This window comes from Lactuca saligna, chromosome 9 (genome assembly GCF_052625555.1).
Source record: "Lactuca saligna cultivar CGN05327 chromosome 9, ASM5262555v1, whole genome shotgun sequence".
Classification (NCBI taxonomy): Eukaryota; Viridiplantae; Streptophyta; class Magnoliopsida; order Asterales; family Asteraceae; genus Lactuca; species Lactuca saligna.
The window spans coordinates 14,660,640-14,732,728 of NC_136425.1; the positions used below are offsets into that span (position 1 = coordinate 14,660,640).

General features: G+C 35.2%; 4 protein-coding genes and 2 non-coding genes across 6 annotated transcripts; 2 read left to right on the plus strand and 4 right to left on the minus strand.

Moving 5' to 3' along the window:
- The first annotated feature begins 5,418 nt into the window (after positions 1-5,418).
- On the plus strand, positions 5,419-6,781 carry LOC145014286 (NAD(P)-binding Rossmann-fold superfamily protein). Its single transcript, XM_078972670.1, has one exon. The coding sequence runs from the start codon at positions 5,460-5,462 to the stop codon at positions 6,621-6,623; it is 1,164 nt and encodes a 387-aa protein (XP_078828796.1). The 5' UTR covers positions 5,419-5,459; the 3' UTR covers positions 6,624-6,781.
- Positions 6,782-10,926: 4,145 nt separating this feature from the next.
- Positions 10,927-18,849, minus strand: ABCG31 (pleiotropic drug resistance 3). The gene is made up of 24 exons (XM_078972442.1): positions 18,376-18,849; positions 18,099-18,219; positions 17,717-17,805; positions 16,832-16,916; positions 16,589-16,745; positions 16,424-16,500; positions 16,185-16,329; positions 15,804-16,105; positions 15,425-15,706; positions 14,910-15,226; positions 14,664-14,824; positions 14,480-14,583; positions 14,202-14,358; positions 14,020-14,082; positions 13,699-13,814; positions 13,288-13,626; positions 12,924-13,214; positions 12,760-12,843; positions 12,535-12,668; positions 12,223-12,450; positions 11,971-12,142; positions 11,816-11,903; positions 11,551-11,717; positions 10,927-11,471 (listed from the first exon to the last, which is right to left on the minus strand). Exons 1-24 carry the CDS (start codon positions 18,705-18,707, stop codon positions 11,202-11,204), a joined length of 4,281 nt encoding a protein of 1,426 aa, XP_078828568.1. The 5' UTR covers positions 18,708-18,849; the 3' UTR covers positions 10,927-11,201.
- A 16,369-nt stretch (positions 18,850-35,218) lies between these two features.
- On the minus strand, positions 35,219-35,335 carry LOC145018886 (small nucleolar RNA Z278). The gene has a single exon (XR_013667247.1). It is a non-coding gene; the product is annotated as a small nucleolar RNA Z278 (small nucleolar RNA).
- Positions 35,336-35,421: 86 nt separating this feature from the next.
- LOC145018885 (small nucleolar RNA Z223) lies at positions 35,422-35,512 on the minus strand. The gene has a single exon (XR_013667246.1). It is a non-coding gene; the product is annotated as a small nucleolar RNA Z223 (small nucleolar RNA).
- A 20,468-nt stretch (positions 35,513-55,980) lies between these two features.
- Positions 55,981-57,904, plus strand: LOC145018053 (E3 ubiquitin-protein ligase AIRP2-like). Its single transcript, XM_078975991.1, has 5 exons — positions 55,981-56,210; positions 56,725-56,875; positions 56,962-57,028; positions 57,140-57,374; positions 57,520-57,904. Exons 1-5 carry the CDS (start codon positions 56,140-56,142, stop codon positions 57,728-57,730), a joined length of 735 nt encoding a protein of 244 aa, XP_078832117.1. The 5' UTR covers positions 55,981-56,139; the 3' UTR covers positions 57,731-57,904.
- Positions 57,905-66,618: 8,714 nt separating this feature from the next.
- Positions 66,619-68,232, minus strand: LOC145015537 (ammonium transporter 1 member 3). The gene has a single exon (XM_078974017.1). It carries the CDS (start codon positions 68,144-68,146, stop codon positions 66,755-66,757), a length of 1,392 nt encoding a protein of 463 aa, XP_078830143.1. The 5' UTR covers positions 68,147-68,232; the 3' UTR covers positions 66,619-66,754.
- Between the last annotated feature and the right edge of the window lie 3,857 nt (positions 68,233-72,089).

A 72,089-nucleotide genomic window follows, 5' to 3' on the forward strand; every position in this document is an offset into this window, starting at 1 on the left:
TTCTGACTTAACTTGGGGTACGAATAGTACAAAGATGGTTCGTATTGAGGGTTCATTTAAGACATATATGCCACTGTATCGGTGACGGATATTTCATGTCCATAAGTGCAATTTCCACATTAGCTTCTAGTTCTAACTTGTATACGGTTCAAATTTCTCTCGTTAGAAGGTATAATGTTACTTAAATGACGCAAAAGAAAAAAAAAACATTAAGATAAAATTACGAAAATTGTCTATGTGGTTTGCCAAAAGTAACAAAGTTAGTCCCTATTAATTTTTTTTGATGCAAATGGCCCCTATGGTTCGCAAAACTTGGACATATGCCATTTTTTACTAACGCCGTTAGGGACTGAATTAACAAGAGTATTTTTGTCTTTTCAAGTATAAAAGGATTGGATTCGCAACTTTGGGTAAACCATAGGTACTATTTTTGTAATTTTCCCATAAAAATAATAGAAAATGAGGGGAGAAGATTCGAACTTGATATCTCACCTAAAGCTCTAACCAACCATAGGTACTATTTTTGGTATCTCACCCAAAGCTCTAACCAACCATAGGTACTATTTTTGTAACTCTGCCTTACACATAATAGAAAATGAGAGGAGGGGGATTCGAACTTGATACCTCCTTTCCCTCTTATTCACCCAAAACTCTAACCAACTAGGTTAGAGTAAAACTTATCATTTATTTTCGAAAATTAATTAATATTATATAAAAGCGTAAATAATTAATAAAAAAATAAAAAAACATATTTAAAAAAATAATAGTAAAACAAAATATAGTTTTAGCGTATTGTAAAAAAATATTTTTTTATAAAAAATATACTTGTTATTTTACGTATTTGTTTTACATAAAATATTTTTTTTAATGTATTTAAAAAAAATACGTTTTTATATACTATGTTATTACATTGCTATGATCCTAAAACATATTTTTATATTTTCATATAAAAATATGATTTTTTTACTTTCACATACAAAAAAAAAGTTTTTCTTTTACGTATAAAATATGTTTTTTATATATTTAAAAAATACATTTTCGCATAAAATATTTTTACGTAAAAACATTAAGAACATGGTAACATAACGTAAAAATATGTTTTAAAATCAAATCAAAGCGACTTATATTTTTTACGTAAAGCAAACTAAAAACGTTAATATAACGTAAAAATGTGTTTTTTATTACGTAAAAATCAGGTTTTTTTTATGTAAAAATACATTTACGTAATTTTTTTTTTACGTAAAGCAAACTAAAGACATTTTTTACATATGAGTGATTGGCCCATCATCCATATAACATTTTTTTTACTTAAAAACGTTAACGTTATAAAATATTATATGAAAACGTATTTTTACGTTATGTTAACGTCTTTAGTTTGTTTTACATAAAAAATATAAGTCGCTTTGATTTGATCCTAAAACATATTTTTACGTTATGTTGTCAAGTTCTTAAAAAACATTTTATACGAAAATGTATTTTTTAAATATATAAAAAACATTTTATACGTAGAAAAACTATTTTTTCTATGTGATAGAAAAAAAAAACGTATTTTTATATGAAAACGTAAAAATATTTTTAGGATCATAGCAATGTAATAACATAGTATATAAAAGTTCTTTTTGTATTTTTAAATACATTAAAAAAATATATTATATAAAACAAATACGTAAAGAAACAAGTAAAGTTTTTGTAAAAAATATTTTAATAAGTAGGGGAAATGAGGTCCCATGTTCCAATCCTCCTCCCCTCATTTTAAAACAGAATTACAAAAATGGTCATATGGTTTATCCAAAATTACGAATCCAGTTCTTTTATATTTGAAAAGACAAAAATAATTTTGCTAATTCAATCCCTAACGGCTGAATATTAACAACGTTAGTAAAAAGGATCATCTGTGCAAGTTTTGCAAACCACATGGACCATTTGTATCAAAAAAATTAATAGGAACTAACTTTGTTACTTTTAGCAAACCACAAGGATTACTTTTGTAATTTTGTCAAATAACGTGTCAAACATTATTTTTAGTGTGCTATAATGTTAATTTTTTTATTATTATTAAGTTTGATATTTATGCAGTGTTTAATGTTTGGTTAAGATTTTAGTTGTAGTGTATTAATGCACACCATGTTTTTGTAATTTGTTAATTAAAAAAAATTAAATATGACTAATACTATAACAAAGATGGTAAATAATACTAGTACCATAACAAAATATGTTAAGATGATTAATACAACGCTAGTTATTCTTCAAATAATCTATATTTAGTTAAAACTTCTTCAAAACTACTCGAGATTTTTACAACATTTTTTTCATAATAATAAGTGTACTCAAATTATAAATTTACCATATTAGTTATGTTACTTGGACCGATTATATGAAGAGTACTACATTTTACTTGATTGATGACTAAATAAGGCACAACTACATGCAAAAAACATCAAATAAAGCAACAATAACTGTTTTGTGTGAAATCCAACTACGTTTGGTGGGTGAAAGTCAGTCTAATAGAGTGTGTTTCCTTTTTTTATCGTGTGATTTTTAAACCTCAAAAATCAATTTTCCACTTTTTATAAATTAAATTTTTTTCAACCCTTGTAAATTGTTTTTGTCTTTTTATATGTTATTTAAAATCGTTTTTTAGAATTACTATCAACCGTAGCATTCCGTGTTTAGACCACGACAATAGTATCAACCGTAGCATTCCGTGTTTAGACTGTAACAATAGTTTTTCATTTTGGTTCATAAATGGAGTAAGACCCCGAAATCTAAATAGATTGGGTTGTTGAAAATTAAGGGATAATGACTTGAAAGGGTAACGAACTTTCGATTTTTTTTTACATTTAGTCACTAAACTTTTTTTTGTTATCTATTTGCCATTGAACTATGGAAATTGTTCACATTTTACCCTTATGACCGGCTACCGGTCATAAGGGTAAAATGTGAACAGTTTCAATAGTTTAGTGGCAAATAAATAACGAAAAAAAGTTTAGTGACTAAATGTGAACAAAAGCGAAAGTTCGTTTCCCTCTAAAAAGTTGAATGACTAAATGTGAACAAACTTCCTATTGTATTATGTTTTAGCAAATTATTTATTTTTGTTTAATTGTAGCAACATTTGTTGATGAAGACATCTATGAAATAAAAAAACAAAATGTAACATCCGGATTTCTGGGTATCATAATTTAAGTATTTTTCTTTTGAGTTAAGAAGAGAGACTAGACGAGTTGACGCCTCAACTCGTCGAGTAAGGTCGCGACTGATGACTCGGATTAATGAATGGACTCGACGAGTTCGCGCTGTTGGCAGAAACCCTAAATCTTTGGGTCCGAGCCATATTTAAAGTCACTTATGGCCTTCAATTGTGACTACCTTTCCCATAAGTGAGAACCCTAGCGAGCTTGAGTGTGTAGAGTCAGAGGAAGAGCTATCTTGAGCTTTTTGGTGTGATTTTACAAGAAAGGAGAAGAGTTCCAGCAAGAGGGACCAATGAAGGTTATTGTTCTAAGTTATTCAAGCAAGGAGCTTCATTCTGAGGTACAAAAATGAACCCCTTTCCTTCCTTATTGTTTAGATTCCATTTTGGGGTTAGGGATTGAATCATTTCATCTTTGGGGTTTTGAATGCCTCAAACCCCTCTTGCAAGTTTGTGTTATAGATCAGGACCCTTCTAGGTCCATAGAGATGAGAATATGAAGCTTTAGTAGAGTAAAACTTGGGGGTTTGAAGTTAGGAATCTGGACCCTTCTAGGTCCATAGAGCCAAGAATATGAAGCTTTAGTAGAGTAAACCTTGGGGTTTGGAGTTAGGAAGCATTTATAGGATTTTTATGGTATATATAATTACTTTCATCTTACACATAGATATGAAGTATTTTATATAAATTACGTGCTATGTGTGCATATTATTTGAATACTTGTTGTCTATGTTGGATGAATGATTTTACACATGTTTTAAAAGATTTAAACGGTATATTTATTTTATATCTACAAATATGTTGCAGATGAAACATGGGTAGATGAAATAGTTGGTGTGTGATGAAATAAAATGATGAGAGATAGGTGATGATAGAAAGGTGATGATAATTAGGTAAATAGATGATGATGAATAGGTGATGTAGGATGAAAGGAGATACCATAACCTTAACCGGCAATGTGGCGATGTAGTCATCTACCAGAGTATAGATGGCGGCCACGGACTATTCTACACAACCCAGTGGAAACACCAGCAGGCTCATAACCTGTAAGTGATGAATTACGAGTTCAGGCGATGTTGTAATTACGTATTCATGTGATTCATGGGATGTCACAAATTCCGCATGTCAAACCAATGGTCATAATTCACATCAGTGAAAATGGTTAATTTTTTTGTAAAACCAAAATCATATTGGAAATTTTGATTTTTGATTTTGGAAAATGTCAAACCATTGGTTTTTTATTTTGGTTTCGGTTTTTTTTTTTTTTTTTTTAAATATATTTTTTTTTCCTATAGATTTCTTTATCAACAAATGTTGCTACAATTTAACAAAAATAAATAATTCGCTAAAACATAATACAAGAGGAAGTTTGTTCACATTTAGTCATTGAACTTTCTAGAGGGAAACGAACTTTCGATTTTGTTCATATTTAGTCACTAAACTTTTTTTCGTTATCTATTTGTCACTAAACTATTGAAATTGTTTACATTTTACCCTTATGACCGGTAGCATCCGGTCGTAAGGGTAAAATGTGAATTGTTTCAATAGTTCAATGACAAATATATAACGAAAAAAAGTTTAGTGACTAAATGTGAAAAAAATCGAAAGTTCGTTACACTTTCAAAATATTATCCCTTGAATTTTAGGGTGATAGATTCTTTGATTGTGTTGAATCTTGATGGCTCCTTGTAGATCTATATAGCATATAGACGCGTCGAGTTGTTTTAATCATAATTTATGTCAAAACTATTATTCTTGAACCATTATATCATCTTGTTTAGTCAATATATATTTTAATAATCCCAACCACTCAAGTGTCACAAAATACTAATAAAAAAGCATATGGTACAACTAACAAAACATGTGAAATCATCATGTATATTTGTTTGCGGTTCACGAGTTATATAAAAAAATCACACACGTTATATAATAATGGCAATAAAATAGGATGAGTATTCTTGTAGATTTGATGTGGGAAATCAATTTCGCATTACTCTATAAGATTCATACGAGTTTAAAAGTTTATATCTAGGAGAAAAAGATTTTGTTATCTTAATAATTAATTTTACAAGGATCAGAAAGATTCCAATACCATGTCTTAGTCAAACCCCACTTGACATTTCTTGAATATATTAAGATGAGTTAGAAAGAGATTAATTAACCAAAGATCACACAACTATATAAACCCATATCATCACACATTCATAGACACCAAATTACAACAAGAAGTTCAGTAGCCTCATCGAGAGTTCCAAAACCCTCAAAAATGGCTATCGAAAGGCTTCAGAAAAGAGGGAAAAAAGCTCCAAAAGACGTTGCAATCATATTTGGTGTAACTGGTCTTGTTGGAAAACAGCTTCTCGAGAAGCTACTTTCAAAATCCAAATGGAAGGTTTATGGCGTAGCCAGACGACAAGAGATGACGACGATCAAGAAACCAAACACAAACACAAACACAAACCCTAATTACCATTTCATCTCATGCAACCTTCTTGACCCTGTTGAAACCCAAACAAAACTTTCTCATTTGCATGATGTGACCCATGTGTTCTGGGTCACATGGGCTAGCCAGTTTCCATTAGATAGTGTAGAATGTTATGATCAAAACAAAGCCATGATGTCAAACGCATTAGACTCTATCCTCCCAGGAGCCAATTTGAAGCACTTTTCTCTTCAAACTGGGACCAAGCACTATGTGTCTTTACAAGGAAGTTCTCTTGATCATCTAGTGAAAAGGGTTTCTTATTATGATGAGAACTGCCCACGAGTCGAAGGGTGTAACTTTTATTATGGTCTCGAGGACTTGCTCAAAGAGAGGCTCATGGGTGTGGTTCCATGGTCGGTTCATCGGCCTGGTTTGATCATCGGGAGTTCACGAAAGACATTGTATAACTTCATGGGAAGTTTATGCGTTTACGGGACCATTTGTAAGTATTTGAATCTTCCGTTTGTTTTTGGTGGAAGAAAAGATTGTTTTGAACAGCAGTTTGTGGATGTCTCGGATGCTAGGCTTGTAGCCAAACAACAAATTTGGGCATCCACAAATGATTTGGTTCAATCAAACAATGGGCAAGCGTTTAATTCAATAAATGGAGATGGTTCTACTTGGAAGGATATATGGGGAACGATTGGGGAAAAGTTTGGGGCGGTTGTGCCTTGGGAGATGTTGTCGGAGGATTTTACGTTTGCAGGGTGTATGAGTGATAAGGGGGCGGTTTGGAAGGAGATAGTGAAGAAAGAGGGTTTGGTTGAGACTGAAATGGAGGATCTGGCTAACTGGTATTTCTTGGATGCTTTGTTTCGGTGCCCGGTAAAGATGCTTGGGACAAGAGAGAAAGCAGATCGACTCGGGTTTACAACGAGGTATCATGCTCTTGATTCGATATCACATTGGATTGATGTTATGAGGAATGAAAAACTAATTCCTTGAAGTGATGGTGGTTTTGGAGGGTATGTGGTGTATTTTTTTAAAATGTAGGGTGGAAAAGTAGGAAAGCGATAATTGTGGGGGTGTATATGTAAATTTTCCCATATAATTTGGAAAGGAATGTGGTGTGCCACTCGTTTGCTGGTGCCTAGTTGTGATTATTTGAATATATATTGATGAAATTTGACTTCCTTTTTTCTTTTTCGATAATCTTGCACCCCTTTCTATGACATATAGATGAATATTAATCTCCAATTCAATTCAGTTCTCCTGGTTTTCCTGATCTTGTCTTGTGTGAGACATTCAAACAAGAATCAAATTCTCATGAAGATAGCAAGATGTAGGTGCCTATATTTCAAACACCTTTACCTACTACCTAGGTGCCGATTTTTTTGACAAAAACCATAAGCGAATCCAAGTTTAAAAACAAGAAATAAGGACCAGTTCAGTTTATCTCAAACCACATACACCATTTGTGTGATTTACTTGAGATTATTTAAATGTAGCTATTTAAGGAAAGATACTTGAGGATTTTTTGATATTACACAATCTTAAATAAAAATATTTTAAGTACTTTCTCACTCTCAAAGGGGCTTGGAATATACTCCATTAACTAATATTTTTTTATTAATATAAATTATAAAGATATTTTAATTATAAGATACGATACGGTTTGTATTTCTTTATGTAAAATTTGGTGGAAAACATTAAAAATGATAACGTACTTTGGTTTATATCTCTTTATGTTAACTTGAAAGAAAAATATTAAAAAGATATTATATTTTAGTAGAACAAATTATGAATTCACCTTGTTTATTTTTTAAAATAGAACAACATTTCTCGTCATGTCTTATGAGATGGTTATTGTTTACATAGATTACAAAGGTAATATTTTGGATAATAGGACATAAAGAATTCAATATTATATTTTCATATCATTTGGGAACGAAAGTTATATAAATGTGTTATGTCATTAAAATTTTCATATATATATATATATATATATATATATATATATATATATATATATATATATATATATATATATATATATATATATATATATATATATATATATATATATATATATCATTTTTTCCTATAATGGAAACCTAATGGTTGAGATGTAACATTTCATATAAAAAGATCCAAGATTTAGACCTTAACATGTCTAAAATATCGCTAGAGTTTCAAGATTGACATTCCACGTGACTTTGAGACGTGTTTATGTAAACCACTCAGGTAATACAATTTACTATTTTTAAAAAAATAGTTTTTTTGATTTTTTTGATCAATTTGGTTTAATATCATTTATGCAAAAGACTTTATAACTTTTTTTTTTTTTTTTTTTTTTTATATATTGTCTACATTTTTTTCTATAGATATAAAAAAAAAAAAAACGGATTTTTAGAAAACAACACATTTTTTCTAATTCTTTTGAGTGTTTTTTAATGACAAAGATACTATTATTGCCTTTTCTTTGTAATTGATTTTTTGGTGACTGTACGCCGACTTACTATTAGTATGAATAAAATGAAAGTGCCATAATTTTTCTTTTCAAGTTATGAAAATCATATGTTGAGTTTTTATATAACTTTTATATATAAGAATTATAAATAATTTGTTCATATGCATTTTGAGCAATTGGGTATTATTTTATTCTGTTTCCGTTCCATAGTAATCGCTCACCATTATTTTGAAATGTATCATAAACGAAAGTGATTCAAAATGGTATTATTTATAAGTAACCTTTTTATGCCAATACTTTGTCGTAACATTAAAGAAAAGTTTTCATTAATTTTTTATGTAAATTCCAAATTTCTATAATTTAATCATAAATTTAATAATCGATAATATGTGATGAGAATATACTCCATCAGTTTTAGATGTGTACATTTTTTATAAGGTACAATAAAACTTCCATATTTACAAATAAAGACAAATGAAAAGCTTTTGGGTAGAATGATCAAATTAATTATTATTAATGAACAAATAATCGTAAAGCAGAACTTTTTGTAGTACTATTATATCTTTTAGATGATCAGATAAAAGAATAGCGTACATCTTTTTAAACATAAATGTTTAGACTTTGTATTACAATAATCACCGGTGACCTTATAAATAGATTAGAAGAAATGGGCCACTTCTTTATTTCATTCATGCACAATCATATAAATTAAAATGTACAAAGAAGTTTCCTCCATGTTTAATTAATCCATTGTCTTAAATAAATTTTCATTTATTTCTCCAACCCCACGTAATTGACGGTGTTAATACCATTTTTAGTGTCAAAATGTTTAAATGCATTTGTATTATATTCTTAATTTATGAAACACCAACGTATTAATATACCGATTAATAAAGTTTAAAGGATAGTAGGTATGGTCGTTCCTTTCTGGTTATTATAATTAAGCGGGGATTATAGAAATATATTAATCAACTTTAGTTATTTTCACATTTACTAATCATCTTTAAAAACAATAGTTTTTGGTATAAAGGTTATTATTATTATTATTTTTTTAAAATCTAATTTAAGTAATCATCTTTAAAAACAACAAATATTTGGTTATGACGTTTTAAAATTTTCTATATTGGTAATATGATGATTTGCTCAACACGTATGAAAGATTTGATGCCAACATTACATTGGTTTTTTCCATTAACAATCACCCACTAGAATAGGAAAAAAAATTGCTTATCTTAATTAAAACACATAAATCTTAAAGTTTAATAATTCAAACACAATCTTTTTAGTTCATTACCTTATATAAAATAGTAGATTTTATTGTTTAAAGGATAGTAGGTATGGTCGTTCCTTTCTGGTTATTATAATTAAGCGGGGACTATAGAAATATATTAATCAACTTTAGTTATTTTCACATTTACTAATCATCTTTAAAAACAATAGTTTTTGGTATAAAGGTTATTATTATTATTATTATTATTTTAAAATCTAATTTAAGTAATCATCTTTAAAAACAACAAATATTTGGTTATGACGTTTTAAAATTTTCTATATTGGTAATATGATGATTTGCTCAACACGTATGAAAGATTTGATGCCAACATTACATTGGTTTTTTCCATTAACAACCACCCACTAGAATAGGAAAAAAAATTGCTTATCTTAATTAAAACAGATAAATCTCAAAGTTTACTAATTCAAACACAATCTTTTTAATTCATTACCTTACATAAAATAGTAGATTTTATTTTGATATCTAGGAGAAAAAGATTTTGCTATCTTAACTTGACATTTCTTGAATATATTAAGATTAGTTAGAAAGAGATTAATTAACCAAAGAACACACAACTCGGGTTTACAACGAGGTATCATGCTCTTGATTCGATATCACATTTAAGGCTGACAATTCTCGATACGACCCGCGACACGACCCACAACACGACACGGAATAAATAGGTTTGGGTTGAGTTTTTCAACCCGTCAACCCGCCAACTCACCAACCCGTTTATTAAACGGGTCATATATGAGTTTCTCAAAAAATAAACGGGTTGACCCGCCAACCCGTTTATATTCTCAATAAAAAAAATTATTTTATATTTAAATGTATTTATATATCAAGTATTAATATTTAATAAGTAATATATAATATATACCATTGATTCATAGACTATTTGACTATTTTAACATTTTGACTTGTGGTGGATGGTCTAAGGTCGTAAGTCGTAACCTCTAAGGTTAAGTTTGTAATATGTTTTTGTAAATGTTTTTAATTTTCATTTGGATGTTTAAGACTTAAATGTCTAAAATTTGGACCCACGAACCCGCCAACCTATGAACCCGTATAAATAAATGGGTTGGCGGATCATATATGAGTTTATGTTCCAAACCCGCCAACCCGTGACCTGTATATTTAAATGGGTCGTGTTTGGGTTGGTATATTTTGACCCGTCAATCCGCGACACGCCAACCCGAATACGACACGATTGCCAGGCCTAATTACATTGGATTGATGTTATGAGGAATGAAAAACTAATTCCTTGAAGTGACGGTGGTTTTGGATGGTATGTGGTGCATTTTTTTTAAATGTAGGGTGGAAAAGTAGGAAAGCGATAATTATGGGGGTGTATATGTAAATTTTCCCATATAATTTGGAAAGGAATGTGGTGTACTACTGTACCACTCGTTTGCTGTGCCTAGTTGTGATTATTTGAATATATATTGATGAAATTTGACTTCCTTTTTTCTTTTTCAATTCTCCTAATTGTGATTATCTGAATATATATATGTAAAATTTCCCATATAATTTGGAAAGGATGTGGAGTACTCGTTTGCACCCCTTTCTACGACATATAGATGAAATATTAAACTCAAATTCTCCTGGTTTTCCTGATCTTGTCTTTGTGTGAGACATTCAAACAAGAATCAAATTTTCTTGAAGATAGCAAGATGTAGGTGCCTATCATTTCAACACCTTTACCTAATACCTGGCCAAAATTTTTGACTATTTTATCTTTTTACCTAATATCTTCACCGAAACTAATTAATTTACCTTTACCTAATATGAAGATAATCTTTACCCGTGGACAAAAATTGTGAAGTGAGTATGCGTATGAAGGTCATCTTTTTTGGAAATTAAGGAATTTAAGGGAGAGTGCGAAGATAAGAAAGAAGAGGAGGCTGAAGGCGAAAAGCATGAAGGCTGAAAGAGCAATCATGTTGGATTCTATGCCAAGTGCTTCTTTCAAATAGCCTTTCACTGTACCCTGGAAACCTCCGGGTCCTGTGATGGGTTCTTCCACGTCAGCAAGTTGAGACCCAATGAGACCTTGCAAAGTCCATGCAATTGGACATAGGTAGTAGAACCAGATCCACCACCCGGGTATTAACTACATACAAAAACCAAAGTAAATAAAAAAAGAAAAAGGGAAATAAATAAAACATTGGTATTTGGTAAAAGTTAGTTACCGGTTTTGGGACAAGAAAACCAGCAAGGAGGTTCCATAATGAGTAAAAAGCAGCAGAAACAACAGCAGCCATTTGTTGAGATGGCGCAAGACCAATAGCCAACATTCCATAGAAGGTAAAGTAAGTGAAAGTTAAAAACATGAACACAAGGTAGAGTAAAAACTTCCCTGCACCATGACCAACCACAACAATAATTCAAGCTAACACTGTAATTTGTAAATACAGTAAAAGAAGGTAAATATAGATAAGTATCAATGTATCATACCAATTGTCCTTTGAAAGTTGATCATGAAGTATGTAGTGATGCCATATAATATTGTCTGGGCCGCGATGTAGGGGATCTCCACAAGACCCTACAGTAGAAATCAACTCAAAACTCACATGTACAAAGAAAAAAAAAAGATAAACATAATTATTTACCTGTGCTATAGCATAAGGGATTGCAGAATACATTCCGGCTGCTCTCTCACGATAAAAAACTGTTCTTTCAATTGCGATCACTGGTTGTACAGATGAAGAGTTATTTACACCAAGAAACATAACAGCAGTATAAAGAGCTCCCATTACGACCATTAAGTTTTGACTGCTGTTTCTGCAGAATTAATATATTAACGATTTATTTATTTAACAAGAAATGTGATGCCAAAAACCAATCAACAGATGATATGTTACCTTTTTGACCCGACATCCCAAAATACAGAACCAACAATCAAGGCACACAGAGTTGTGAAGAACAATCTCACAGCATTGTATTCTGGGCTTCTCCAATACACAAGATTCTGCTTCCATAAGCAAGTACTGAATTGAGAGAAACCAGTTTGGGAGTATGTGGAAGAGAAGTGTAAAGGTTCAGAGCCAGGTTGTGGATTACTCGTTTCTTGAATCAAAGCTTCAATATCTCTATCAAAAGATGTTGATTAAAAATATCAAGCTTTTGTTTAGAGTAAGTACTCACAAGTCACAACACCAATTATAAAAGATTACCTATATTGCTTAGAGTTTTTATAAATCACGGAAAAGTCTTGCTCGAGTCTTTCTTCAGCAGCAGGTGTAGTCATTTCAAGCATCCAATTCGCAGGATTGTATTCACTTGGCATCGGTGTAATTCCATTTATACTCTGGAAAGGTAAAAAGAGAAAATGTAAAACCATAGAAACAATGTTCCTTTTGAAGCATAATGATGGATTTTTTTTTTTTTTTTTTTTTTACCTCAAAGTACTTGATCAAAATGTTTGACCTCTCACCTACTTTTCCACCATAAATCACACGTCCTCCTCTTTTCATAAGAAGTAGCTGTGGACGAAACATAGTGTATAAGAACAAAGTTTCCACATGACTTATAATAAAGGTCAAATTAGTAAAAAACTAAGAACCTCATCAAATGCTTCAAATATCTCAATACTGGGTTGATGAATGGTGCAAACCACTGTCCTTCCAGTATCAACTGTGTTACGTACAGTCCGCATGACAATGGCAGCAGCTCTTGCATCAAGTCCAGATGTGGGTTCATCCATGAATATGATTGAAGGGTTTGCAACAAGCTCAACTGCAATTGTTAACCTTTTTCTTTGTTCAGTTGACAATCCTGTACTCCCAGGCAAGCCTACTAAAGCATCTCTTAGATTATCAAGCTCAACTAATTTCATCACCCCTTCAACAAATTCCTGCACAATATAATTCACCAATCAGATAAGAGATTTTACATCGGGTGAGAATGGTGGAAAACTTGAAACTAACTCGTCTTTGCTTTTCATTGACATCTGGAGAAAGGCGGAGAAAAGCAGAGAACAAGAGGGATTCGATGACTGTGACTTGAGGAGAGTGTATATCATTTTGCTCTACATAACCCGAAACCCTAGCGAAAGTAGATTGCTCTTTTTGGAAGCCTGAGATACTGATTTCCCCTTCGATGTATCCACCAGTTTTCCTACCAGCAAGGACATCCAATAAGGTGGTCTTACCTGCTCCACTTGATCCCATTAGTGCAGTAAGGACACCTGGCAAAAACACTCCACTTACATCTGACAACAGTTGCAGCTTCCTTTCTGTTTCTGGTACTCCTTCCAAATTCATGTCCTGGAAAAAGTCGAGTAATTTTAAGCTAAATTAATGGTGGACACTGAATTATTCATGTTTAAGGTGTTGTACCTTTGGCATGTCAACAAAGTAATTGACATTATGAAAAGTCATTGATAAGGGCTTGAATGGGAGAGTCATGCCTTGTCTTCTAGAGCTAGTGTCAGCAGGTGGTGCCTGATTGCCAGCTGCATCACCAGTTAAGATGCAAATTGCAAATTGGAGTTTCTTTTAATATATACTCCCTCCATAATGTAAATTGCAACATCACATAGTTTATAAAAAATATTTTTAGGACAACCCAAAAAGAAAAATGTTGCATTTTTTTGGAAGGAGGGAGTATATAAGTATATAACTTTAATTTTAAAGCATGCAACTGTAAGAGTAATCAACCTGTGGAATCTGTTGAATTGTTTTCTCCGGTATCAGGTGGAACTATCTGTGCACTTTTTAGAGCTGTGATACAAATTGAAACAGTTAACCAGATTATTAAAAAAAAAAAAAAAAAAAAAAAAAAAAAAAAAAAAAAAAAAAAAAAACAGTAAGACATGGAAACACGAATAAGTGACACTTACGATTAAGATAAGCCAAACTGAGAGTCACTATGATATTGAAAGCCAAAGCATAAAGTAACAAGACACCAACTCCAAGCCAATACCAATTATCATCAGTAGGCAAATCATGGAACTGAAGAACTATGTGTCCAAGGGTAGTATTGGTACCAGTGAGGTTCTGTAAAGTGGTAGTGTTTGAATTTAATGACACCATTGTATTATCATAGAGAAGACATGCATACATACATACATACATACATACATACATACATAAGTGTTAAGTGGTGAGAGAAACGGACCTTCATCCATCTTGTGGAAGTAAATTCGTTAACAGCAATTGCACTTTGTGCGTATGAGAGAGGTGACGACCAAAAACCCCAAATCCACCATGGCTTAATCATATCTGAAAGAAGATAATTTAATTTCTAATCGCTAGTTTAACCATGAAAATTAAACTAAAAAACACTTACGCAATTTAATTACCTTTGGGCATAATAAATCCACCCAGCAAGAATACCACAAGCAGGGCAGCTGAACCGAAAGTATTGGCAATGATCACATTTCTTGCAACTGCAGCCAATGTACGAAAGAGACCTAAAGCCATCTGGTGCATTGAAAACAGAACAAACACGTAACGGAAAAACCTGAGAAGAATTCAAGTAATCAAGTCATAAGAGCATGTCAAGATTCTAATGACAGGAGTTATAAGTGGCAATAAATAGGGCATACCTTCCTACACTAGGGGAAAAGCCAACACTGTAATACACTATAGTAGACCATACAATAGCTTCAACAGCAGAGTAGGGAACACGGAGAATCCAACTAGAAACAGACCAAGCCCATGCAGGATAGAAATTATTATCCCTTTGCTTGTAAAATACGGGTAGTCGGAATATCATAAGTGGGAGCTCAGAAAATCCATTGAACATCATGTGCACGAGTGCGAAAAATAAGCAGCCAAGATATAGGCTTCCATCTGTTACATTTGTGGGGTGTAATCTTGTCCTTATGAAGAGTGTGCATGTAACAAATCCGACAAATGCAACCTGTAGGTCATGTGATAGATAAATGTCACATTTCAAAATCACACAATCAATTACAACTTATAAGCACAAGAATACCCTCTTGAGTTTGAGGGGGTGTTAGATGTTAAGACTTTGTGTAATTTCTTTACTTATAGCATACATCAAGGGATAATATTTATGTAAACACGTGAAAAATGAAAAGCAAGAGAGAGATCATGCCTGGATGGTCTTGAAAATGTAAAGAAAACTATGTCTTTTGATCAATAGAAACTCTCTTGAGAAACAAGCTTGGAAAAGCCTCCATTTTGATACGCCATACTCCTTTTTCCTCAAAGCTGACACATGACCCTTAGATTTATCAAATGGTACAGAAAGTGAAGACTCCAGAGACCTTCCATAGATGGATTTTTTGTAAGCCTCAGAAATCTTTGAAACTGGAATGTATTCATATGGTTTTGAAGAATCAGCCCAATATTGATCCTGATCTTTTCTTGATGTGACCTATTATAAAATTATACATCAGCATTCAGCAGTAAAGTTTCCTAGTAAAAAAGTGATATTCTAGAAAATTAATAATCAAATAAACATAAAAAAATACCTCTTGAAGAAAATCTGCAGTGCCTTTACGTAGGGGCTTTTGAAAACCTAATGATTCAAAGAAATCAAGCACTTGTTCTCGAGGACCTTCATATACCACATGGCCTTCTGATAATACCACTAGATCATCAAAGAGATCAAATGTTTCGGGTGCAGGCTGAAGAAGAGCCATCAAAACTGTGGCTTCCATTTGATGAACAAAATTCTTTATGCATCTCACAATTTGATACGTTGTTGAGCTATCTAGTCCAGTTGATATTTCATCCATAAAAAGGGTTTTCCTTGGACCAACCACCATCTCACCTAAAATATGCTTTACTCAAACTATTTTTTTTTTTTCACAAAAGGAGACATTTTTACGACTGAAAAGAGAGAAAAGAACCTGTAGTAACTCTCTTTCTCTGACCACCTGAAATACCCCTGAGCATATCATTTCCAACAAATGTCTCTGAACATACATCAAGACCAAGCACCTTCAACATGTAATCTGTTGAAATACTGTGTCTTTTCCCAGCAACAGAGGATGCCTGGTAATTTACATATATACAACTAAATTTCAGATAACAGTGTAGATGCGTATGGGAAGTAGTGAAAGTATACTACAATTCTGAAAATGGTAACCTTCATAAATGCATCAACTTCAGGGCTGGGGCGTATTTTATTTTCCTTTTCCAAACGAGTAAGTTCTCTCAAGTTTCCTGGATGTATAAGATATTACAAGACATAGAAATAGAAATAGAAAACATTGCCATAAAGGATCATACACGGGTTTTCAGCAAGACAAACCTGCAAACCCTTCACCTTCACATCTAGCACCAAAATCCAGAGTTTCTCGTACTGTTAGTTCTGCAATGTGGTTATCTGTTTGACTAATGTAGGCTGAAGTCCTTTGAACGCAGAACTCATGAAGTTCATGGCCATTATATGTAATCTTACCACTTTTCTGAAAACAATATAGCATGTTAAATGAAAAGGGCCACACGTTCATGTCCAAAATTATGCAATAACAGAAATTTTGTGCATGAATACCTTTAAGCTAGTATCAAGTTTTCCTGCAAGAGCTAAGAGCAATGTAGATTTCCCGGAACCAGGTGGGCCCAAAAGCAATGTCATCCTGTTCATAAGTCAAACAGAAGTTAGTAGACTTAAATGATGACACTTTCTTTTGTTAAAATGCCAACCAACTTCCTAGAGTGATGAGGTAATGTAGTGGAAAATTCAAATAACTCACATCAGTTTAAACTCTTGAGATTTGATCATTAAGCTTCTAGATAAAACAATTTACCTCTAATTTTGAAAAAGGAGAGAAACAAGAAAAAGAACTGAATAGCGCCTACCTTGCTTCAAATTTAGCACCTTTTAGTGCTACTAAATAGTATGAGCATTTAATCTTTTCTTTCCCCTTTCCTCTTGTCTTAAAAAGCAGGACAATCATATTAAGATTCAAAATGGATAAGATCACTGCTCGATTTCAAAATTTGCTACTAATACAAACATTGCTTAAATCGTACTATCCTCAAAGTAACCAGTAATTACTATGTATACAAACTCAATAAACTTTTTATCTCTATCTCTTGATTTCTATTGAACTCATATTCCTGTTACCCAAACACTTGGAACAATACGTGTTTCTGCAATTGTCCATGCATACCAATTTCCCAAGTATTAAGTGCGAGGTTTTATGTTTGATTCAATCGCCAACCAATGACATTAAACAATTCTCTGCAACAGCATTTTATAATATAAAATATGGTAGTCAAATTACTTATAAACGCTTTATGTATGTGTCATGATAAGTGCTATGATTCATGCAATAGAAAATCTCCTACCGATGCAAAATGATGAAATTCTATTTTCCACTTCAAATTTATCACGTATTAGGAGACAATGCACATATACAAATTACAATAGTACCTTCCTGGTTTTATTGAACCACTAATATCCTTCAAGATTGATAGACGATGTCTCCGTGGGTGGAAAATCCTCAAATTCGTTAAGACATGCTGCAAGCACCAGTGAAATCAAACCGAAATCAGTAAATTAGTTATATAAAAGGTAACGTCATACATGCATGTCATAAATGTATGTTAGATATAATAGAGATTTGAAGACCAAACTACTTATCCATCTTAAAAATTGTATGTGTTCTGTTGAAGAAAACACTAATAAATACATTAAACTTACAAAAGAACATACCTATGAAGATTGATAGTGAAATCTACTTAAATTTTGACGGAAAGTTAATGTTCCGAATTTGAATGGTTCGTTAAATGAATAAGACGATGGCCACACTTACCTCAATCACATCACGATAATAATTAACTAAAGTCGGCAAAGCTCTAGAGCCAATCACTACATCTGCCTCAATGTTCAGCTTCTCAAACCTAACTTCAACCTTCGGAACCTCCAATCCAACTCTTTTCAATGCAAAAATTGATAAACAAAACAAAATTAGACTCATCAATACCTCAAAAAAAATTGAAACAGTAAATTTGAATATAGAGATTTCTCCAAATTTAAACAGATTCTGAAGTGAGTAAAACTAAAAACCTAGCATCAAGTAATGCGAATACCGATCGAATCGTTCTTTGATGGCCGCGAGGAGTTTATAATTATCCTGTTCAGACGTAGCGAGAGCTTTCCTAACGATAAGAGAACGGTTGCGCCGATCAAGTTTCGTAACGTCTACCGTTTCCGTTCTCTCTTCAGAGCCATTTGATCCGGATACTGAGCGTTTCAGTAACGCGAATTTCTTCTCCTTTCTTGATGGTAGCCTCTCTATCGCCGCCCATAGAAGCTCCGTCTCGTCTCGTTGAGCCTCCTCAGCATTTGACCGCCATGAAAACATATCATGACCGCTCTCCATATCCACATCGAAGTACTCGGTGCCATCCGACGCTGCCATTGAGATCTGCCCTTCCTAATATTCCTGTTAAATGGTCTGCATGATATGATCACTGATCAACAAATCGCTCGACGCCTAACTGTGAATGGTATTGCCTTCGAGATCGTTAAATCTCTGACACACACACACACACAGAATTGGATCGTTCAGGGTTCACGAGGACGAACAGTTTCTCGGCGAGCTGATAACGCTATTCTTTAGCAGATTACAGTTGGCCCGCGAATTTTGAAGTGATGAAAAGACGAAAATATCCCCTTTTGTCTGCTATTTTTACGGCTTTTGCCCTTTTCTTCGAAAGCATTTGATATTTTAATTTTGACTATTTAGTCTATCACGTTTCATATAAAATGAAGTCAATAAATTCCAAGGTTAAACACCAACAGATATAAGATATTTATATTATTTTGACTAAATTATTAAAATCGATTCTAGTTTGGTCCAAATTACGTGTTTAATCCTTAACTATTTTTTTGCATTCGAAACATCCTTATGATATGATTTAGTTACGTTTTTCGTCTCGGAAAGACATAAAAAAACTATTTTGCCCATTTTCAGGTTTATTTATTTATTTGTTTATTAATTATTAAATCAAAAATAAATTAATGTATTAAAGAAAATGTTTATTAAGCTTGTCACCATCCCAATCGCAACCCGTTATCACTTCACATCAGACTCTCTACTCTGCCTTCTCTCTTTCCCGTTGCCTTGTCACAACTGCACCCTCTCGTCGGAAACCTCCTTCGTTGTTACCTTCGAACAACCATCCGCCACCGCAAGTCTTCACATCTTATCGTCTGAAGAATCAACCATCATTGCCATCGAACAACCTACAACCATCCACCAGTATAAAAAACTCACAACCATCCACTGCTATTAAAAAAAAAAAAAAAAAAAAAAAAAAACCCATAAACATCTACCACCAGATGTAATCTTCAAGAATCTGCCCTAGATTTGATTGCCTTTTTTCATTACCACCGGTGAGTTTTTGATTTTAAGATGAAGGTTTGATTTTACACCATCGTTGTCGTCTCTATGCACCATCGGATGTAATCATGAAGAATATTCTCTAGGTCAATCGATATGCTTTTGTAAAGATGAGGTTTTTGATTTCACACCGTCGAACATAAAATCCAAACCCTAAATTTTGTTTCCTTTTTCATCACCATCGACGACTTCACATGAAGAGTCAAAGTCCAAGCCCTAAATTGCCACCGCCATCATTGAAGAGTCAAAGCCCAAGCCCTAAATTGCCACCACCGTCATTTGAAGAGTCAATATGGGACAATCTCGTCGTTGTGCATAGATTTAATCTGTTGTTAGGTTTTAAGTTTCAACTTAGCATTTGATTTCATTTCAGGCTTCATTTTTTTTAGTTTCAAGTTAGGATTTCATATATGTATTTGATTGGTTATCAATATTTTTCTTTTTTATGGGATTTGATTTTGATTTGTGGTTTGGAATTATGTTTGGGGGTTTGATATTTTTATTTTATTTGAGCTTTGATCTGTTTTTTGTGGTAGTTAAGAGTTAATTTCAGTTTAGCTTTAGTGGAGATAGTAATGGTGACGGTGGTGTTCAATGGTAATGATGTTGGTCTATGGAAGTGACGATGATTGTGGGGTGATATATTTTAAAGTAATTTACATTAATTTATTTTCTTAATTAATAAATGATAATAAAAATATTTAAAATAAAAGATAAAGGGTAATATAGTCATTTCATATCTGTTAGGGACGAAAAACACAACAAAATGATAACATAAGGACGGTGCGAGCGTAAAAAAAATAAAGTCTAAACATGTAATTTCGACTGAACCATATGGATGAATTCAATAATTAACTCTATTATTTTACTGGGCTAGAAACTTAGTTACACTAGTAAAATGTTAATAAAATTTTATTAAAATAGTAAGATTATTTAAAATTAATATATATATATATATATATATTTATTTATTTATTTATTTGAATATCCGATATACGATATGTATGTATGTTAAGACATTTAATATAATTATAACTTCTAGAACATAATATAAATTTAAATAGAATGTAAAAAACATAAAATTAAAAGCATATAATTACATAAATGGTACCTACTGTTTATCATGATCACAAACTCAATAACATTAAACCTAAAAAGATCAAATTAAAATTGCATGAACGAAAAATATCATTCATACAAGTTTTGAAAACCAAGTAAAAAAATAGTTTTGTTACCTTTGGATAATTTTGTTTTAACGTTATATTATATTGATTTAAGCTTAAAAGTTTAACAATTTAAAAAAAATCCTGTTGTACTTTGGTTTTTATATCGGTGTTTAATATATATATATATATATATATATATATATATATATATATATATATATATATATATATATATATATATATATATATATATATATATATATATATATATATATATAATATGAAGATAATTTTATTTCATGTCAATCTTTAATAAGTTTTGATACTTATCATTTTGTGATATTTTTTAAATAAATAATATACACATATTAATTTATGGTTTTTTTAATTTTTAAAATTAAAAAGTCACATAATACTTATACTTATATATGTAAACTATCAAATGTAATAAATATTATGATAAATTGTAAATTAATATGTTTCTTGTTTCAAAGTTTAATTCCTTATTTCATAATTTTAATTATTATTTACAATTTAATATTTTATTTTTTAATTCAATCTGTATAATACACGAGTTTTACCTGCGGAAATGTGAAATGAATACATATGTGTTTTCAAGAAAACATGTTTCCTTAATATATGAATATAACATATGATGATAACTAATACATGTTTTCTTCATATATAAATATAACACGTGACGAAAGATGATGTAAAAAATATATATTTTAGGTAGGAAAACTTTATAACGTGTTATATTTATATATAAACGATACTTAAACTGTAAAAAAGTTAAATATACGTTTCATTCATAAATGAATAACGAATGTACTGTAATAAAATCTTGATATGTTTTTATTCACTTATGAATAACGATAGATGAAACTCTAAAAAAAGTAATTTTTTTATTTTATCTCAAAACTATATCAACATGGATATCTATTTATAATAAAAAAAAATTATGAATTTTGATATAATTAAAATAAATTTTCGATAAAAATAACATTCTAAAATAAATAAATAAATAAATAAAACATGTTTTTTGTGTATATTCAGGTAATGATTAACACATTTCAAGGAAACATGTTTGGTTGGAAAACACATATATATATATCTGTTACCCATTCCGCCAGTACGTCTAAGTTTTTTGCGGCAAAATAAATGTGTGACTGAGAATTATTATATCATTCTCAACCTTTTATTTTTCTCAATTGAATATATATATATATATATATATATATATATATATATATATATATATATATATATATATATATATATATATATATATACTAGCAGTATACCCGCACAAAGCGGCTGGGCGTGTAAATTCTTTCGGTGATATGTTTCCTCTACAAAAATGTTATGTTACAAAAGAAAGTACATGTCGAAGACAAAATAATCAAACTATGGTGTTATTTGGGAAATGAAGTCATTTTTTGTTCCTGGACGGTGGGTTTTATAGCAGAGGAGTGAGCAAAGAGGTATATGCGATTGGAGGGATATTTGAATCAACATACTAAATTTAAGGATATCTAAAAGGGTTCAAAATTTGAATGAATCCGAGATTTGAGGGAACCATATCAAATTGTTGAGAAATATAAGGAGATTTGATGATAAATATTTGAATTCAAAATATGGTTAAAATTTAATATTATTTTATTAATGATTACTTGTACTATCAGCTTCATCATTTGGACGTCTTAAAAAAATATTATTATTATAATCAATCTATTTTTAGAAATAGTTAGATTTCTTTTATAAGATAGTAAGGATATATATATATATATATATATATATATATATATATATATATATATATATATATATATATATATATATAATAACGTTATGATGGTGACTACCACATTGAGCTTAATAATATATTTAAGTAACAATAAGAGAAAATGATAAAATTAGCCAAATATACTAATTACTTTTTAGAAAATAACCGAAAGAATTGAAATTGCAAATTTGGCCACTGAAATCGCAGATTGGAATGATCCATTTGCGGTTTTCACATCCCATCTGCAAATGTACAAGTGGCTAAAACACAATTGTGCTTTAGCCACTTTTACATTCGCAGGTGGGGTATTTTTTAATTTTTTTTTTTTGTATATATAGGGGTTTACTAGGCTAAAATCACAGATGAGTTGTGTCCATCTGCGATTTCCTCTATCTTTCATCTGCGAATTTATGTTTTATTTTATTTTATTTTTTAATTTTAACTATAAAATCAATGGGTTTGACTACGAAATAACCTTATTATATATAAACTTTTGTAGAAAATTATTAGTTTACTTGTTATTTCTTAGGAAATTGCTTTAAAATATCTCTAAAAAATGATTGAATATTTGGTTTGTTTTGGAACTGGTGGGAGATGACAAGTTATTGAAACAAATCTGAAATACGTATGTCCACATAGAGGTATTACTTAATTCGCTTTGATATTTTCAAAGTATATTAGTTATAGTGATTTTGTATCTTTTGTGAGAAGCAAAATTGGTTTATTAGACAAATATATAATTAGTCTTCGTTTCCATCATCCTGAATTGAATTATTATATAGTCATAGTTGAATACATGGATGTTAGAATGTTGATAAATGTAATAAAATGTACTGAAGGAATGACTGTGAAAGTGTTTATGGTGGTTAATGAAGGAGATGAGGTTAATAAGGCTGGTTAGAGTGGAAATCAGTCGATTGGTAATTTATGCAACTATAAAGGGAGCAACAATCTGATAGGTACTTTCAATACTCCTAGTGTACCTCAATTTCATAGTGTTGCTGAAAATGTTAATGTTAGTTATTCACCTATTCACTATGTGGATCCTAAGAATTACAAGTATGTTGGTGATGATGATGTTGGTACATGATATTTGCATTTTTAGCCATGTTTTTAGTTTAGATTTCTATTATTTGTTAGCTAATTATGTGCAAATTATGGATAAAAGGTACTTAATAGTGTTTAAATTGTATTTTTAGTCCAAAAGATATGCTCGGGAGCGAAAGGGAGCAGGATTAGCATTCGGGAGCTCGGAAATGGATGAAAAAAGAAAAAGAGTCAAAAACAAGAGGGACTCGGTGAGTCAATACCCCGACTCGACGAGTCGGATCGAATTTTCTCGAAGCCATAAAAGTCCTTGCCTTACACGGATTTTTAATGAGGGACTCGCCGAGTTGATACCTGGATTCGACGAGTTAACTCTGTTTTCAAAAAATCTATAAATATAAGATGAACTGCCGAATTGAGGCTGGCGGGGGAAAATCCTTGGAGGTTAAGTTGCGATTGAAGTCACTGTTGGAACCCTAGACACTCGAAGATCGAGCCTAAGCATTCGACTTTGAGAATATTGAAGGCAATTCAAGTGTATTTTTACTTAAACCTTTGATTGTGTAACACCCCAAAGTTTGGAAAGCCAAGAAAAGAAAGAAAAACTCAAGTTTAAGGGGAGACTCGGCGAGTCCATGGAGGGACTCGGCGAGTCCGAGCGGGATCCGGGTTGTGGTGTAAGCGACCGACTCGGCGAGTCGCCCAAGGAGACTCGACGAGTTGGGTCTGAGCGAGGAAAAACCCTAAATCCGGGATTTGGAGCCTATTTAAGCGTCTCATTCTCTTTCCTAGGGTTCCTTTACTGCCTCTCTACCCCAGAACACCAAACCCTAGCTACCATATCCATTTTTGAGCTGGATCTTGCCTTGTAGAGTGCACCAAAGCTTGGAGAAGGAAGAAAAGCCTTGGAGGTGCAAGAAGGGATTGTAGATCCGAGATTGAGAAGACATTTCAGACCAGTTGGAGGTAATAAGCTGTTGCTTGGACTCCCTTTTGCACCTAGATCTATTCTTATATGTGAGTTTTGGTCATTGTTGGTATGATATGTAACCAATCCGAGTTGGAGGTTCAGAACTGAGGTTGCTACCTCAGATCCATGGTTGTTTTGGTCTTGAATCCCCTAAAGTATCAGCCTTTGGTATGTTGAAGAAGTATGTTTGCCATAAACCCTAGTTTAGGGTGTTTTGAGCCTAGATCTCTTAATCTACACGTAAAGTTTGCCACTTTACGTGGGGGATAGTCCCTAGAAGTATGGATCTATGAGTTGGAAACTCTGTTTGGCTCGAAAAGCCACTGCATGGATGGAGGACTGGATAGAATCGGCGAGTCCCTCGAGTGGACTCCGCGAGTAGCTTGAAGATGAGGAGGAACTCGACGAGGAGGATGAACAACTCGTCGAGTTGGATGAAGTTAGGCATGGACTCGGCAAGTTGGATGAGCAACTCGACGAGTTGGTTGAAGATTGTCTAGGACTCAGCGAGTCAGATCGCGAAACCCTAAACCCTTCGAGTTAGGGCTCGAATCAGTGAGTCGAGTGGTGACTCAGCGAGTTGGACAGGACAGGACTTGGAACTAGTTGGACTCAGCGAGTCATGGACTGACTCGGCGAGTCGAGTCGCGAATAAGAAAGACCCAGAGCATATGAACTCGGCGAGTCAGTAGGTAGACTCGGCGAGTAGGGTTGACCCGGAAGTTTGACTTTGACCAGGATTTTGACCTTGACCAGAATTGACCTAGTGACCTTTGGAGGTCAGTTGGACTAAGTGTTATATTGATATTGGTAGCTCGAGGAGCTAGTGGAGCAGCAGTCGAAGTCAGAGGTCAGGTAGCAGTCAAAAGGATTAGCAGCAGCAGTTCAGCAGCATCAGGTGAGTTTCCTTCCAGTAGGGACGGATCTAAGGCCACAATACCGGCCCGTTCAGTTAGCAGTAGTTTCCAGACTTCGATCCGATGCAGTAGTTAGTATGTTTGATGCCTTCATGGCTCAGACAGGATTATGTGTTATGTGTTATGTGTTATGTGTTTCGGGCTACGGCCCGATGTAGTATGCAGTATATGTGTTCATGCTAGTTGATATGTTATGCTATGCTATGTTCAGTTAGCTTCCGGACTTCGGTCCGATGTAGGGGGCAAGGCCCCAGTTAGTCCGGACTTCGGTTCGATGCAGGGGACAAGGTCCCAGTCAGTTTCCGGACTTCGGTCCGATTTAGGGGGCAAGGCCCCAGTTAGTCCGAACTTCAGTCCGATGCAGGGGACAAGGTCCCAGTCAGTTTCCGGACTTCGGTCCGATGTAGGGGGTAAGACCCCAGTTAGTCCGGACATCGGTCCGATGCAGTGGGCAAGGCCCAGTATGTGCTTTATATGTTATTGCATGGTATGTGTTAGATTGGGGGAGCTCACTAAGCTTTGTGCTTACGGTTTTCAGTTTTGGTTTCAGGTACTCAGTTTTCAAAAAAGGAGCTCGGGAAGATTGCAGTGCACACACCATAGTCAAATAGCCTGGGAATGTTTGACTCTGATAATGATATTATGTTTTGAATTAATAATCGAGAATTTATGTTATGACTTATGATATAGTTTTTCTAAATATGATTCTAATAATGTTTTTAAATAAATTTTTGGGTTGTATTTTTGGGTCGTTTCAAGTTGGTATCAGAGCCTTGGTTTGAGGGATTTGGACATGCTCTCGAGCGTGTCTGGACTCAAACTGAGGGATTGGTATAAAGATTTTCAAAAAAATGAAAAGTCGGTTTTGTAAAAAGAGAGTTTTGAGAAAGAAAACGGTTTTAGAAAAGAAAGAAGAATTCATAAGGAAGGAACTTTGAAAAGAAAAAAAGGTGTGGTGCATGCAATCAGCCGAGCTCAAGTAAGTACTCCCAATTTACCCATACAAGTTATGTTATGATTATCATTATCAACTTCAGTTTCAGTTCAGTTTCAGTTTCAGTTTCAGCTCCAGTAGAACAGCATGCTAGAATAGGACTAAAGATCTAGGATGATGCCTTATGTGCCTGTTTTATGTGTTTGAGCTTGATAAGAATTGCATGCTAGTATTGAGTAGACAGTAGTAGGATAGCCTGTGTAGGTTATGCCTGATAGCATGAGCTTAGCATTGTATGCTAGTGCAGTTTCTTGTTATGAGAATTGTTTTGCCTGAGTATGTTTCCTTTATCCGAATGCTGCTTGATTTGTGCTTTGTGGGACTCTGAGTGATGGGAGTTAGCCATTAGGTGAATACGTCACATCACATGTGATCAGGGTTGGATTTGGCCCTACTGCGCAGCTCTCATCTGAGTCCAACCATTGTAGGGACGAGACTTTTACCCGAAGGATTATCCGAGCCTCATTACATGTGATGGTATTCAGGTGGTGGCTAATTGGCATTACAAGGAGGCCTTCAGCAGCTGAGGACTGTTTGGGTAGAGTCAGAGGTTCCCTAGGGCAAGCCTAGGATGAGAGTAGCAGAGATCAGTAGAAGAGTAAAGGGGACTTGGTGGAGTTGAGGTAACTCTTGAGGAAAGTACGGGTAGATGTGGAAGGTGGTAGGGGCCCATACTACAGAAAGCAGAGGATCCGTACTCGATTCAAGAGGGGCCGAGGCAAAACCAAGGAACTAGTAGAGTGTGTGAAAGATCCCTCAGCGGTAGTGTGTAAATTGATCAGGAATTGTTATATTTTCAGCATGGTGACGTTGCACGAGATATCAGTTGGCAGTTCTGGTGCAGGGGAGGGGTCTGGCTCGGGCTTTAGAGCCGGGCAGCTTGATGATCAGATGAGGGATTTCATTTCCGCGGAGATTATGGGCAACATCATTGATCAGACTCCAGTGATCTTCGGTTCAGTTAGAGAGGCCATTGTGGAGCTCATGGACAGTCATCTTGAGGCCTTTAAGGCCGGGATGGTTTTAGGACAGATTGGGGCTCGTCTAGGTCCCGAATCTTATGGAGTTCAGGGATCCAACAGGGAGGGAGATCCCATTTCTAGTTCCTGCCATCGGGGGGCAGGGGTGAGTGGGGCATTCTGTCTCCAAGAGAGACCTTTGCATGATTGGATAGTTGAGGAAGTTTCACGAGCCATTCGTGAGGATCTGCCCGACATGGTTGTGAGGACCACTGATAGATTGATAGCGAGGCTCCAGGATCAGACAGTTGCTGTTCAGTCGGCAGGCGTTGCCGTTGGGATAACGCAGGAGCGAGAGCCGGGCAGGGGGTCGGAAAGGAAGAGGAAAATGGATGAGACTCAGGTAGCCACAGGTTCGGGTAAGAGGCCCAAGGGTTCGGAATTGAGGACGAGGAACTACCAGAGCCGCAGTCGATGCGGGAAGTGCGGAAGGACGCACATGGGTGTGTGCAGGCGTAGGAGTGGTGGCGATGCCGGATGTTTCAAGTGCGGCCAGATTGGCCATTTTAGCAGGGATTGCATTATTACCATCGCCCAGGGACTTGATCGGATATGTTTCCATTGCAGTCAGAGGGGCCACAAGAAGGCCCACTGTCCGAGTTTGTATTCAGCAGGGCAGGCGCCAGCTCCTACCCTTGGGACTTCAAGTACCGTCAGTGGTTGTTGAGGCCGGGCAAGGGTGCCTACGGCTCGGAGCCGAGTTTCTCTGGTAGATTTCAGCAGGGATTCGAGCAGCACTAAGTAATGGAGGTATGTAACTTTGTTTTTTTTTTTTTTTTTCTGTCAGCTTATGTTATGATTATATTGTTATGGTTCTGCATCAATTGTGGTATAAGTGTTGTGTTATGGAGTGGCTTGCTTGTGATTATGTTATATGCCATTTGCATACCTCGGATAATTGGTTAGTAGTTAGGGGATGTGCTCTTATGGAGAAGGTTTTGGAGGATGCAGTAACTGTAGCATGGTTGGGAGAGATTTGGTTTGTTTCGCTAGTTCGGAGTGGTTAGTGTTTGGGATGGATTGGTTAAATTCCTACCTGGCGGGCTTGGGTTCCCCAGTAGATGTTTTGGAATGGTAGTAAAGGTCAGGATCTCTTTTGAATGTGAAGCAGCAAGGGGTAAGCAGGATCGAAGTGGGGGAGAACCCTCCGGGTATACATGGATAAGAGTCACGTAGACCCAGAATGAGTGCGCGGCCTCTGAGAAGAAGTGGTAGTAGCACAGTGATGGATGGATTGAGAAGTTCAGAATTGGGAGTTCGAGAACTTTTCCCAGCAGTTAGTTCATGTAATGGAGAGGGTTAGAAGCTGGTTGGGAATCCAGGATTTGAGGACCACCTGTAAAGGCTCAAGTGAGTCGGAATGAGGATCCGGAGAAACGGTTAGCAGGAGATGTCTTCGTATTAGTAGCCAGTGGCAGAGCCAGCATGCAGGGTTATGTGGATTCAGGAGTTGGGAATTTGGAAACTTCCCAACAATAGCTTCTTATATCTGGATTAGTAGGCGGTTGTTTCGGGAACCAAGCTGAAGAGTTCCTCAACAAAGCGCTGAGCATTCAAGGATATAGGATGTCGAGGATGATGCAGTAATTCAAAGACTGAGAGCTGGTTTTGAGAAATCAGGATGAGGATTCACGAGCGGGACTAGGGATAGTCAGGATGTCCTCGGGATAGTAGTAGTAGTGTTGTAAGTCTGCGGGGGTAGTCGTAGCATTCACTAGCAGTCAGATAGTAGTAGAGTGTTGTAAGTCTGCGGGGGTAGCCGTAGCATTCACTAGTAGTCAGATAGTAGTAGTAGTGTTGTAAGTCTGCGGGGGGTAGCCGTAGCGTTCATTAGCAGCCAGATAGTATTTGAGAGTTGTGAGTCCGCGGGTGTAGCCGTGGCTTTTATCAGATTGGTAGCAGCATGAGCGCGTTGTTGAACGCGGGAACTTAGTAATTCCCACCCGTTCGGGTGCAGCAGTGGGAATATGGGAATCCACGGGTTAGATTCGGATTTCCCAAATGGTTCAGTTATGGCTAAATCAACAAATTTTGGCTATAGATCGTCACATCAGTTATGAGATCAGAGTAGCAGTGGACCGTTGGGGTTCGGGTATGTTAAGGGCTACCGTCAGTCTGGGAACCATCATGTTGTTAGCCATGGAATGGATGATGTCAGGATGTGATGTATGGACCCGATCGGTTGGATCGGAAGGTTATTAGAGCCACAACGACAGGATAACTAGTGGAAACTAGTTCCAGAGAAAGATTTCGTTCAGAAGTCGTGGAAGCGACTAAGTGAGGAGTCCCTAATTCCGCGTTTGAGTCGGAATTCAGTGTTTCAGTCAGTTTAGTGTCTCAGGCAGTTTAGAGTTTCAGGCATGATCAATATTAGTATTTGCGTTGTAATGCAAGTACTGGTGGTATAGTTGGTTGATTTGGAAATGGCAAGTCTCTCTCAGCAGGATCAGTTGAGCCTTCGGCCGAGTATAAGTGATATGTAAGGATAGCTAGGCAGGTAGCTTTTCTTCAGGATGAAAGGTTCGAGTTAGTAGGAGTTGAGTAATCAGGGATAGATAAGCAAGCTGGTTCTAGCAACATCGATTCAGTATGGATGGCAGAATGGATAGAACAGTTATAGACAGTCGAGGTATCTTCCGGAGTCGCTGGGAGCGGCTAGGAGATTGCGATGGAGTGTAGTGACCGGTGGGAGTTCGGTAACTCAGATATTGGCAGAATAGTTGAACAAGGGTAGTCTCAGTGCATCCAGTAGGCAGATGAGAGGCAACAGGATTTTCAGTCGGAGGAAGTAACGTTGAGGAAATTATGGAAAAGAAAAGGATTCAGTATGTACCAACGGTAGTGATCGACATTGTGAATGGCTGGAGTGAAGGACAAAGAGGGTGTTAGATTTCCCAGGCAAAGAGTTGGAGGCAGTTTGCAGGCAGTTGGTCATAGCAAACTTCGAGGACGAAGTTTAGTTTAAGTGGGGTAGAGTTGTAACACCCCAAAGTTTGGAAAGCCAAGAAAAGAAAGAAAAACCTCAAGTTTAAGGGGAGACTCGGCGAGTCCATGGAGGGACTCGGTGAGTCCGAGCGGGATCCGGGTTGTGGTGTAAGCGACCGACTCGGCGAGTCGCCCAAGGAGACTCGACGAGTTGGGTCTGAGCGAGGAAAAACCCTAAATCCGGGATTTGGAGCCTATTTAAGCGTCTCATTCTCTTTCCTAGGGTTCCTTTATTGCCTCTCTACCCCAGAACACCAAACCCTAGCTGCCATATCCGATTTTGAGCTGGATCTTGCCTTGTAGAGTGCACTAAAGCTTGGAGAAGGAAGAAAAGCCTTGGAGGTGCAAGAAGGGATTGTAGATCCGAGATTGAAAAGACATTTCAGACCAGTTGGAGGTAATAAGTTGTTGCTTGGACTCCCTTTTGCACCTAGATCTATTCTTATATGTGAGTTTTGGTCATTGTTGGTATGATATGTAACCAATCCGAGTTGGAGGTTCAGATCTGAGGTTGCTACCTCAGATCCATGGTTGTTTTGGTCTTGAATCCCCTAAAGTATCAGCCCTTGGTATGTTGAAGAAGTATGTTTGCCATAAACCCTAGTTTAGGGTGTTTTGAGCCTAGATCTCTTAATCTACACGTAAAGTTTGCCACTTTACGTGGGGGATAGTCCCTAGAAGTATGGATCTATGAGTTGGAAACTCTGTTTGGCTCAAAAAGCCACTGCATGGATGGAGGACTGGATAGACTCAGCGAGTCCTTCGAGTGGACTCGGCGAGTAGCTTGAAGATGAGGAGGAACTCGACGAGGAGGATGAACAACTCGTCGAGTCGGATGAAGTTAGGCATGGACTCGGCGAGTTGGATGAGCAACTCGACAAATTGGTTGAAGATTATCTAGGACTCGGCGAGTCTGTTCTTGGACTCGGCGAGTCAGATCGCGAAACCCTAAACCCTTCGAGTTAGGGCTCGAATCAGTGAGTCGAGTGGTGACTCAGCGAGTTGGACAGGACAGGACTTGGAAGTAGTTGGACTCGGCGAGTCGAGTCGCGAATAAGAAAGACCCAGAGCATATGAACTCGGCGAGTCAGTAGGTAGACTCGGCGAGTAGGGTTGACCCGGAAGTTTGACTTTGACCAGGATTTTGACCTTGACCAGAATTGACCTAGTGACCTTTGGAGGTCAGTTGGACTAAGTGTTATATAGATATTGGTAGCTCGAGGAGCTAGTGGAGCAGCAGTCGAAGTCAGAGGTCAGGTAGCAGTCAAAAGGATTAGTAGCAGCAGTTCAGCAGCATCAGGTGAGTTTCCTTCCAGTAGGGACGGGTCTAAGGCCACAATGCCGGCCCGTTCAGTTAGCAGTAGTTTCCAGACTTCGATCCGATGCAGTAGTTAGTATGTTTGATGCCTTCGTGGCTCAGACAGGATTATGTGTTATGTGTTATGTGTTATGTGTTCCGGGCTACGGCCCGATGTAGTATGCAGTATATGTGTTCATGCTAGTTGATATGTTATGCTATGCTATGTTCAGTTAGCTTCCGGACTTCGGTCCGATGTAGGGGGCAAGGCCCCAGTTAGTCCGGACTTCGGTTCGATGCAGGGGACAAGGTCCCAGTCAGTTTCAGGACTTCGGTCCGATGTAGGGGGCAAGGCCCCAGTTAGTCCGGACTTCGGTCCAGTGCAGGGGACAAGGTCCCAGTCAGTTTCCGGACTTCGGTCCGATGTAGGGGGCAAGGCCCCAGTTAGTCCGGACATCGGTCCGATGCAGTGGGCAAGGCCCAGTATGTGCTTTATATGTTATTGCATGGTATGTGTTAGATTGGGGGAGCTCACTAAGCTTCGTGCTTACGGTTTTCAGTTTTGGTTTCAGGTACTCAGTTTTCAAAAAAGGAGCTCGGGAAGATTGCAGTGCACACACCATAGTCAGATAGCCTGGGAATGTTTGACTCTGATAATGATATTATGTTTTGAATTAATAATCGAGAATTTATGTTATGACTTATGATATAGTTTTTCTAAATATGATTCTAGTAATGTTTTTAAAGAAATTTTTGGGTTGTATTTTTGGGTCGTATCAGATTGAATCATGTTTAAACTTCTAAATTTCGTTTTTGAGTTTATTGTTACTGCAATTATGAACTAAAATCCTTATCTTCTGTTTAGGGTAGATGATTTTGTGAATATGGTTTGATTTTTATGGTTAGGATTACTTTGATTTGGTGTTATTGTTTTGCTAAGCGTGTTAAAAAACCTTATGTGTTAATTACAACTATTTTCAGTTAATTAACTAGCATATTAGGTTGCATGAATATATCTTAATTGTTAATATCATATGATCTATGTGAAAACATTGTTATATGCCTAGGAATAGCAAACGTGAAACTAGGGTTAACTAGGAAATAGATAAATTAATATGTGAGCTTGTATGATGAACCATCAACTAGAGGTTAATTGAAAGACTAATTTAATTAACCATTACAAGTCTTACTTAACCCGAACTAAATAACTGGCCATTGCTTGAATTAATTTGTTTTCTAAGTATTAGGAAATTCAATTTAATATATACTCTAAGAACCACTTTTTCTTGCGCTTTCTTCATGATTTCTCCGAGCAAATCTTGAAGCTAAATTGCTTGACATGTGGTCGTCGTAGCTGCCATGAACTCAGCCTCGGAAAATAATAAAGAACGGTATCTTGCTTATGTGAACACCATGTAAATGGAGATGACCTGTAGTAGAAAATGTGATCGGTTGTTCTTTTTCCGTCATCCGGATCAACATTGTGACTATTATCACTATAACCAATGAGTAAGTTTTTTCCCATCCTCTCGTACTTGATTTTGTATCCTGTTGTTCCTCATAAGTACCTTAGTATGTGTTTGATTGCACCTCCATGCGATTCTCTTGGACTTTGCATGTATTAGCTAAAAACTCCAACCGCATATGCCATATCGGGTATTGTTTGCAAGAGATATCTAAGACATCCCACCACCTTTTGATATTGTGTCGGGTCGATTTCTGGTTCATCTTTGGCCTTTGACAATTTATTTCCCGGTTCCATTGTAATGTGGGTCGGATTGCAATCATGTAAACCGACTTCTTTTAAAATGCGTTGAGCATATGCTTCTTGGTTTATAGTAATCCCCGTTTCTTCTTGCTTAACTTCAATGTCAAGCTAATAAGTCAATCTTCCAAGATCCGACATCTCGAAGTTCTTGGACATCTCTAATTTGAACCCCTTGATCATGCTCAAATTTGTACATGTGACAAATAAATCATCAACATAAATTGCTAAAATTAGCAAGTTAGACCATTCACTTTTCTTGTACACCGACGGTTCTTTCATGCACTATTGAAATTTCATACTTTTCAAAATTTCGTCAAGCTTCGTGTTCCATGCTTAAGGTGGTTATCTTAGACCATATAGTGCTTTTGTAAGGCGATATACTTTATGCTCATTGCCATTCTTTATATAGCCTTCCGGTTGCGATAGGTAAATGGTTTCTTTCAACTCTCCATGTAAGAATGATGTTTTAACATCTAAGTGGTGCACCCATGAGTAGCAGCTAAGGCTATAAGAAATCGAATGGTTTCAATTTGAGCTACTGGAGCAAATACTTTTTGAAAGTCAATATCAGGTTGTTGCACGTAACCTTTAGCAACCAACATTGCCTTGTATTTATTAATGGTGCCATATGCATTTTTATTTAATTTGAACACCCACTTGAGTCCAACTGGCTTCACCCCCATAGGCTTGTTCACGGGAATCCAAGTATTATTTTTGTTTATCAAATTAATTTCCGCATCCATGGCTTTGGCCCACTTTGGTTCTTTCTTCGCTTCTTCAACCGGCAGGGGTGGCTCAACTAGTTTGGGGGCTCTGAGTAAACCAAAAAATTGGGGCCCGTTGGATTTTACTCTACATAATGTTATAAACCCTCTTCTTTTATCCGGGCTTGAGACCCTTAGGACTTTACTCTACACAATGAGTCAGTGACACTTGATTTCTTGACAACCTTGAGAATATAAGATAATGGAAAACTCAAATTTGTTCCAAGTTCCAACCCCGAGTCTCTGAAAGTGAAAAAATTTAGTCCAATCCAACTAGAATCATTAGAATACACATGACAGGGCATGAATCAATGTATGGAATATAAGCATGAATCAATATATGGAACGAAAGCATCAGAAATATATAGAACTTGCATCATCCAAAGATAGCATAATCAGCCAGACATACATGAATAGAAACAAGCAACCAAAACAACTAGGTAGAAATACTCTAAATGAAGACCCAATGATAGTACTGAACGGTCTCTTGTTTTTGAATTTTTCATCTTCAACTTTGTATGGGTATCGTGTCCATGTCCAACTTTAAAAAATAATATGTAAAACTCCATCTGATGCATAAAAACATGTATTCATCATTTGCTTTCAACATTATACCATAAAGCAACAACCACCTAAAGATAAAACAAAGCAATACAATACTATAAACCAAAACAACATACATGTCTCATAAACTTTGAGTAAAGTCATAAATAAAAATAATAATAAACAAAAATACACAACATCTTATATATTTGGATTATTTTCCTTTGTAGATTCAAAAACTACAGCCTAAGTATTTGAAAAGAAAAGCTCAACCTCAACGAAATCCAACAATATCATCTGAAACACAATTTCAACCAAGTGGTTCTCCCTGTAAAACAAGGTATTGGATCCACCGTATCTCATAAATTTGGATTACTTCATCATTGGTATATTGATAATCTAAGTAATCAAAAAAAAAATCCCACGAATCTTACAAAGTTAATTTGGAAAGCAAAATTTTGGAAGTTTAATTACCAGAAGCTTAGAGTAAATTATAGCTATATCTATCATGAATTTTCTAAAGCAAAACTGGCTTCAAGCTATGTATTAATCATCACTACAAATTTTTTTGCAAAGCCCTAACTTTGACCAACCAAAAGAATCAAGATTGAAGGAGAAGCATAGAAGGAAGAAGAACACTCGAATAGAAGGTTGTGTTTTTGTGGAAATCGAATCATCGCTCTGGAATTGTTGATTGTGTGCGTAGCAATAAATTTTTATAGCTCTATTTATGGACTAAATAGCTTCAAATATGGGCCCCTTGGAAATTGGGGCCCTAAGCCCTTCTTTAGTTTGGGAAAGGGTAAGGTCGACCCTGTCAACCGATATCGGCTCGTCATTGGTTGTAAGAAGAAGTTCTTCGAGATTATCAAGATCAATATCATAATCTTGAAATTGTCTTGGTGGTACTTTTGTTCTCGAGGGTCTTTGATTTGCAGCTACTTGTTGAACATTATTATTTACCGGACTTGGTTGTTCATTATCTTGTACTTCCGCTTCGTCTCCAATCTCATGATCCAATTCAATCAGTTCTATTGGATCATTGTTTACATCATTTCCTTGATTGTTGTTCGTCTCGCCTTCTGGGTAGTCCCATGGTATTATGAATGAGTCTGATTCTTCACTGTTGGTTCTTGATTCTTTAATCCAATATCACCCTTTGGTTTCATCAAAAATAACGTCTCGACTCACGATTATTTTTTGTGTTACCGGGTTAAATAACCGATAAGCTTTCGTACCCGGTGCGGAACCAACATGCACTAGTGGTCTTGATCTTGAATCCAACTTCTTTAGATTAACCGGTTCAACTTTTGCATGTGTTTGACACCCAAATATACGAACGTTTTCTAAATTCGATTTTCTTTTATACAACTTTTCGTATGGAGTTGTGTCACCAAGGACTCTTGTGTAAATGCGATTGATTAAATTTGTAGAGTGATTTACCGCTTCTCCCCATAAGTAGTTTGGAACATGCATTACCTTCATTATTCTTCGTGTCATGTCCATAAGTGTTCGGTTTCTTCGTTCCACAATTTCGTTTTGTTGTGGAGAGTATGGGGCGGTAAGGTGGTTTTTGACTCCGTTTTGATCACAAAAAGAATTAAACTCGAGAGAAGTAAACTCACCTCATCGATCACTTCTAAACACTTTCAAATGCTTTCCAATTGCATTCTCCACCAAAACTTTGAATTTTTTGAAGTGTGTAAACGTCTCCCTCTTTTCTTTCATGAGATAAATCCACATCAATAAGTGTAAAAATGTATCGATTTTGACCCTTGGTTTCCGACATGATTGGACCGCATAAATCACTGTGAACTAGTTCCAATGGTCGTTTTGTTTTGTATGTCGTCATACTCGAGAATGACTTTCTTGTTTGCTTGCCCACCAAGCAAGACTCATACAATTGATTCTCATGATTAAATTGGGGTAACCCTTTGACTAGATCCTTCTTGGACATATTTTTCAATGACTCGAATTTGATGTGCCCAAGTCTTGCATGTCATCGCCATGTATCTTCACTTAGTCTCAAATGATGGCAAATAGACGCTCCAATAGTTCTTTGTACTTTCGTTAATAAGCAGTTATCGGCATCGTGCATGGTCAAATAGTTGTTTTTCATTCGTATATCGCGCATGACTTCGGTTGCTTGTCCGAGACTAACAATATTGTTCTTGAGATTCGATATGTAGTAAATCTCCGTCATCAGCCTTGGTTGACCCCTTTTGCCTTGGAAAAGTATAGCACGTTTTCCCTTGATTTTTACACACGAATTATCTCTGAATTTAACCCTCCTAGTTATACCTTCATCAAGCTCGAAGAAAAGTGACCGGTTTTCCGTCATGTGATTGCTCGCCGCGTTATCCAAATACCACACATCGTTTTCTTGTGAGTCATATCGAGATGGTATCACCTTTTCTTTGTTTAAAAATACGGTCTCGTGTAAAAATATGGTCTCGTCGATATCGTCATATTCAGCAAAATTACTTTCTTGGAATTTTTTAGTTCGGTCGGGACATCGAGACACGAAGTGGCTTGGTTTATCGCACAGGTAACAAATAATATTGGATCGGTCCTTTTCGATTTACAATTTGGATCATAATTGGAATTGGGCCTGCTGTTGGACTGGTTATTATTGGACCGAGTGTTATTAGGCCTTCCACCTTAAGCTTGTTTTGTTTTAAACCCACTTGGACCTGATCCACTTGACCCACCATTCGACCTGGTTCCCTAGTTAAATCCACTCGACCCATCATGCCCCTTCCAGTTCCCTCTTCTTCTTCCCTCTCGTTGATGCCCTGATGATCCACCACTGCCAGACGATGCCGATTTAATGAGCATCACTCTCGCCTGACCCCCTCCGCCATCCTCCTTTTCTTTTATCCTTTCTTCGTACGCCTTGAGTCGTCCCACTACAACTTCAAAGCCAACAGATTTTCGGTCTAAGACCTATTATAATGATGCTACTATTTGGATGAATTTCGATCAAGGTAGAGTTTCAGAAACTTCGTTACCAACTTGGATTTATCAATGGTTTCTCCGAGGGACGCTAATTTCGAGGCGATACCAAACAATATTACGACATACACATCAATTAACTCTGATTTTGACATCTTGAGTCGATCGAACTCGGCGGTTAGGGTGTGCAGATGAGCCTCCTTCACACGATCGAACCCAACATGACGTGCTTTGATTGCATCCCAGAGCACTTTTGCAGAATCCACATCACCGATTTGAATAATCAAGCTCTCGGGTAAAGCTTGATAAATCAACCCAATTTCCATGTACTTCTTTTCTTAATCTTCTTCTATTCTTGGATTAATTATGGTCCAGTCCTTGTGAATTCTCAAAATCACTTTCATTCTTATGTGACAAGACTGTAATTTGTTGAGTTCAGCATGGGACACACTACAGTGGTTGACCCAATCTCCTTCACTCTTACCGGATGAGGTTCTGTACCCTCCGACATGTTGATCTAGCTTGCCAACAGGTAACAAAATTGATCTTACAGCCTTTGGTTCCTTGGCTTTGATACCAATTCAAGTTCGCAAATTATAACACAAACAATTAATCAAACTATCTCTTTGATTAAATGAGAAAATAACTCAAAACTCTATTTGTGAATACAATCTCTTAACCCTACACGACTAAACAAGATATATATATATATATATATATATATATATATATATATATATATATATATTCTAATTACCGAGTTGTGAATTAGAATATGGAAAGTAGGAATCGACTTTAACATAGTTTCATAAAACTATGTTGCCTTAAATTGAATTGCTTGGTCTCCATGTCCTACTCGATTTAGGATTCCAACAATATATATATATATATATATATATATATATATATATATATATATATATATATATATATATATATATATATATATAATTTTTTTTTTCAATAGCAACAAATTTTTTATACTAAAATAAAGACTAACAAGAAGCTAGAAAATACAAAATTAAAAAAAAAAAAAGAGGGCTTCTCATCCAAGCAACCCAATTATCGCTTGATTGAGTTTCTAAAAGAAAACCAACGAAATGAATGTTCAACAATGTTATAAAAAATAGATTGTTGCTTACAATCATACGACTGAAAAGAAACAACATTGAGATACGTCTAAATAGCACATAACACTGTCATAAAAATTGTCTCCACGATTGCTCTTTCCATTCTGACCACTGCACCGGAGTCAATCCAAGGTAAAAAAATCGTTACCAAGGAGAAGGTTGACACCTGTAAAACAAGCCACAAAGCTACCCTCCCGCAAATTCGGTAAGCCACCAGACACCAAAAATATAAATACATAATATCCTCCGCATGAAGCTAACAAATAGGGCGTAAGACCGAATCCAACTCCAACTCTTTGTCCGCCAAATTACATCTAACCGGGAGCCTATCCTACAACAACTGTCACAAAAACAAAACATTGATCTTGCTCGAGACAAAAGAATTCCATCTTGTGTACCTGCTTTCCTCGGACAACCTTTGATCATCTAAATATCTACGAGTTGACTAGACTGTGAACACACCACTATGATCCAAATCCCAACTCCATCTGCCAAGATTAGATTCGATGACGATAAAAGTCAACAAATATTAAACCAAAATTTGACAAAAGTCTTGTTTCCAAGCGATAAGTTTATAGAATTATCATTAATATATGCATTAAATCTTGATGGCAAGTACTAACCTGACTGTATGCAAGGTCTTGTTTTGTATAGTCTTTTAATAAATATTTTCATGTCTATTGTTGTAATACCTAAATAAACAACTAAATAAGAAAATTCCAATGACATTACAAAAGTAACAAAAAAAAAAAAAAAAAAAAAAGTTATGGCATACCCTAAAAGACCACTTTTTGTAATATTTATCACAAATTACCATTAATATTACACAAATATTTTACCAAATACATATGTTTTTTTGCGAATTTTCTTTTTACACTGCATTCTCCCATATATTTCACGATTTTTTTTATCATCTTGTAAAAAAATAATTATACTTCACTATATATATATATATATATATATATATATATATATATATATATATATATATATATATATATATATATATATATATATATATATATATATATATAAAATTGCAAAAATGGTCCCTGTGGTTTTTTATTTTTCGTGGTTATGGTCCAAACGTTTGAAAAGTTGCAAATTTGGTCCTTTTCAACAAGTTTTATTGTGGTTTTGATCCCTCATCCGTTAAGTTTAACTGGTTGGCTGTTAACTTTTTTAAAATAACAATTTTACCCTCAGGGACCATTTTCGCAGTTTTGTCTTTCACCATACCATAAGGACCATTTTTGCATAAATTATTTTTTATTTTATTGAAGTATTATATATTAATGGATATTATTTTTAATATATAATATTATATATTAATAAATATTGTTTTATTGGATTATTAATTTATTATAGTTGATTTTTTTTTTAATTTTTTGTTAGAGTAATTCTTTTTATTGAGTTATTATATATCAATATATATAGTTTTTAATATATAATATTTATATCATAATAAATATTATATTATTGGATTATTAATTTCTTTTAGTTAATTTTTTTATTTTTTTTAAATTATTTTTATTGGATTATTTCTTTTAATTTATTATTTTCTTCATATACTAAATATTGTTTTATTGGATTATTAATATATTTTAGTAAATGCTTTTTTTTTAAAAAAAAAAACTGTCGAAGTAATTATTTTTTATTGAATTATTATATATCAATACACATAGTTTTTAATATTTAATATTTATATCATAATAAATATTATATTATTGGATTATTATTATCTTTTAGTTAATTTTTATAATTTCTTTTTTTTTTTAATTACTTTTTATTGGATTATTTTCTTCATATACTAAATATTATTTTATCGGATTATAGTAATAATTCTTGTTAATTTTATTGGTTTCACCACAAAGTCATGGGATACGCAAAATCATCGTCTCTCATCATCGAAATCGTTATGATCGTTATCGAACACTTTCATGCCATCTAGCTTACAATGAGAAACCATTGGGAAAATACCACCACCATCACTCTGTCACCACCACTACTTATGAATGTTATCGGGGTTTGTTACTCATTATGTGAGATATGAAGGATTCCAATGGATTATGAAGAGGTTGTCGCAGGTAGCTACCAACAACGTTGGGTGGAATAGGGTATGGTATCTATTGAACCTCTGATGAAGGTGTTTGGAGGTGATCCTACTAGGGGTGTTCGTTTGGATGAATCGGTTTGATTCAGTCCAATCAAGTGAATCCAAATTGATTTCGATTTTCAAAACATGGATCCGAAAAGTCCAAACTAAATTTAAATCAGATCCGATCCGATCCAATTACAATTCGGTTGGATCGGTTTTTATAATTCGGTTTTTAAAAACTAAAACATTTTAAAATGACATAATTATAATATTACTGAATTTTACACACAAGAAGCAAAAATAAATTATTTAGTTACGCTTTGAAATTTATAAACAACTATTAAGAAGCTATATTATATTTTCATATTTTATAGATAAAAAAACTTTTGAGAGAAAATTCATATTAATATATTTTATTAGGTGAAACTTTTTGAACATATTTCAAAAAATAAATTACAAAATTAATAAATACTTATAGATATATATTAAAAATAAATAAATAATAAAATGTTATTCGGTTTTTTTTGTACTATTCGGTTCTTATTTTATAAACCATAATCAATCCGAAATCCAGAATAATAATTCGGTTTTGTCGAATACCAATCCAAAAATCCAAATATCCGAACAAAACAGTCCAATCCGAATGGTCCAATTGGACAATTTGGTTTTATCCAAATACTGAACAACCCTAAATCCTGCTAATTTTTTACGATGATAAGCGAGACTTTTACGTATTTCGACTACTTTGTGGTGAAACTAATAAAATTAAAAACAATTAATAGTATACATTCAAAATAAAATAATAATCCAATAAGATAATATTTATATTAAAAAAATAATAAATTAAAAGTAATATTTCAATAAATTAATAATTCAAAAAAACAAATTACAAAAATTAATAATCCAATAATGTATTATTTACTATGATGTAAATATTATATATTAAAAATAATATTTGTTGATATATAATAATCTAATAAAAAAGAATTGCTCAAACAAAAAGAAATTATAAAAGAGTCAACTAAAAGAAATTAATAATCCAATAAAATAATGTTTTGTAATATGTAATAATCCCATAGTATAATATTTATTATGATATAAATATTATATATTAAAAACTATATATACTGATATATAATAATTCAATAAAAAAGAATTACTTTGACATAAAAATTTTAAAAAATAATTAACTAGAATAAATTAATTATTCAATAAAACTACATTTAATATATGAAGAAAATAATAAATTAAAAGTAATAATACAGTAAAAAATAATTAAAAATTACAAAAATTAACTAAAAGAAAATTAATAATCCAATAATATAGTATTTATTATGATGTAAATATTATATATTAAAAACTATATGTATTGATATATAATATTTAATAAAAAAGAATTGTTCCAACAATTTTTTTTTTAAAATCAACTAAAATAAATTAATAATGTAATAAAAAAATATTTAATAATATATAATATTATGTATTAAAAAATATCTATTAATATATAATACTTTATTAAAATAAAAAAGAATATATGTAAAAATGGTCCTTATAGTATAGTAAAAGATAAAACTGTGAAAATGGTCCATGAGAGTAAAATTATCATTTTAAGGATCTTAACGGATGAGGGACCAAAACCACAACAAAACTTGTTGAAAAGGACCAAAGCTGCAACTTTTCAAACGTTTGGACCGTAATCACATAAAATGAGAAACCATAGGGACTTTTTTTGCAGTTTTGTCATATATATATATATATATATATATATATATATATATATATATATATATATATATATATATATATATATATATATAGACTAAACTGCACAAATGGTCCCTGTGGTTTGCTCAAAATTGCTACTTTGGTCCAAAAAGGTTTGGACTAGCGCCAGAGGTCCAAAGTTTTCATTTTGTTGCTTGTTTAGTCCAAACTGTTTTGATTTTTTTCAAAATGACGAATTTGCCCCTGTTAATATTATTTTCTTTTTTTTTCTTATTTTTTTTAATTTCCAGATTTAAAAAATAAATAAAAATAAATCTCTCTCTCTCTCATATTATTTTTATGATTTTCAGATTTAAAAAAAAAAATAATAATAAAAATAAATCTCTCTCTCTCTCTCTCAAATTTTCCACAGAAAACCTAGTCTTTACTTGAAATAACCATTGGAGAACAAAAACGGCCACTGAAGAAGATGAACAGAGAAAATAGTGGTGAATCCGGCGACTCTGACGTCTAGCACGAGAATGTGTTCAGCGACTTCGATGTATGGCAACCAATATGTCTGCTCAGATCTAGCCGTTCCTATCATCAACGTCGTATTCCCCACAGAGAAACCCTCACCACGAGTGTTGCAACCACTGTCTTGAAACCCTAACGAAAATGTGATAACCATCAAAGGAAAATATCTTTCTCTCTTTCTCTCTCTCTCTCTCTCTCTCTCTCTCTCTCTCTCGATCTTCCTCAAAAAACCCTAGATCTTTCATATCTTCGTTCTTCACCATCGATTTTTTCTGGTTGACGAAGGCTATCAAATCAGAGGGTTTTCAAGATCAAAGGGTTTTCATAGAGGTTCAACAGCAGAGGCGGTGTGGACCAGTGGTTGTGGTAACAACTCCGACGAAGGGTTTCCAGATCGAAGGGTTTCTAGATCGACGACTCTGTTGGCTCCGATGAAGGGTTTCTAGATCGACGACTCCAATAGGTGGGGGCATTTGGGTTACTATGAATCTGACGATAAGCACAAGGAAAACGGGAGGGGGTTGTTGCCCTCTTGATAACCGAAAAACCCCACCTCCGGTGGAGGTTTTCTCGATTAAAACAGAAGAAGAAGAAGAAGAAGAAGAAGAAGAAGAAGGGACGCAGTAACAATAAGTATGGGAGGGAGGAAGGGAGGGAGGGAGAGAGGGAGAGAGGGGGAGAGAGAGAGAGAGAGAGAGAGAGAGAGAGAAAGAAAGAGAGAGATTTATTTTTATTATTTTTATTATTTTTTTTAAATCTAAAAATTAGAAAAATAAATATAAGAGAGAGACAAATTTATTTTATTTTTATTTTTTATTTTTTATTATTTTTAATCTGGAAGTTAGAAAAAAAAAGAAAAAAAAAATCATATTAACAGGGGCAAATTCGTCATTTTGAAAAAAATCAAAACAGATTGGACCAAACAAGCAACAAAATAAAAACTTTGGACCTCTGGTGCTAGCACAAACCTTTTTGGACCAAAGTGGCAATTTTGAGTAAACCACAGGGACCATTTGTGCAGTTTAGTCTATATATATATATATATATATATATATATATAGTTTCACAAAAAGTAATCAAAATTCACGAGTAAGTTGATGTGTAACACTTCAAAAAATTTCTTTCTCACTCTATCTTTCTCCTTTTCCTTTTCCTTTCTTTATCTTTCAAAATGTTTTTTCTTTTTTCTTTATGTCATTCTTACATATTATTTTTCTTTCTCTTTTTCCCTTTCTATATTTCAAAAATCTTTTACGTATAAATAATAAAAGATGGATGGTGTATCCTTTTTTTATTTCGTGTTTCAATTTTTTCATATTTTATCCCTTTTTAATGGATATTTTCAAAAATAGTTTTTTTAGAAAAAAAAATCCATATAGGCTAAGGGTCGAGTTGTAAATTCACTTAAATGCATGGGACACCCATTAAAATTAAAAATAACCGATAACCTGCTTGCAAAACAACAATCAAAGTTTAGAAAATTAAAACCGACATGGTCGTGTGGTCGAACATTATTTGAATTTAAGTCGAGACTGAACTGCATAAATGTTCGGAGGCGGAGCTAGAAGTTTTCATATGAGGATATAAAAATTATCAATAAATATTTTATGTAGTTATTATATTCAAGGTATTAAAAAACATAATATAGTTTTTTTACTTGGGGGTACAATAACATAAAACATGTTTACAAATAGTTTTTTTTATATACATAAAACAATTTTTTTGGGGTGTTGTAGTACCCCAACGCTTCATCTGGCTCCACCACTGTAAATGTTCCATATGGTTTGTCGAAAATTATCACTTTGATCTAAAAATATTTGGACTAGCATCAGAGGTCAAAATTTTTCATTTTGTTGTGACTTTGGTCCAATTTGCTATGAATTTTTTCATAATGAAAAGTTTGAACTTCTGGTGCTCAAAATGATAATTTTCGACAAACCATAAACACCATTTATGCAGTTTAGTCTTAAGTGAATAATGTATGACTTCAACACCTATTTATTTGTAAACATAGACTCTAATTCGTACATTCATGTAAAGCAAATAAAAGTACTGATATAATATTTTAAAGCAAATAAAAGTACTGGATTCGCATATAATATTTTTTTTACATAAAAATAACATGTTTTTTTAAATATTATCCAACTCATTTAAAGCATAAATTATTGCGAAGGAAAAAACACTTTGAACAAAATCATCCCCTATCAAATAATTCTAAGATATGGTGAGTAGTGAGAAAAAATGAGAAATTACTAAATGAAGCTCAAGGAAAAAAGTTTCATTTTCAAGTTAATTTATATAAAATCCAAAACGACTTTTCACTAAATCATGCTTATAAGGACTTTTTTGAGTTCCTACTGATCTATGTTTATTTCGTTTCCCAAATCACGCGTTTTGTGGGTTATTTCCAACTTTCAAATTCAACCCACCAGCACTATTATTATGGGTCGAAAGTCCAAAATAAAGATGCTTGCGTGTTGATTATTGCAAAAAGAACGAAGAGTAATGTTTCGGTCTAAATTTTCTTATTTTAAATAAAAGATTTTTGTGTTTTTTGTGATCATTATTAGTATTAGAATTGGTTCAAGAAGAAAAGAAGTGAAGAAAGGTACAATGGGCTAGACCGAGGTATGAATATACATCTTAGGGTAGACATGTCTTGTTCGAAATCTTTGGGCTGGGCTACGGTTGGGTCGTACTTTGTAGTTGCGGAACACAAAAAAAGTTGAAAACATTCTTAAGTATTGATATTAAAAAAAAAAAAAAAAAAGACAAAATTATATGTTTTGTCCCTGAAGTTTATGTCTTATTATACTATTTCCATCTATTGAAAACGTTTCAAACTCAGTTCCTAATCCAAACTAAATTAGCAATGTTGGTCCTTGGAGTTGGAACTTGGCATCGTCTCCTTCTTCCCGTATCTATCTTATTTTAGTCTTTTTACCGTAATCTCTTCCATTTAGTTCATATTAGAAGAAGGGATTAGTGGGTTTCATTTCTCCTTATTGTTTGAACGGTAAAACCTCTCTCTTTGTAATGGTGTTTTGTATATGCAACCATGGACGATGATTCTAATCATGTTCCTATGGTAACTGGTAGGGATTGTGAAATACCCCTCATATTGTAACATCCGTCACTTGAGGTAATAATTATTTAAATTCTTTTTAATTCATTGTTGGGCTATGAAATAAATAAATGGATTATTGAGTAGGCTTTAGCAAGTGGGCCGATAGGATTAGGCTACCCGAAGACGTATGTTAGGCGTAAGCTTGGCGTACACGGCATGTACTGCAACAATGGATGCGGGGGGGCGTAGGTGCGTACGCGCAGCGTACCAAGGTGTACGTGCAGCGTACACAAGCATACTCAAAACCCTAATTTTTAGGGTTTAAGCCATATAAATACAACATTATAACTCAAACCCTAGCCTCCTTACCAGCCTCCCAATCTCAGAAACCCTAGATAGCCCCTCATTCCTCATCATTGTTTGTTTGTGGCCTTGTGAAGTTCATTGTGGTGTTTAGAAGCTTGACAGGAGAAGGAAGGAGTTGAAGAAGAAGAACTTGAGTAGCTTGAGCTCAAGGATCCGAGATAACATCACCTTTTGGCATTTATTTGAGGTAAAAAGCTTTCAACTTGCCTCATGAATGCTTAGATTTATGTTAATGGTGTTTTCGACCTTTTTAGGTCTCAATAATGGATTTTTATGAGTCCAATCCATTTCTAGGCTTAGGGTTGCCATCCTTAGTGCTAAATGTGTCCCAATAACAGTAAAGTTTCGATCTTTAAGGTCCTTTTGTGACCTTGCATGAGTTCTAGTCATTTCCATGGAAGTTAGTTGTCATATTCCAAGTTTGGGTCCATTTGGTGGGTTGCAAGCCACCAAGTAATCGACTTTATGAGTTAAGACATGTTAATGGACTCAGATCTGTATTTTAGACTATTTTAGGCTTAAGGTCTTAAGGGATTAACCACTTTTGAGGAATATGGCTTAATAGGGTAGTACGTTGGGCGTACAAGCCAGTATACGCATCATACAAGCCATGCAGCCTGTACGCTTAGCGTACAGAGGAGTACACCCTGCATACTCACTGATTTAGGCTTCACGTCATTTGGGTCGCGGTTTGGGCCAATCTTTGGACTTCTTAGCTTCTGGGCCTTAGTGGGCCATCAAGAGTCAGTTAATGGGCTAAGGACATGTTTGGGCTTAGGGGAAGGCCTATTTGAGGAGTTGGGCCCAATTTAAAAAATTGGGCCTATAGTGGGCTTGGAAAGATTGGATGGAATTAGGCCTAGTATATGGTCCAAATTAGACCATGGGGTAAAATGGTCATTTTTACCCTAAGAAGGATTATTGGATTTTGACCAAGTGTTATTCAGATAATGATAGTTGGGGAGTCGTTGGAGCAGCCGTTAGAGATTCCTTACCGTAAGATTCTGCATTCAGCCTTACGAGGTGAGTTACCTTCTAGTAGAAGTGGCTCGAAGGCACCAATGTCAGCTCACTAGTAGCTGATTATAGTTGAGATGATTGTGTTTGTGATAATTGTTTGGTATACCACTATCTGTTATGCTTTATGTGCTAGTATGCTATGATATTATGTGATAGTGGTAGGAGGGGTGAAATAGACCCCGTAGCCGGTTGAGATAAACCGAAGGGTAGATCGGGCACCCAGATATGCCTGGAACTCTGGCAGGGTAGGTCGAGCACCCAGATCTGCTTGACAGGGTAGGTTGGGCACCCGGATGTGACTGACAATATGTTTATGCTATGTTATTATGTGGTAGTGGTAGGCGTGATATAGTCCCCGTAACTGGTTGAAATAAACCGGGGGGTAGGTCGGGCATCCAGATATACCTGGCAGGGCAGGTCGAGCACCCATATATGATTGACAAGGTAGGTCGAGCACCCATATATGCTTGACATGGTAGGTCGGACACCTAGATATACCTGACAGGGTAGGCCGAACACCCAAATATGCCTAGCAGTATGTGATTATGTGGTACAATGTGGGAACTCACTAAACTTCGTGCTTACAGTTTTCAGTTTTGGTTTCAGGTACTTCCTCTTCGAAGGGAAAGGAGCCGACATGATCGCACCGCATCACACTATATTTTCCGCACATGAGATTTCTGGGAGTGTTACTCTGATATTGTTTTATCATGACATGTTTTGATTATGGATACATTGTTTTTGATATGAGTTGATTCTATGATGTTTTCAGACAATGGTTTTATAATTATTAAATTAAAAATGAAAATTTTGATCTTGAATTTTGGGATGTTACACATTTGGGCTAGTTGAAATTGGATCATCTTTTCAAAAATATTTACTTTTTGAAAATACCATTGCAGAATGTCCCAAATAAAAACGATTATGGTTTAAAAGTTAATAGTTCCAAGTATGAAGGTGTCCAATTTAAATATTGTTACATAATCTTAGTGAACCATAACAAGCAATAATGTAACGCTTTGTTCCGAATCGTTTCCTAATGTGGGGTGGTGACCCGAAGACTGATTATCATCCGACTTATGGCCTTTGAGGAAAATAGATTTACACTTATTTGGGTGTTGGTAAGGTAATTTGGATGATCCGAGAAGTTCGGTTTGTGTTTTGGAGCCAAGGGGTATTTTGGTAAAGTGTCAGTTCGAGCTTTTATAGAATTTAGATTATTGTTTGAGAGGTTTTAAGGAATGTATGAGTTGATAGAAGTATAGAGCTTCCCGTTACCTTTCAGTGGATATAAGGATTGTCAGAAACGGACTTAGAACGAAGAAGTTATGGCCTTCGGAAGTTTTAGTGGGTTTAGGGTGAAACCAGGTACGCGGGGCATACACAAGTGTACGTAGGGCGTATTGTTGCTAAATCCAGTACGTAGGGCGTACAATGACGTACGTTGGGTGTACTGAACATTTTGATCGCGGGTACTCTAAGGAGTATGATCGGCGTACAATGACGTATGTTGGGTGTCCAGAAGTGTAGCTAAAGGCTGAAAATGAAGCTTCCAAGCTGCAACTATGCTTCCATGGTGATCTCTTCTTCTTCAAACCTCCAAAATTCCACCAAAAGCTCAAGAAACACAATGCGAGGCTAGGGTTAGGGTTTTTGTAGCACCTGGTTCCTGGTACGTAAAAATTTATCTAAGTAATTGTCATTTTAGCCTTGGACTCGACGAGTTGTAGGTCCGACTCACCGAGTAGGGACGCGGTCCGGGGGCACGCTTAAGTTGGCGACTCGGTGAGTCACCGCTGTTTGATGAAACCCTAATTCCAAGAGTTTGCCCCCTATTTAAGCTAGCTTGTGCGACCCAAGCTCGCCCCCTTTCACCCTCAGAACGCCCTACATCAAACCCTAACTAGTTTCTTGTGAGATTGAAGTGATTAGAGTGATTCCTTGAAGTTTTTGGAAGAAGAAGGTGAGTGGAGCAAGAAGAGGAGAAGGAGACCAGATATCTTGGTGCTATTTCAGAGTTCTCTGAGGTATATCTCTACTCTATTCTGTTTGCATGCTTAAAACCCCATTAGAGCACCTTTTGAGCTCTTCTTGAACCTTTTCCAAGCTTGGCATGAAGTAGAATTCGTAATAGGTTGAGTATCCGCTAGAACTAGTCATGTTTGAGCTCCAGGAGCTCAGATCTATAACCTTTATGGGAGTAAATTGTTGGAATGTCCTAGATCTACCTTCTTAGCCATTATTTCGCCCCTAATCCCCATTCTATGCATTTCTACACATAAAGTTGGAAACTTTACGTGTAAACCAGGCCCTAGGAACCCAGATCTATGAATGACATGAGCTGGATCCAAGCAAAATCGCGTGTATGGTTTTTGCATGTGGCCGACTCGGCGAGTCGTTCATTTGACTCGGCGAGTCGGGTCGTAAGTCCCAGGGTTGTTCCCCTTTTGTGTCTGCGAGTTGGAGTAGTGAGTCATAGGGTATGACTCAGTGGGTTGGAAGCCAGACTCACTCATGAAGTAACTTGGCGAGTCAATGCCATGACTCCGTGAGTTCATGGCAATCTTCTTGTCTCAAGAACAACTCGACGAGTTGTTCATATAACTCGGCGAGTCACAGCTTAGAGTGTTCTTCGGATGAAGGAGAACTCGGCTAGTTGTTCATACAACTTGGTGAGTAGGATGAAGGACTATTGGACTTGGGTATAGAGAAAGGGACTCAGTGAGTCCGCAAGCCAACTCGGCGAGTCTGGTCAACTGGTAGTTGACTGTGACTTGACTCATGACTTGTTAAGGGTAAATGGACAATTTACCCTGAGGGCGGTTAGCAGTATTTGACTAAGTGTTTGATGGGAATTACAACCGGAGGATTTCCAGAGCAGCAGCAGCAGCAGATAGACTATTCCCACACAGATCAGCAGCTACTACGAGGTGAGTTACCTTCCAGTAGTGGTGGGTCTACGGCCACAATGCCGGCCCACCAGTAGGAGTTGTATGATGGATGATTGTCTCTGTGATATTCATCTAAGGTTGCTACTACATGTGATATGTTTATGTGCTAGTATGATATGTTGCTATGTGCTAGTGACAGTAGGGGGAGATAGTCCCCAGATTACCGGTCGATAGGGCCGAAGGGGCGGTCATGCCCAACCATGCTAGATAGATTACAAGATATATGTGTTATGTGGTAGTGGTAAGGGGTGAAATAGTCCCCAGTATCCGGTCGAGAGGACTGAAGAGGGAGACCAGCACCCAGATATGCTAGTCAGTATCCGGTCGAGAGGACCGAAGGGGAGGCAAGCTCCCAGTTATGCTAGACGGTATCCGGTCGAGAGGACCGAAGGGGTAGGTCGGGCAACCATATATGCCTGACGATATATGCATGTTATGTGATTGTATGGTATGTGGTAGGTTGGGGGAACTCACTAAGCTTCGTGTTTACAGTTTTCAGTTTTGGTTTCAGGTACCTCTTCTTCGAAGGGGAAGGAGCTGGCGCGGTAGCGGCCCATCACACACATGCTTCGTATTCCGCATCATGAGATCTTCTTGGGGATTTGTACTCTGGCATTATTATGTTTTATGAAATGTTTTCCAGACATGTGATATCTTACTAAAATATTATGATCAGTAAACGTCTTAATTCAAATGTTTTGCTAAACTTATGTTTTCAAAAAGAAATTTTTGGCTCGTATTTTTGGGGTGTTACAGTTTTACTGAGTTTAGGGATGAAGGAAGTTGGTTTAGAACCCTAAAAAGAAGTTTATGGGGTTTAATTTAATGGAAACCCTAAAAGATCGTGGGTTTGGGTTGCAACGCACCTCACGTCGTGAGCTTTTAATGCTCACGTCGTGAGCTCATTTTAAATCTAAATTTTTATTGTTTGCTCCTCATGTCGTGAGTTCTTAATGCTCACATCGTGAGCTCCCGTTTTTCCCAAAAACCAGGCCTTTGACGCCTTGAAACCCAAAGTCGATTTGATATGGAAACATGGTGTACAAATCGAGACTTAAAAATTCGTATATTCAACTTGAAATTGAGTATTGTAGGTTTCAAGAAGCCTCAGAAAGTTTAATCGATACGCCATACGTGATATTCCTTTTGTGATGTTTAAGCCTTTAGTTGTATATTTTCATATTTATCTTATTTCTTTTTGCTATTAAGATGTTTTCTTCCTAATTTTTAGGCTTTGAAATAACAAAAATTATGGTTCATGTTCAAAAAGTTAACTTCATATTGACATCTTAATCAACGTCAAACTATAATGTATATTGCACATTCAATACCTTACAAGCAAATTTGCATATGAGTTCATTTGGTAGGATCTTAAGATCCTGATCCGATCTTACGATCATAATCTTGCAAAACATAAAACAATTTTGGATAAAATCCTAATCTTGACAACCTTAATCAATATATTATTAGTATAATCTAAGATCATGTGTTTGTTAATAAGTATAAATGGTATTTGAGTGATATATTACATCAAATACAAATGTTTTTGTCTATGTTTACAATCACGTTATCATGGTTTTGATATTTTTCTTTTTATGATCTAATGTTTAAAAACATTTAAGTACCTCAACATTTTAATGTTTTCTTTTATACACAATCAAATTTACTTATATCCATAACTTTTTTTTTTTCCAGTTGTCATAGATAAACATCAAAATTCAAAATCTACAGATCGCTTTTGGTATGGAATTTGACATTAAAATTATTCATTGCATCAAGTTGCTTGTTTTTTCTCTAATTATTATAGATTAACCGGATATAACTAGCGTCTAGCGATTTAAGCAATAACAATTCTCTAATGACGATTGCGACATGCGGTTGACACGAATAACGTTTGGATAACATTTAATCATTTATTCATTGTTAGTGGTCCCATCATCCCATGTCTCAACCCAATTATTCAAACCCATGGGCTGCATTCGGTTTCAATATCTATTTTAAAACTTTCCACCTTCCACCCTCAAAAATTCCTTCCACGTTTATTATTCACCTTAGACTTGTCGTTGATAACAAACTCTTCTAACTTATTTTTAAATGTTAACCGATCGAAACAGCAGTCGTTTGTCATCTGGATTATCAATTATTTTGTTACTAGATAAGGCACTAAACCTAAGTTCATATACAATATAGCCGTAATAGCGAATCTGGAATAAAATGTTATCGATAACATACACGTTTTTAGGGTAATCGTTGCAAAAATTACATTATGTCAAAAAAAAAAAAAACATTACGCAAAAAAGTTTTAGGGGTAGTACAAGCTACCCCGGGCATACATATCGGCTCACACCGATCTCTTTTTTTTTTTTTTTTTTTTTTCGAAAGAGTCCAAACTAGGTTACTTAATAGCTAGAGATATTCAATAGTCTGTTACACTATGTTAATAACGCAGTGACACAAAAATGATAACATCCTTAGGTTTTTCTGGACATAGAACAAACCACTTATTCTTAAGGGTAGGAAGAGGGAGTGTTGTGATCAATTTTCCGAACTTAAACGAGGTAAATGAGCATAACAGAAAACATATACTTAAATCTTAAACAATAAACAAAATTATTTTGTTCTCATAAATTATAAAACTATTAAGCTTTATATAAAATTAATATAAAACATTGTGTTTACTTTTTATATACAACAAAATAAATAGATACTAAAACCATATCATCTTAAATTTTTTATTTTCCATTATTTTTCAGTTATTATTACATATATTTCTTGAATGTGTATTATTTATAATTATTTTATAGCTAATTATGTTATACATAAATTATTTGACTATATTTTTAGCTTTGATCACGATTATTATTACCATTTTCTTTGACATAATATATTAATTATATATTTATAACAATTATCATTGTTAACTAAATAGAAAATTATTTCTTTGAAATTTTTTTATTATAAAAATGAATTTCAATTAGTTTTTTTTGTTAGTTTCATATTTCGATTTAATTTGATATTTAAAATAACAATTACATATACTTTTTTAGATTAAGAGTCAATTACACGAATGGTCCATATGGTTTGGGGTAATTTGCATGTTTGGTCCCTAATTTATTTTTTATCATAGAAGGTTTTTACAGTTTATTTGTTGCACGCTTGGTCCCTATCTTACCTAAAAAGACTATTTTGTCATTGATTTTTTAATTTATTTAAATAATGTGAGGGTATGTAAGGTAAGGTAAGGTAAGGTAAGATGAGATTAAAGTAGGGTTGAGGTGTATTTATTTAAATAAATTAATGACAAAAGTCTTTTTAGGTAAGATATGGACCAAACGCGCAACAAAAACAAACATCAGGGACCTTTCGAGTTAAAAAAATAAGTTAGGGATCAAACGTGCAAACTACCCCAAACCATAAGGATCATTCATGTAATTTACTCTTAGATTAATAATACAAAAAACACTTAAAAGATAAATGTTTTACATCCAAAACCAATAAGTTAAATATATATTAGGTTGATAATTAAAAAGTTAGTCTTATTTTAAAAATTAAACGAGTTTAATGTATTTGAAAAAAACTAATGAGCTTAATATGAATGATTTAAGATATATGTTAAAAAAAACTTGAATAGTTGTGGTTAATTGGTTGAAATGTACAAAAATGAATTTTAACCTATCATATGTTATCTTTTCTTTTTCAATGTCGAGGGTTCAAATCATGTGAAAAGATGGTATATGTTGAATGAATAGTAGTTTAAGAGTAGATTATATTTGTTTTTTCAAAAATGGTTGAAATGTGAATGATTATGTAAGTTTCTAATGAACACAAGTATGAATGCCCAAAATTTCATCTTATATTCGTAAAGTCTCATCCATGTTATTTTGTTTAACCTAACCACCTCTAATTGATTCTATACTCTAACTCTGGCATCTCGAAACAAATTGATTTAAATCATTCATGAGCACAAAACAAAGATGGGTGGTGTTTTTGCCGCTATCAGTGTCACCATCGGCAATGTTATGTCGTCATGCTCACATTGTCAGCATCGCAGTGGGTGGTGCTTTTGCCGCTTTCATGATCTGGTTTCTTCTTATTTCATGGTTCCGTCCTCAAGCTTTTAATCACTCATTCCACCTCAATTTTGGTTGTCCGATACACACACATACATCCACAAGAAAATGTGTTTTTACCTCTTTTCCCCAACCATATGTATGTAACAATCCCCTTCTTAAATTTTTAGTATATCTTAGTGATTTTCATCCTGAGAAGAAAATCAAGTACAAACAATATCATTTTTGTAGAAAAAAATATATGAAAAAACCTATCGAAAAAAAACAGAGTTTTGCTACTAGAGCAGAACCAGAATCGTATCAAGTATATTTGATACCAATTTGTTTTGCTACTAACAAATTTATTAGTATAAAACAGTAATGATATGTATTAATTTCTTTCTAGATTTTTATTGTAATTTGTAAGATTTAACGACCACCAAAGATATTGGGTAATTTATTTTGATAATAATATATCTTCCAAGTTATTAAAGACTATTGGAGCAACTTTTTAATTTTTTAATTTAACAAGATAATAACTATGGAGGAACCTTAGAAAAACTAAGAGTGTTTTCTTGCAAAAAAAACCAACTTCGTAGGTAAACAGTAAATCATGTTTTGTTTTTGCTTGTATCCGGTGCAAATCTTGTCCTTACTACTCGCCAGTGATACGTCTATACTCTCTACCCGACAAACAAAATTTTATCTTCTGCCAGTATGATTTAATGAACTTGTTAGCCAAAAAAAGAAATTACTGGATGCCGTCGTCATAGAAAAACGTTAAGAGCAAATTTATAACATCAAACTTATTTAATGGCATTACGGATCAAAATTTGAGTTTACAAGGGTGGGAATTGTAACTTCCCATACGTTGCCAAGTTCTTATCATTCGGAAACCAACAACCCGACAACCGGCGACTCATATACCACTCCACTGTTCAATTAGATATTTGTTTGGTGCATATAATGGATAAACACAAAATTTATAATATTAAATAAAGAAAAGATAAAGAAATCGGTCGTACCCAGAAAAATCAATTTAAAAAGTCCCAATTCGAAAAAAAAAAAGACAAAATAAAATAAAAAGCGACTACACTGTTCTTCCGTGTATAAGAAATCGGCACATGGAGTGGTCATAGTAAACGCACAGAAAAATCAGCTCCATCGAAATCAGTGTTGGGAATTCGTGTTCATCGGAACAGAGTTTGTAGATTGCGAATAGTGTTTTACCTTTTTTCATTTTATCGATTTTGACTAAAAAAAAACTTTGCGAGTGTTTGATGAGAGTTTAACTTCTGTTTTTCTGAAAAGTACCATGGTAATGGGGAAAGTTTTCAAGGATTCTCTTAAAGCTCTTGAAGCTGATATTCAACACGCCAATACTCTGTAAGTATCTCATCAATTCTCTCGTCTTTCCCGTTGTTAATTGGACTTCAGGTTTTTTTTTTTTTTTTTTTTTTTTTTTTTCCTGAATTCGAAGCTGTTTTTTGCATCTATGAAGCGGGCGTGGCTAAATTTTTGTTGAATTTGAGAGATGTTGGATTAAATCGTATGATCTTAGTCTCTTTTAAATTATTGGATTGATGTCGACATGGGTTTAATATCTAGAGTTTCAGATGTTTACCCTGATTTGTGGATAAACTTTGCTGATTTGATTGCTCTAATAAGAGTCCAGGTTGGGAAACACAGAAATGAATTTATGACTTTCATCCAAATCAAGTATTATTTGGGTCTTCTGAGAACCCCTGTTTGTTGGTATGATATGAAATTGTGTAATCGAAATGATACCTCATCCCATTTGACTGATTTGAATGCGACATAAATTGCAATCTATGTTTTAGATGTTCTTGTTGTTCAATTTTTGCAACCCGATTGATGTTTTCCTTTGATTATGAAACAGGGCTTTAAGTTCCCCTAGGGATCATGACGGAGCAACCCTGCAGATGAGACTCTCTTGCAGTCCAGCCATCGATTTGTTCTCCTTCTTCTTCCCATGGACTGATTGTAAAATCGCGGGTGCCCTTGGGTTGCTTCGGATTTTCATATATATGGTATATCTATATTATCTCCTCGCTTATATCTACCAAATTACTGTTTTGCCCTTGCATTAAACTCACGAATCTTGATGGAAAAACAGACGTTTGCTGATGGCAAAACTACCATGTGCATTCAAGAAAGGCGAGCAAGCATCAAAGACTTTTATGGTGAGTCACATTTCAAAACCAATCATTTTCATTTCTATCTCAAGTTCTGAAAAAGGAATGATTAAAACTGCTCATTACGTGCTAAAAAATTGTGCATTTTTACATCAACAGATGTTATATTTCCTTCGATATTGCAACTCGAAAGTGGGATAACTGATTTGGAAGAGAGGAAACAAAAGGAAATATACTCGAAAAGATATTTACGAAAAGAAAGTTTTGACAAGGGAAAACTCTCGGATGCTGATGTGGAAAGAGAAATCGAATGCGGGATTTGCATGGAAACAAACAGTAGAGTTGTGTTACCGAATTGCAGCCATTCTTTGTGCTTGAAGTGCTATCGAGATTGGTAAGTTTCTCTCTTACATCAAGTAAATGGGACCCATATTTACATGTAATAGAACAATGTAAATACATTGATATTATGATAGAAAAGTAAAGTATGTTGTTATTTCCTTTAATTTGGCCTAATCGTATTCCCATTTGTTTTCTAGGCATGAGAGATCGAGATCATGCCCATTCTGTAGGGATAGCCTTAAAGAAGTTAATGTGGATGACTTGTGGATTTGCATTGAAGCGAATGAAGTGGTTGATCTGAGTGTAATTTCAAAAGAAAACAAGAAGAGGTTGTTTATGTACATAGAGAAGTTGCCTCTTATTATTCCAGCTGCCATTTGTGATCCCGGTGATTCCTATCTTAGATAAGGAATCGGAAGTTAGCTTAAAATTAGGGTTTATGATGTACATAATTTTACAAATTTGTATGTTTTAGAGGTGTAAATCCTGGTTTCTTTCCCTCTTTCTTGACTATGGAATTCTGACTGTTGACTGTTCTTGATTATTCGTGAATTTAAAACAATATCAGAGCTTTCTAGTTTAGCTTTTTGTGGCACCTTACTTAAGCACCAAATCTAACATTAATCTAAGAAGCTTCAAACGTCTGAATTTTTCATCAACTTATTTATGAGATCCATTGATATGGAATGCATAAAAGAAATGAAAAAAGAAAAAATTGTCCTTTTAATTTTTTCAGACCAAAATTACGGAAATTTTTTTATTTTAAATCTTACGTTAAAAACTTTTTGGAGAGAGACCAACAGTTTTGTCTTTTCTGATATAAGTTGTTTTATTTGATAATGTTTGTAAATTAGTGAGACCCACCGACATGATTAGCAAAGCTCTTGAAGCTTGTAAATTTAGAAGCATAATTAAAAAGCGGTTTCATATGAATTGTAGTAGATGATCAATTTGTTAAGTGGAAATCTTGAATAACAAAATTTGTGTACGTATTATCTATTCAAATAAAAGTATAAAAACATAATAAGTCGGCGATATGTTTTTGTTGGCCACCAATCAAATTCACCGACCCTCACTCACTTACCTCTAGCCCATCAAACCATATTCAATTACCGACCCACTACCTCCTATGAAAATGAGAACCTTCCACGGTTCCACCATAATCTTTTTTTCTTAAAAAAGAAAAGAAAAAAAAAAAAAAAAGTTTGCTATCAAACCCACCACACCCCACACCAGAAGCCATAGGCCATAATTCGATCAACACATCCTTAATAGAACTTTTAATCGACCATTAGAACTTGTAATAAGTTGTAAGAATATGTACTGTCTTATTTGTTTAGTTCGTATAGAATACAATCCTGCTCAACATTAAACGCAAAACAAAACAGTCCATCTTTAAAGGAACCCAATATATCCATTTGAAATTACAAGAATTATCAATCAAATCAGCCTCATCCATGATCCCTCTTAAAGAGTGAACACAGAATTGACCATTCTTGTGGCCTTCAATCTCTACGAATCCAAATTGTCATCTATGATTTATTTTAAATCCCATGTTCCTGGTTTGTTTGCAAAGTAGGATGCCCAAATCTGCCAAACTTTGGAGAAACACAGGCTGTTTAAATAAGTATAATCTTGTCCTTATGTGATTCAGTTTTAGAAGTTCTGAGTACTCATTCAAATGAGCATTCCTTGACTGTCATCTCTGATTTATTTCTCCAAGTTGGTATGTCCGTTTACTAGTTGTATGCATCATTAAGCACCTAGTACTGATCTTTGTTTATATTTGTGATATGTAGAGATATAATCTCATATCTACATGGGCAACATACTTGTAAAACTTGTGATGTAAAAGATATAAGTTCTTTTTCATTGGCATTTATGTCTTGTTTTCTTTTTTCAACAAAATATTGATATTTGATATTACAGCTTCAGGAGTGTATCGGGCCTATTGTAATTGTTATGAGGCCTGTTAAAGGACAAACATTGTTACCTATCTCGGTTGATGTCAATGATCTAACTTGCTTAAATACTTGGTTGATACATATTTTTTAAGGTCTATGTTATTCACTCATGTGGGGTTCTTTACTGAAACTATAATGCCTCTACCTGAATCATTCAGAAAAGCATGCAAAAAAGATAATGTTAAGATACCACTACCTTTTTAACTTACTTTTTCTGAAGGATTCAACTAGAGGAAGCATAGTTTCAATAAAAACCCCACATATGAATGAATAACATAATCTTTAATAATAGGTATCATCCAAGTATTTGAGCAAGTTAGATCATTGACATCATTGACATCAACGAAGATAGGTCACAATGCATGTATTTTATCAGACCCCATAGCAATTAAAGCAAACACAATATACTCCAGTAGTTGTAATATCAAATATCAACATTTTGTTGAAAAAAAGAAACAAGACATAAATACCAATGAAAGAAAACTTACATGTTTTATATCACCGATGCGGACCATAAAACTAGCAAGCTTTAGAAATATGTTGCGCATGTAGGGATGCACGATCTCTTAAGGTGGATAGAGTCGCCTCCAATCGGTCATCTCTTTGGCAATGAGATGTCAGGTACCCGAGGTGCAGTTAAAGAAGTTCTTTGGGTTAGCTTAGAAGTCAGAAATGCATTAGTTAGGGTGCGCTTAGTTGCGGAAAAATGCACCGTTTTCCGGAAAATTTTTCCAAAAGTGAGAATTTTGAAAACGCGTTTAGTTCGTCTATTTTATTAAATTTTTCACCGAAAATGAACACTTTCCGTTTTCTAAAATTACAAAGAAGTTGAAAATTTTTGGAAAACTAAGGTTGCGTTTAGTTACGGAAAAACAATTCTCATTTTCCGTTTTTTGTTTTCCCTTTTCGATTTTTGTTTTCCATTTTCGTTTTTTGGTGATGATAGTGGGTCGGCTGCGGTGGTGGTGATGACAGGCGATGGTGGTGGCGGCGGCAATTGTGTCTGGTGGTGATGGCGGCGGCAGCGATGGTGGTGGTGCTAGTGACGGGTTAGTGGTGGTATGGTAGGTCGGTGATTGTCGTGGTGGTGTTGGGTGGGTGGGGGATGCGAGTGTGTGCTTGTAGGTGTGTGTGTGTGTTTGTGGGGGTGTAGGTGGGTATGTGTGTGAGTATGTTTGTGTGTGTGTGGGTGCGTTGGTGGGCATGTATGTGTGTGTGTGGGTGGGTGAGTATGTATGTGTATGTATATGTGTGTATGTGTTTGTGGGTGAGTGTGTGGGTGGGTGGGTGGGTTGTATGCGTGTGTATGTGCGGGTAGGTGTGTGTGTGTGTTTGTGGGTTGGTGTGTGTATGGGGGGTGGGTATGTATGTGTGTGTGGGTGTGTGTTTGTGGGGGTGTGGGTGGGTATGTGTGTGAGTGTGTTTGTGTGTGTGTGGGTGCATTGGTGGGTATATATGTGTGTGTGGGTGGATATGTATGTGTATGTGTGTGTGTGTGTTTGTGGGTGGGTGGGTGGGTGTGGGTGGGTAGGTATGTATGTGTGTGTGTGTGTTTGTGGGTTGGTGTGTGTGTGTGTGGAGGGGGGGGGGGGGGTAAGTAGAGGTAGATGAGGTGGAGTGGGAGTGTGTTTATATTTTTGAAAAAATTTGGAATTAGAAAAATGTGGAAAACAATGATTATCAGTTTTCCAAAAAATTTCAACTTCTTTGTAATTCTAGAAAATGAAAATTTTTTATTTTCCGTGAAAAATTTAGAAAAATAGACGAACTAAACGCGTTTTCAAAATTCTCATTTTTCTTGGAAATTTTTTCCGGAAAACGACCTATTTTTCTGCAACTAAACGCACCATAATAATCATTGTTTTCCACATTTTTCTAATTTCAAAATTTTTCTAAAATATAAACACACACCCACTCCACCTCTACTTACCCATACCTTAACACCCCCTCCCCCCCCCCCCCCCCCCACACACACACACCTGCACACACACACCTGCACACACACACCCACACACACATCCAAACCCCCACACACACATCCAAACCCCCACACACATACACACCCACAAACACACACCCACCCACAAACACACACACATACATACCCACGAACGCACCCACACACACACACACACAAACACACTCACACACATACCCATCCACAAACACACACCCACACCCACACAAATCCACCATACCCTCACCCCCACCCCACAGCCACACACAAACCTACACGTACCCCCACAAACACAGACATACACACACACACAAGCACACACTCGCACCCCACCCACCCAACACCACCACGACAATCACCGACCTACCATCACCACTACTACCACCACCAATATTTGGTATGTACAAAAACACCATGGAGCATCCTATGGGTTTTAGCGCAACTTGATAATCCATGTAGTATTAGCCCACTATACAAGTATGGATGATTTACACAATCAACCCATATATTTAATTAGTCTCCTTTTGATCACTTAATTAATTCCAAATTAATTCTTGATCAAAACTAATTAAATAATCTTATTAAAATATTAGAACTCATAATATATTACCAAACCTTAAGTGTTATTTCTCTCATTTAGTCTATCCAAATGCATGATGTCATGCAATCCAAATGGACCATGCTGAGTCGGGTCAAGTACATACCAAATATAGTTATGGACTTAGATACTAATCCAACAAAAGGAACACCCAAAACACTTTGTAAGCTCAAGAATGCTCTCAAGATGGCTAGTGTTTCGAGATTAGCACAAAAGGCAATGAGGGCTAGTAAGGTGAAAGGCTTAAGGGGTTTAGTGAGCTTAAATAGGGTGCAAACCCTAAAAAATATGGTTTTCACTTGGCTAGTATACGCCCTGCGTACGTATGGATACGCCCATCGTACATAGGGGATGCCCTGTCTTTGCACATGCACAGGAGTACGTCGTGCGTATCTTGTATACACCCATCATACTTGGGTCTAGTAGAGGTAGATGAGGTGGAGTGGGAGTGTGTTTATATTTTAGAAAAAATTTGGAATTAGAAAAATGTGGAAAACAATGATTATCAGTTTTCCAAAAAATTTCAACTTCTTTGTAATTCTAGAAAATGGAAAATTTTCATTTTCCGTGAAAAATTTAGAAAAATAGACGAACTAAACGCGTTTTCAAAATTCTCATTTTTCTTGGAAAATTTTTCCGGAAAACGGCCTATTTTTCTGCAACTAAACGCACCATAATAATCAATGTTTTCCACATTTTTCTAATTTCAATTTTTTTCTAAAATATAAACACACACCCACTCCACCTCTACTTACCCATACCTTAACACCCCCTCCCCCCCCCCCCCCCTACACACACACAATGATTATCAGTTTTCCAAAAAATTTCAACTTCTTTGTAATTCTAGAAAATGGAAAATTTTCATTTTCCGTGAAAAATTTAGAAAAATAGACGAACTAAACGCGTTTTCAAAATTCTCATTTTTCTTGGAAAATTTTTCCGGAAACCGACCTATTTTTCTGCAACTAAACGCACCATAATAATTATTGTTTTCCACATTTTTCTAATTTCAAAATTTTTCTAAAATATAAACACACACCCACTCCACCTCTACTTACCCATACCTTAACACCCCCTCCCCCCCCCCCCCCCCACACACACACACACCTGCACGCACACACCCACACACACACACAAACCCCCACACACATACACACCCACAAACACACACACACACACCCACAAACACACACACATACATACCCACGAACGCACCCACCCACACACACACCCACAAACACACTCACACACATACCCATCCACAAACATACACCCACACCCACACAAATCCACCATACCCTCACCCCCACCCCACAGACACACACAAACCTACACGTACCCCCACAAACACAGACATACACACACACACAAGCACACACTCGCACCCCCACCCACCCAACACCACCACGACAATCATCGACCTACCATCACCACTACTACCACCACCAATATTTGGTATGTACAAAAACACCATGGAGCATCCTATGGGTTTTAGCGCAACTTGATAATCCATGTAGTATTAGCCCACTATACAAGTATGGATGATTTACACAATCAACCCATATATTTAATTAATCTCCTTTTGATCACTTAATTAATTCCAAATTAATTCTTGATCAAAACTAATTAAATAATCTTATTAAAATATTAGAACTCATAATATATTACCAAACCTTAAGTGTTATTTCTCTCATTTAGTCTATCCAAATGCATGATGTCATGCAATCCAAATGGACCATGCTGAGTCGGGTCAAGTACATACCAAATATAGTTATGGACTTAGATACTAATCCAACAAAAGGAACACCCAAAACACTTTGTAAGCTCAAGAATGCTCTCAAGATGGCTAGTGTTTCGAGATTAGCACAAAAGGCAATGAGGGCTAGTAAGGTGAAAGGCTTAAGGGGTTTAGTGAGCTTAAATAGGGTGCAAACCCTAAAAAATACGGTTTTCACTTGGCTAGTATACGCCCTGCGTACGTATGGATACGCCCATCGTACATAGGGGATGCCCTGTCTTTGCACATGCACAGGAGTACGTCGTGCATATCTTGTATACACCCATCATACTTGGGTCTAGTCCAAGGATAATGAAAAATATATTGCAAAAGCTTTACATGGCGATCTGGGCGTTACAAAAGGCTTTAAAGATTGTCATTTCTAAACACGCTATGGTTGTTTTATATCATTTTAACCTCTTTAAAAGGATCCTTGATGGTTTTGGTTTTGTTATATACTTGAAATTTACTAGAAAATTTTAAAGCTTGCCTTGCCGGTTTTTCGTGAAAAGCTCTCTATTTTATTTTTCAAAACCATCACTGTGTAGTGCTCCTGATACCATAAACTTCTATTAAGCTTTTAATACAACAAGCCAAACTCTCAAACTCCCAAACCTGATCTAAATGGATGTCTTAATGGATAAAGTCTCTAACTTTATCCATTTGCATGGTCACAAGGAGCATAATGCCAAAACCTAGGTCCATAAAATTATCCATTGCTCAAGAACTCATGTATGGATGGATGAGAGTGCCCAAGTTCTCATTTTTCTAACTCAATGTCCTCAAAACATCAGAAAAGTCACTCAAGTGGTCTAGAGTAACCCATACTCACAAGAACCAATATTAAGTGACAAAAAGCATAAAACCCATGAGCTAACTAGATATAACAAATTGAACATCAAGATGCAAGCTTTATACATTCTGGAGATTGGTGATGAAGTGCAAGGTCTGGATCTACAAAGCTTGAAGCTCACACTTGCTTCTTTAATGGACTCCTTCAAGAATGCACCTAAAAATCACACTGATGCTTCCAAAACTCACAATTGGTGGCTAGGGTTTCAAAGGAACGATTTAAGGTGATGGAGGCTAGTAATGAGAAGGTTTCCAAGAAGTTAGAGCCCTTAAGTAGGGCCCAAAAGCTTAGGATTAAGGTTTTGGTCAGCAACAACTACGCCATGCGTAACGCGTTAAAATCATGATATGATGTCAACATCTTCATCCTGCGTAGCTTGCGTATGCCCTGCATAGGTCAAAACCCCCACCTTCCAATTCAACTTCAAACTGCCATAACTTCTTCGTTTCAACTCCGTTTTAAGCATTCTTTATATGAACGGAAATGCATTGAAGATTCTCACTATCTTATCTTCTTACTTTTGACTAAAAACATATCAAACTAAAATCCTTAGTTCATGCAAGAAACCCGAGATATCACCTTTCCAGTTTTACCCTTTACTTCAAGGTACAAATCGAGGGCTTTAATAACTTAATCCAACATTACCAACATCTGAAAAGGGTATAAACCCCATTCCTTTGAAGCCTAACACATCACTTGATCAAAATTATGGTTCGGTGTCTCGAAATTAGAACATCACTAAAATCAGGTGTTACATAATAATTTCCATTTCTAATTAATACATTAATCCCATAATATATTAATAAATTATATCTCTCTTTTTATTTCAATCCATGTGAATTTCACAATTACGAGGACAATTCAAAAAGAACTTTACAATTATTCAACCAATTATACCAATTTAGTTAAGAACTTAAACACCACAATTCAACAACATATGCTATATGACGAAGTGCGAAGGTGTATTTTTGTACGGGAGTAAAACCAATTGTACCTTTAGCCTCTACACGTTGTTGGAAATATGTACATGTTGTCGCAACGTCGTTGACTATACGATGAAACATATGTTTGTGCGTACAGAACCAACGACGAAAATAACATCCCTAAAAAGTCACGTGTCCTTCAAAATAATCTTGCACGAGGCATTGATGAGCAACTTCACGATTTCTTTGTATGAACCTTTTCCGACGAGCATTTTCGGCATTTTGTTGACGTAGTTCTTTTATCTATTGTTCAGCCTCTTGAATGACCTTTATGGTCGAGTCGAGCAACACCTAAAAAAATCCCAAACGATGAAGAAGATAAAGATAACATTTTTAGAGAGAGAGTGAAGAAGAAGGTTTTGATGTGGTATGTGAAGGAGTGAGGGATGTATTTATAGTTATTCAAAAAAAATTAAAAAAATGAGCCGTTATCTCATTGAGTGAAGAGTGGATGTTGAACTCAGCAGAAACCTGCTGAGTATTGAAGCCGAGCAACCCTGCCGAGTTCACCTCGGATTCGCCGAACCTCACCACCGAATGCCACTCTGCGTAGCCTAATATCTGGGAATTGATGTGGACTCACTCACTGACTGGGGACATCTGAATTAAGGTCTTTATGGTTTGGATTTGTTTGGATCATGAGTTTGTTGCTGAATTAAGGTCTTTATGGTTTAGATTTGTTTGGATCATGAGTTTGTTGCTTTTTTTGACTGAGAGCTGTACATGATGAACACAAATTATAGGATTGATTTCCCTATTGATTCTTTCCTATCTTACCCTTGTATTAATCCCTTCCAATTTATATCGTTGTTTCCTTATTGCTTCCTGTAACATTTTTGTACATATAGGGCTATATAATGAAATTGTTAATTGTGGATACACAGAATATTGAAAACCATTAGTTCTCTCTGTTTTATATGGCATCATGGCGATATCGGACCTAGAGTCCTCCAACCCCTCATAAGATTCAATCTTTTTTGAGATGGATCAAAAAAAGGTTAAAAAAAGTGAGATTTGAACGTTGGTTTTAAAAATGATTCAATCTTTATTTCAAGAAAATCAGAGAAGTCCTCATGTATTTGTCTTATATCTAGTTATTATTACATAAAGAATTTCTTATTTACCAAGCCAGTTTCATAAAGAATTTCTTATTTACCATGCCAGTTTCCAATAATCTTATATTCAATTTTAGAAGAATTGGCCAACATTTACAAAAGAATACCATAAACAACATAAACAAACAGGGAAACATCACATAATATACACAAATCAAATCATGCGAATCCATTCAATAAAATCATCATTGATCTTGAAGCCTGAGGTAATCACCATACAAGCGTTGACCCGACTCTTCTGGGTGTGCATGGTACGCATAACCACCATGACTCGAAATATCAAGCCCAGCAACCTCCTCATCACTTGATATCCTCAATATCCTCAACCAATGTAGAAGGTAAAACAACGGACCCATGGTTACACTAACCCAACCTACAACCACCAACACTTCAACGACCTGAGCCCCAATCAAACCCCAACCACCACCCAACAAAAGCCCATAGGGCCGAGTTACTCCTAAATTACCCGCGTTATAAGTTTGAACCACAAACTCCTCTTTTGCAAACAAGCCCGTGAAAATTAACCCCCATGCCCCACATCCACCATGCAATTGGGCCGCCTCCAACGGGTCATCATAATGCAACTTTAGGGCTACAATATTGAGCCCAATTAGAACACAAGCCGCAAAGAACCCACATACAATTGCGGCCCATGGCTCGACCACCGAGCAACCCGATGTGATTGCCACAAACCCACCAAGCACACCATTACACACGTCAAGAGCATCCCAATGGCCCACAAGTAACCGCCTCCCAAACAAGGTTACAATGCCAGCTGTCGACCCTGCTAATGTCGTCGTAACCGCGGTCCGGCCCACCCCGGTCCAGTTGCCTTGATCAAAACTATCTGGATACGATACAAGAATCTTGTTGAATGACCCGGGATTGAACCCGAACCATCCGAACCATAACAAGAATGTCCCGAGCACCACTAGAGTCGCATTATGTCCACGCATTTGAACGGGCTTCCCGAAAGCATCGAATCGCCCGACCCGTGGTCCTTCAATTAAAGCACCCCATAGCCCAGCAATCCCACCCACCAAGTGCACCACACCACTACCCGCAAAATCAATCGCACCTGACCCGAACAATAAGTTTGTTGACCCTGGGTTTAACCAACCACTGGAAGACCAAACCCAATGGGCCACAACCGGGTAAACGAACCCGGTTAGAAAAAACGAAAAAACAAGGTAAGCGCTGAACTGGGTTCTTTCAGCGATCGACCCGCTTGTGATACCCGCAACCGCTATAGCAAAAGCCCATTGGTAAAGAAAGAAGCTATAGTCAAAAGATGTTGATGGGATGTTTTTTAAAGCGAAATATTGAGTGCCAATAAACGGGTTCGACCCTGATCCGTCACCAAAAGCGAACGCGAACCCGAATAGGTAGTATGAGAGGCTGCCCACGACTGCATCGACTACATTTGTCAGCATTATGTTCAATGCATTCTTGGCCCGGACCGAGCCTGCACATAGCATCGCGAAGCCCAGTTGCATCATGAAGACCAAATAGGCTGAAAAGAGAAGGTAAATGGTGTTGATTGAATCTGTCACACTGGTTTCCCATGAAATCTCCATTGTTTCACACACAAGCACACAGTAGTAGGTTTAAGCCGAAAGGTAAGAAATATGAGGAGGATATGATGATATTGAATGTGCATAAGTTATTAATACAGCAAGTAGAAGACATAGCAACAACAATGGCTACATCCGTGGTCCCATGGATTGTGTGACAGCTTGAGAATTCTAAGCCAGTGACTTGAATCGGCTTATGGATAGGTAAACTCAGCCTGTTTGACTCGGTTAACTCAATGGTTCACTCATCAAATCCGATAGGGGCGAAAAACCGAAAACCCATGTAAATCTAATTTAAACCACTATTGTGAAGTTGGAACGCTGTACACACAGGAAAGTTGAAAAACGTTAATTTATCTATGTATACAAGTGACGATTTTTGAACTTTAAAAGCCTTGAATTCGTCTATCCCTCAATATCTCATAAACTTCCTTAACGAAAGCCTGTCCCACCGCCACAACATCTACTCCACCACCCTTATCGCTGCAACTGTTGCCACCACCACTCTCCGGCGTCTTTGTTATATTCTAACCCTGGAACCCATTACCCATCTCGATCATCAGTCAAACAAGATCTGGTCCATTCTTGTTCTCACCAAACCACATACGATAGAAAACTGAAACAACCTATTCTCAACAATGGTTTTTTTTTTTCGTTCTTTCCAGCATACTCTACTTTATGCGATCTTTACATTCGAAGTAAGTGATCACAAATCGTTCATATAGATTAGGAAAGAATTTGTTCAAGGTTTTCTAACGTTTTTTGTTTGATTTTGTCTAGTTTTTTTTGTTTTTTTTTGATGAAATGCAAATTTATCATGTCTAACCTTACGAGGAGAAACAATGATCTGTTTTTTTATTTAGCTTCATGTACGTTTGAGTTAGTGTTTAGTTAAAATTTAAAGTGTGTTTTGCTTTTTTATGTACAATATGGTTCTTTAGATTTTGCAAAACTTCTTTAAAAACAAATGAAGAAGAACATGGTCGGTCCTGAAAAATGAAATATTCTTAAAGGTTCAGGACGAACAAGAAAAAAAGGGCCTTTGTCTTTATTATAATTTTGTATTTTTAAATAAAAATATATAATAAAAAAAATTAGACCCTGTACAGCTGTCCACTTTGCCCTCCCTCTAAGTCCCCCATAAAAACAAACACCAAATCCAAATTTTGTTACAGATTTCAAAACTCATATTTGGTTGAAACTTTGTTTTCTTATTATTATTATTATAAAGGGTAACAATTTAGCCATATAAACTTTTCCCATTTATTTTAAAAGGTTCCTCACTCTTTTTCAAGAGACATAAAGTTGATATCAACATGTTAATTTGGTTATCAAACCTAAAGTTACAAGTAAATTATGAGACATAGTAATTTGATCTTAGGCTTGAGTGTGCATGTGGGCGCGGTTTGGCCCAAGGTTTGCCACGTTGGACCAAAGGAACACCACTCCATCCTACCATTTGGTTGTATATGACTAAAACTAGCCGAACCCTCTCTCTAGAGAAAGAGAATGAAGATCTCTCTCTCTCTCTCTCTATGTTTTGAACGGTTAAATTTTTTAAAGTTCATTTTTTTTCTTTTTTACCTATAAATAAAACCTTACAAACCTTATCACCACACCTAAATCCAATTATTCTATCTTGCTACATATTTTTCTAAAACATCTCAAGATGTTTTTTTTCAACAACTCAATCAACCAAAAAACATCCACTAGAAACACTCCAATACATTCTTTTATCTCAAGAATCTGATGAGTTTTGATACAAAAAACAAGTGTAGTTTTTAATAAAAATCGGGCAACAGAAGCTTAAAAATAACAAGTTTATTTTTGATTTTATAACAAAACTAAACCATCTAGGATCCATTTATAGAGGTTAGAATGATTTTAAAAACAACCATAAAATGTTTTAGAATGATAACCTTTGGAGTTTTTAAACCCACTTGGTTTTAGGGTGCTGGTGAAGATAAATATATCAAAGAAGATGATATTCTCTACAAGTATCCACCATAAAAATAAAACACTTGGAATGCTAGTTCTTTCTTGTATTCTTGAGTATCTTAAGCCTTTAAACACTTAAATCAAATAAGCATTAAAGGATACAACTCAAAAGCACCAACACTTACAAGAACTTCAAAAGAAAAAGCAAGAGAAGAAGTATCTCTCTATACTTATGGTTTTGAGAGGGGGAGGAGGAAGAGCCAAAAAACTAGCAAAAAACTCATGCAAGACGTTTTTTATATACTTCTATGCAAGACATGCATTTACATTTTAATAATATAAAGTAACTCTAGCCTTTTAGAAACATGGGGGACGAAGGAGGGAGGTTGACAAGCAAACTCCCATTCCTTGTTGATTTTCGGCCATGGTCTTCAAAAGAAGATAAAATGTGTTTGCTACTTTATTAACCATGATACATTAACTTATTAACTTAATCATAGTTAACCAAAGTGTCCAAAACTTTATAAATGACTTATGAAATCATACCATATGATATAATAACTAGTTATACTATCTTTAATTATTATTTTCACAAAACAATAATTATTTACTAACTAAATACAAGAATTGATATTATTTTTCATATAATCATATTAAAAATAAATATACAAAATGTGTCAACTTGATAAAGGTGTGATCATATAGGATCATATGTTATTAGCAATATCACTCAATAATGATTCTTGAGCATATAGATCCAACAATCTCCCACTTGCACAAGATTAATTACAAACTGATATAGACAGTAGTTGGCGTCTAGCAACGGGCTACTAGCCCTAACAATATCCGAAAGGTGCCATCCTATAAACAACTAATTCCAGGAGATCAAAGCTACAATTGTTACAAAAGGTGTGGTATAAGTAATTCCTTTTTCTCAAACATCATGTTGAACATGAGATGTGGATCATGATCAATCTCATTTAATGTTCAACTTTTAGTAAAGCCTTAGATGTCTAACTCTCAACAAATAAGAGGAACAAATCCCATTTTGACTATATACGCATATAATGTAATGCATGTTATACCCAATGATATCCCTCATGATATCCCTCATAACTGTCTTTTATGGAACAACATTAAACCATGTCAAAGCACAACAAATCCTACACTCATGTCCCAAATATGTATCTCAGGTCTAAGAATACAAATATACTACCTTGATCAAAACATCACTCGTGACTATGATACATAAAGTGATTTTGATGCGGGTCAGGTACAATACTTATTCTCCTAATCAAGTACATATGTAGTTGGCAGCAAGTCTTGTTATTCTCATCTCCATGAGAATCAACTAATCCATTCATATTAATCTTACCTCATAGATGCTCCCACAACTATGAACATGGACATTTAGAATAACCTAGTTATTCAAGGATTAAACATGTTAATATAGAACACAACAATTATTTAATGAAAGACTGAATCCAATATATATCAACTCATTACAATATATGTTGCCTGTACAGTTCTAATATCCAAATACTAAATTTCAATCAAATACATCTACTTATATCAACAAGGACATATAGCATATATCAACAAGGACATATAGCACCCGCTTGACTTTCATGCTTTAGCTAATGAATGAGATTTGATAAGTAGATTTGGCAAACTTGATTTGTATAAACTTTGTGAATAAAAACATTTTCATTTATATATATATATATATATATGCTTAAATATGACTTATATACTAGTACTTGCATAATGGGATTATTCATAGTGATAATGAACTATACATTAAACATATTTGTATGTGGTTCCCCGAAAAACAATGTACTCTAACTTTAATGTGTAACTGTAATTAAAATCTACATGGTACTACAATCCATGTAGCCTTCTCTTTATTTATAATGAAGACATGCCTGATTGTGATTGAGAATCATCTCAACCTATTTGAAAGTTCAACATACATGTAACAGCTTAAACATGAATTTCTTTCAAATAC

Excerpts from the sequence above, each read along its gene's own strand:
- ABCG31 (XM_078972442.1), bottom strand. The coding sequence starts at position 18,707 with ATGGCAGCGTCGGATGGCACCGAGTACTTCGATGTGGATATGGAGAGC. Across the intron at positions 16,746-16,831 it reads AACTTGATACTAGCTTAAAG|AAAAGTGGTAAGATTACATA; the intron begins GTATTCATGCAC and ends TATTGTTTTCAG. Across the intron at positions 12,844-12,923 it reads TATTTGAAGCATTTGATGAG|CTACTTCTTATGAAAAGAGG; the intron begins GTTCTTAGTTTT and ends TTTCGTCCACAG.
- LOC145014286 (XM_078972670.1), top strand. The coding sequence starts at position 5,460 with ATGGCTATCGAAAGGCTTCAGAAAAGAGGGAAAAAAGCTCCAAAAGAC.
- LOC145018053 (XM_078975991.1), top strand. The coding sequence starts at position 56,140 with ATGGTAATGGGGAAAGTTTTCAAGGATTCTCTTAAAGCTCTTGAAGCT. Across the intron at positions 56,876-56,961 it reads TTCGGATTTTCATATATATG|ACGTTTGCTGATGGCAAAAC; the intron begins GTATATCTATAT and ends ATGGAAAAACAG. Across the intron at positions 57,375-57,519 it reads TTGAAGTGCTATCGAGATTG|GCATGAGAGATCGAGATCAT; the intron begins GTAAGTTTCTCT and ends TTTGTTTTCTAG.
- LOC145015537 (XM_078974017.1), bottom strand. The coding sequence starts at position 68,146 with ATGGAGATTTCATGGGAAACCAGTGTGACAGATTCAATCAACACCATT.